Source organism: Callithrix jacchus, chromosome 8 (assembly GCF_049354715.1).
Source record: "Callithrix jacchus isolate 240 chromosome 8, calJac240_pri, whole genome shotgun sequence".
NCBI lineage: Eukaryota > Metazoa > Chordata > Mammalia > Primates > Cebidae > Callithrix > Callithrix jacchus.
Genome location: NC_133509.1, coordinates 26,659,785 through 26,727,622, shown reverse-complemented (window position 1 = coordinate 26,727,622; position 67,838 = coordinate 26,659,785). Strand labels below are relative to the sequence as shown.

The 67,838-nt window shown below is 46.7% G+C and overlaps 2 protein-coding genes and 1 long non-coding RNA gene across 13 annotated transcripts; 1 reads left to right on the top strand and 2 right to left on the bottom strand.

Moving 5' to 3' along the window:
- Positions 1-7,307: 7,307 nt before the first annotated feature.
- On the bottom strand, positions 7,308-21,680 carry LOC144577538 (uncharacterized). Its single transcript, XM_078335965.1, has 3 exons — positions 17,123-21,680; positions 16,004-16,199; positions 7,308-12,642 (listed from the first exon to the last, which is right to left on the bottom strand). Exon 1 carries the CDS (start codon positions 19,199-19,201, stop codon positions 18,335-18,337), a length of 867 nt encoding a protein of 288 aa, XP_078192091.1. The 5' UTR covers positions 19,202-21,680; the 3' UTR covers positions 7,308-12,642; positions 16,004-16,199; positions 17,123-18,334.
- LOC108589025 (uncharacterized) lies at positions 17,773-51,366 on the top strand. Of its 9 annotated transcripts, none has more exons than XM_078335961.1 (18): positions 17,773-17,868; positions 23,428-23,698; positions 27,213-27,323; positions 32,696-32,765; positions 35,434-35,475; positions 35,575-35,784; positions 36,951-37,055; positions 37,628-37,837; positions 38,981-39,085; positions 39,647-39,856; positions 41,329-41,433; positions 41,994-42,200; positions 43,388-43,489; positions 44,596-44,694; positions 47,154-47,226; positions 48,203-48,366; positions 49,032-49,083; positions 49,642-51,366. In XM_078335961.1, exons 4-18 carry the CDS (start codon positions 32,741-32,743, stop codon positions 49,883-49,885), a joined length of 1,953 nt encoding a protein of 650 aa, XP_078192087.1. In that variant the 5' UTR covers positions 17,773-17,868; positions 23,428-23,698; positions 27,213-27,323; positions 32,696-32,740; the 3' UTR covers positions 49,886-51,366. The 9 variants fall into 9 exon arrangements, with proteins under 9 accessions (XP_078192087.1, XP_078192089.1, XP_035115305.1 ...); XM_035259414.3 differs by having other exon boundaries at positions 17,844-18,204; XM_035259415.3 differs by having other exon boundaries at positions 17,844-20,229.
- A 9,864-nt stretch (positions 51,367-61,230) lies between these two features.
- LOC108589026 (uncharacterized) lies at positions 61,231-65,747 on the bottom strand. 3 transcript variants are annotated; one of them, XR_001908157.4, is made up of 4 exons: positions 65,661-65,747; positions 64,606-64,742; positions 63,032-63,146; positions 61,231-61,419 (listed from the first exon to the last, which is right to left on the bottom strand). It is a non-coding gene; the product is annotated as an uncharacterized LOC108589026 (long non-coding RNA). The 3 variants fall into 3 exon arrangements; XR_004730275.3 differs by lacking the exon at positions 65,661-65,747 and adding an exon at positions 65,122-65,223; XR_004730274.3 differs by lacking the exon at positions 65,661-65,747 and adding an exon at positions 65,142-65,223.
- Positions 65,748-67,838: the final 2,091 nt, after the last annotated feature.

Genomic DNA, 67,838 nt, shown 5'->3' with positions numbered 1-67,838 from the left:
TCCTCCTGCACCACAGATTAGGTAATAGATCTGGTCTGTGGGTGTCAGAAACAGGTCCTGGCTCTGAGTGACTGCTGGCAGCTGGGACCGAGGTGGCTCATGGGTGGCTGATTTCCTGACCTTCTTGAGACCAAACATATGACAAGCCTCTGCCTCCTCCTCTTCCTCCTCCTAAGGCCAAGCACATGGGTATGGGAACACAGCAGGTGTCTGATAGATGCCAGCTCCCTCTCTAAACCCCAGCCTCAAGTTTCCTCAGAGAAGCAGCCACTCCTGTCCCCAGCCCCCCAGGTCTCCCCACCTCCCCTCCACATGGACTCAGTCTACCTTCTTCTCAGGCCTGGGTGAAGCTGTGAATCCCCTCCCCACCTCCCCTCCCTCCTGGCCTTTCCCAGCCCAGATATATATCACACCGGCCCCCATTCAGTGTCCTCAGCTGGCTGTCAGTTAATCCCTGAAGAGGTGTTAACTGATAATTAAGATGTTAGCTGTAAACTTAACGTGTGATTCCCTGCCAGGAGTATTTTGGTCTTAACAGGTTGCTTTTAGAATGGGAAAACCTTCAAGACCCAGCCAAATGGCAGGCAGAGTGGGGTGCTGGGGGGCATTCTGTGCCTGGAGCCCTTCCAGCCTCCAGAACCGCCTCCTCATCTCTGACTTCCCTGAGGACAGAAGGCAGGGGTGGGAACCCAGAGCTCTGCCTTCAAGTGTCAGCCCCACACCTGTGAGGCGATGACCCTGGACATGAGATGAAACCTCTCAGAACCTTAGTTTCCTTGTCAGCAAATGGTGAGACAGAACACTGGCCTTGCAGAATTGCAGGGCAAACTGACCAGGCTGACAGGTAAGGCCCTGTGTGCCCAGCATACAGGAGCCCTGAGAGCTCCCCTTATCTCCCACTTCCCTCTGCCTCTTCCCGAACTGAAGGTAACTGAGTCAGCTTCCACTTCTCCCGCCTCCTCACACCAAGTCCAATCAATCACCATGTCTATTATCTCCACTTCCTAAATCTCTCCCCAGGCAAACATCAATGGAATCAAACAGTGAGACCTGGACAGACATGAGACTTCGGGGACATTTCAGGAGATGACAGGAATGGAGCTTCCGAGCACCAGGGAAAGGCACTCACCCAACAAACAGTGCTGAATGAACTACCAGTCATATGGAAAAAAAACCTCTTAGATCACTACCTCAAACCACACACAAAAATGCATTTCCGATGAACTAGAGATTTAAGTATTTGTGAATATCATAAACAACCAGAAAACAGTACAGGCCAGTATTTTAAAAACTCTACAGTGAGTAAGGCCAGGAACTCTAAAGGAAAGGATTGACCACAGGACAATCAAAAACTTTTAAGAGGTTAAATAAATCCCATAAACTTAAATTAAAAAAAAAATACTTGTGAATAATGATTTGCAACATATGCCAGAGTTAATTTCCTTAACCTCTTCTAAATCCACTTGCTTTTGCAAATCAATAAGATGCATTTCTCCGCCCCCAATCGCTGAAACCCGGTTGCCCAGGCAGTGAGTGACCAGTTCTGATTGTAACCTCAGCCCCTTTGACACTTGTTTGAAACATGATGAGTTCGTGTCGTTTGTAGGGGCATGGATGAATCTGGAGAACATCATCCTCAGCAAACTGACACAAGAACAGAAAATGAAACACCGCATATTCTCACTCATAGGTGGGTGATGAAAAATGAGAACACATGGACACAGAAAGGGGAGTACTAAACACTGGGGTCTATTGGGGGGAAAAGGGGAGGGCCAGTGGGAGGGGGAGGTGGGGAGGGATAGCCTGGGGAGAAATGCCAAATGTGGGTGAAGGGGAGAAGAAAAGCAAAGCACACTGCCATGTGTGTACCTACGCAACTGTCTTGCATGCTCTGCTCATGTACCCCAAAACCTATAATCCAATAAAAAATTAAAAACAAAAAACAAAAAACAAAAAAAAACATGTCTTGCCCTTGGTTTCCAAGACGTATGTGCCTGGTTCTTTTCCATCTCACGGGTTGCTCCTTCTCGGTCACCTTTTCAGTTCCCCCTCGGCTCCCCAGCCTCTAACTGGTGGAAGTCTTTGGGCTGGGCCACTGGTCTTTTCTATCTACTCTCCCTCGATGCTCTCCTCCAACCTCATGGCTTTAAATACTATATTTATGGCCCCAAATTTGTATCTCCAGCCCAGACCTGTCCCCTGGACTCCAGCCACATACATCCACCTGTGACCTCCATGGTGCTGCCAGGCTGTCTACAGGCATCTCACAATTTATGTGTCCCCTGCCAGGGCTGGCTCATGGGTGTGTGACCTGGGCTCTGCACTCAGAAAGACCCCAGGCTAGGTTTAATCCTCTGTCACCTCCCACTTTGAAACTCTTAATTTTTTTTTTTTACAAAAAGTCACCTGTTCACTGTGCTCTGGGTCCCACACATTATGTAACCACTTTTTCCAAATGACTCACAGTTATTCAGCACTGCTGTCCACCACGGAGCCACACCCACCCTCCTAGATGCTTGGACCAAAACCCTCAGCATCATGGTTGGCTCCATTCTCTCACACACAGCACCTCATCCAATCTGTCAGCAAATCCTATTGGCTCTACCTTGAGCATGCATGTGGAATCCATCCAATTCTCCCCACCTCCACCAAGACTCCCTGGTTCAGGCCTCCACCACCTCTTCCCTGGGTCACTGCAACAAACACCCTCCTGTCAGATCTCCCTGCTTCAGTGAAAAGCCAGGTGATGGCAAAGGGAGCTGAACCTGGGATGCAAAACCTCCTGCAGCCAAGGCACTCGGTGGGTATGCAGTGCAAGACAGAGCCTGAGCAAATGCAGACAGTGAATGCGGGACAGCAACGGGTGGCAGGGATGGCGGCTGCCAGAGGGGTCTGGTGAAAACATGATTCCAATCACGCCACATCAGTATGCAGAACTAACGTGGCCTTCCCCACTTCATTCTGGGTAACAGACAAGTCCTCCATGTCTGGTGGCATGGCCCACTCCCCCCCCCAACTCACCCTGTTCCAGCCACACCAGCCTTCTTGCCATGCCCCCACAAGGCAGGTCTGCACCTGACTCGGCATCCTTAGACCTGCTGTTCCCGCTGTCTGGAACATGCTTTCTGCCAAACATCCACTGGACTCAGTCTCTCGATTCTTGCAGGTCTTTACCTAAATGCCACCTCCCAGTTAGACCTTCCCTGATGACCGTGCCCAAGTTACCCAGCACTTCCCATCCCCCTCCTCTGCTTGATTTTTTTCACCCTAGCACCTAACACTCCCACACAGGCGCTGTATTTTTCCCTGTCCTTGTCTCCTCTGTCACAGCTTACGTTCCTTGGAGCAGGTATATTTTGTCAGTTTTGTTCACTGTTTGGTCCCTAACCAAAACAGTGTCTGACACATAGTAGGTACTTAGTCAATACTTCCTGAATGAAGGGATACAGGAGCAGAAGACTTGACATGAACAAGCAATTTACAAGTGAAGAAATAGAAATAGCCAACGAGCATACACAAATATGCTCAACCTCATTAACAGTTTAAAAAACACAAAGGAGAATCACTTTTATCTGTCAAATTGGCAGGGATTAAGTGATTAATAATTCCCATGATTAGCAAGGGTGAGGGAATGGGGCATTTTGCACACAGTTTGTAGGAGCATAAATCGGCTCAACCTTCTGCAGGTTGATGTGGATTTCCAGAACAAATCAAATGTGAAATATGGGCACCCTGTGACTCAGGAAGTCCACTTCCAGAAACACTCTGAAAGAACTACAGCACAAGCACACAGAGACGTGCAAACCAGAGGTTCCCTGAGTGAGGTTTATAAATAGCCAAATGCCAGAAACAACCTAAATGGCCGCCAACAGGATTAATAATTGATGAATAATTTGCAGACCATCATACAATGGATATAAAAGGATGGGGAAGAGCTCTATGGAAGGAGCTGGGGTGGTCCAAATGGTTTTTACTGTTGGGTAAAAATCAAGTGCTGGAGCAGTATTACTAATATGAGCCCATGTTTTCCTTTTTAAAATACGTTGATAAGTACATCTAAAAAGGCCTGGAAGGGGATATATCAAACTAGTTACCAGTGTTAGCTCTTGGGAGGAAAAGACTACAGAAGGGGCTTGAACTGCATGCTTTAAATACCTAGAGACAGATGGATAGATACATAGATGATAGACACATAGAAAACAGATAACATAGAGAGAACAGATTACCTTAATCACAAAAATGATTCTGCTTAGGGAGAAAATACCTTCTGTGGCTCCCCAATATTCAAGGGTACAGAAGTAAGCCAATCCAAGCCATCCACAACCCATCACTGCCTCAGCCCTGTTGCCCCTATCCCTGCTCTGGCTCCCCAAAGTGCTCTGGGTTCCAAGCTCACGAAGCAATTTTCTATTCCTGGTTCCTTTCACAGCTCTATGCCTGTCTCACAGCTCTGTTCGAAGGCACAAAGGCCCACTCTGCCCCATCCCATGACTTCCTCAGCCTGGACTCTGCTGTCGGAGAGTCAGAGGGGGAAGATGAGGAACTATACAGCACTCCCAAAGGCCAGGACCGCTGCCCTGGCCCCTAGCCAGAACCGCCAGGTCTCTGCTCTAGGGACGGCCTGCAGCAGTGGGGGAATCAGGAAATGCCCCTTGATTGTGGCCTGGGCAGGCTGGCTGCTCCAGGCTCCAGGACACCCGCAAAAGGCACTGGAGGCAGCTGATCTAAGGAGGCCAGGGTGAGCCCAGCAGGAAGGTCTGGCCAGAGAAGGAGGGAGACTGGGAGTTCAGCCCCCATAACTTGGGTTGCCAGATTTGGCAAACAAAATTGTATGTGCCATGTAGTATTTGAAATATTTTTACACTGAAAAATTATTTGTTGTGTGTCTGAAGTTCAAATTTAACTGGACATCAGTATTTTTTTCTGGCAACCCTAGCTGCTCCCCACCCCATTCCTTGGGTGACTTGGCACCTGGCAGAAAGCCCTTCACCTGGGATGTCTGGAGTGTCAGGGAAATACCCTCTCTCAGGCTCACCACAGAGCTGGACTGAAAGTTGAGACAGACTCATTCTGGGTGCTGGGGGATGTCCCACAGAGAGCTGGGAACTTCCTGAGTAAGTGCCATCAGACAGTGCACTGGGCAGTGGGGTGAAAAGCCAGGTGAAGGCAAAGGGAGCTGAACCTGGGATGCAAAACCTCCTGCAGCCAAGGCACTGCCACAGAGCCTGAGCAAAGGCAGACAGCAAGCATGGGACAGCGATGGGGTGTCAGGGACGGTGTGCTGAGTGCCTCTCAGCATCCCGGGATGGGACGCAGCCTGGTGAGGAAGAATGGCTGTGGGGTAGCCTTCCTTCCCAAAGGTCAGGAACTCCTCCACAGGAGGCCCCCTGCTGCCGGGGCCTTCAAACGCCACACTGTGTACCCCACCATAGCCCCTGGCAGGGGCTCATTCACTAAAGGCCAGCCTGAGTCAGGGGACCTGGTCCTCAGACCCAGAGCATCCCACCCGGCACAGAAGCAAGAGGCTGGTGAGCCCACCTTGCTCTCCCCTACCTGGGTCAGATGGCGTCAAGAGGCAAATAGACTGGCCTGTGGGGGGGCCTGGGGCACAGCAGCCTGTCCATTGTGGTCCCAGCATGCACTGTGGAAGAAGAGCGGGAAGGTCAGTGGGGCAAAGACGGGGCTTCCTGCTACCCCAGGTGAGACCCACTCAGCATAGCTCCCCAAGGTGGATCCCACTTCCCAGCCCTGCAGGGCTCAGTGCTGCCTCTCAGCACAGAACAGGCTCCCTAGCACCACCCTACCCACTCAACAGCACCCTGGAGTGTGGCCAGTCCTTGAATCATATCCCCACGAGCATGAACACCCTGGCCTGGCATTCAAGGCCCTGCTAAGCCCCTAACCTTCTCACTGCCTCTCCATGCCCTCCAAAGGTCAGCCCCACCTCTGCAAGTTTTGTTCAAGTGCCCAGATACACAGATGGACAACCCCACCCCATTCTCTCTGGGACTCTCATTGTTACCAACGAATCTGGCCACTGCCTCCTCAAAGCTTCGCTTACAGGTCTTCAGCCCCAATACCCCCAATACCCTCAGCAAGGTCCCCAAGGATCCCATGTGCACCCCTAGCCCTCCTGCCCCAGCCTATGATCTCCAGCAGCTGACCCCCTTTGGGAACTCTCTCTCTGTGAACCCCCGATCCACCCTTCCTCTCTTCACTGCACCCCATCACTCATCCTAGACATGGCCACAGGTGGTTTCCCTCCCTGCCTCCTCCCTTCTCCCAGACCACACCTGTACATCAATCACCCTCTGTCTATGCCCACAGTTGCACCCACTATGTCTAGAGAAGGGTGAAGCCCCTTAACCTGGCCCACAGGGAACTGTCCAACCCAGCCCTGACCTGTGGGCCACCCTCCCCTCCCCTCCAGGCCACACAGCCACCTGCCACCTCCTCAGAAATCCCTCCGTGACCACCTCCTTCTGTCTCCAATGTCCTCCATAGGTCAGCCTGGAGGAAGCTGTCCTCACCGTGTCTCACTGTCCTGACCAAGTGACTTGTCATTTGCTTTTCCTTGTTTCAACAGTCCTACTGCAAACTTTTTCCATTAGGATTATTGAGGTATAATCACCCTACAGTACAAGTGACCCTCTCTAGTGCACAGTCTATGGATTTTGACAACTGTGTGTGGCTGTGGAACCACTATGGCCACCAAGGTAAGAACAATCCTGTCACCCCCTAATCCTTGCCTGCTGTCTCTTTGCAGTCAACTCCCTCCAGCCCCCACTCCTGGCAACCACTAATCAGTTTTCTGCTCCTGTCATTTTGCACTTTCTAGAGTGTCATTCAAATGTTGTCATGTCAGTGAAGCCCTGTGAGTCTGCTTGTGTTTACCTAGCATAATGCATTTCTGATTTATTAATATCTGTGTTGCCTCTTGAATCAGAATGTCTTTTCTGTTGCCGTGTAGTACTCCATTGTTTATCCATTCAGCAGCTAAAGGGCATTTGTGTTATTTCCAGTTTTTGGAGATTATGAATAAAGCCACTATAAATATTCACATATAAGTTTTTGTATGAATATAAGTTTTTCTTTCTCTTGGATAAGCACCTAACAATAGAATTGCTGCATTGTGTGGTAAGCATATTTTTAAATTTATAAGAAACTGCAAAACTGTTTTCCAAGTTGGCTATACCGTTTTGCGTTCCCACTAGCAACCTAGGAGAGTTCCAGTGGCTCTGTACCCTTGCCAACACTTGGTATTATCCATTTTCAAAGTCAATGTAATGATATGTAGTAGTGTTGCATTGTGGTGTGTGTGTGTGTGTGTGTGTGTGTGTGTGTTGTTGTTGTTGAGACAGAGGAGTCTCACTCTGTCGCCCAGGCTGGAGGACAATGGCATGATCATGACTCATTGCAACTTCCACCTCCTGGGTTTAAGTGATTATCCTGCCTCAGCTTCTGGAGCAACTGGAATTACAGGCACCCGCCATCACACCCGGCTAATTTTTGTATTTTTAGTAGAGACAGGGTTTCATCATGTTGGCCAGGCTGATCTTGAACTCCTGACTCAGGTGATCCACTGCTTCAGCCTCCCAAAGTGCTAGGATTACAGGCATTAGCCACCGCACCCAGCTGGCATTGTGGTTTTAATTTGTATTTCCTTAATGACTAATAATGATGAGCGTCTATCTTTCCATGGGCCTGATTTATTTTTTTAGTGCTATTGCTATTGGAGATTATCATCTTACTTTAATCATTTACCTATTTATTTTCCATCTCTCCCATCACGTGTGAAAGCAGAGACCTTGGTATTCATTCCCTAGAATAGCATCTGGTAGTGGATAATGACGATGACAATGGTGGTGGTGACGATGGTTGTGGAGGTGGTGACAGCTAACATTTGTAGAGCCCTTAGCGTTTGCCTAGCACCATTCTTAGCACTTTACTCATAACTCACTTAGTCCTCACAACCACTCCAAGAGACAGAGATGCTACCAACACCCCATTTTACAGAAGGAAACACCAAGGCAGAGAGAGGCAACTAGCCCAAGGTCACACGGTTAATAAGGGGCTTAGCCAATTCTTGATCCCAGGTGTTTTGGAGTCAGAACCCCCAACTTGGCTGAGCCATAAACGCGGAACCCATGGAGGGATCCCTTGTCCTGTAAACTCTGGATCTGGAAGCTCCCTGCTTAGCTTCCCACTAGAATCCATCCTCTTCCTCACTTTCCGGACAGCGTAGATGTGATTGGGACATTACACAGCCCATAGCAACCACTCAATATGCCGCAGGTGGAGAGAATAAACTGGAGTCACAGCCTTGGCTCTTCTGAAACCTGGCTCTGAGAATGGTCCCATAACAGCCTTTGTACCAGAGAATTTTATTGCTCACTGAATGTCAGCACATTTCCTTGGCATTTCCTCAGCCCCTTTAGAGTCAGTTGGGCCATATGAGAAGCTCTGCCCGACGGACTGTGAACAAAAGTGATGCCTGTCATTGCTGAGCCAAAGCATTTCAGAGCCCGTGTGTGACCTCATCAGTGTCTCTTCTCTGCCACGGTGACTGGAGGCCACATGTTCTGGAAGGGGCTACAAGATGATGGAGCTCCTGGCAGCTTAGGTCCCTGAGTAGTTGTGTGGGCCAGAGCTCCATCTCCCTGCCCCCTTCCCACACCAGCATGGAATGTGAGTTCATGTGGTAAACGGAGGAAGGAAGGAAGCCTTTGATGCACTACATCACTGAGAGTTCAGAGGGTATGGGTTACTGCAACACAAACTTGCCTATCCTACAAAATCCCCCTCTTGGGGACAGGTCACCTTGCTGCATTTGTTATTAGAACATGTTTGGATGACTTTCCGGGTGAGAGAACTAAGCCCATTTGGGAGCCCCTAAGTAAGTATAATTTCAGTGTGGGTAAAATAATCTCAATTCCCAAGTTCAAGAGTTCCCTACTCATGAGGAAGAGTGGGGGCTTCCAGGTCCTGCAAGGGGATCTACCAGCAGGAGCTTCCCCACTTGGAGAAGGGAGGCATGAGCTGAGGCAGGTGGTGGCGTCTCCATGAGAGCTGGGGCCTATGCTTACATTCGAGGGCCTGAACTTGACTTTAGAGCAAAGGCTGGAGCATCTTCAGAACTTTATCCTCAACTCTGGTCCAGGACCAGCTCTCAGAAAGGCGCTGGAGCCCCCAACTCATCCGTCCATAACTCAGGGGTATAAAGAAAACTCCCACAGGGCCTTGGAGCTGCAAGCTAAATTGCAGGGTTATATTTTGAACTTACTGGTGTTTTTCTCTGGCAATTATCACCTTAAACATTGTGTGATCCTGTAAGACGGCATGAGGAACAGGAGAAGAGGCTGCCCCCTAAGATAACAGGGGCACCAGCAGGCAACCCAGGGGAAAGCCCTTCCTGCTGATAAACGCCCTGCAACTTCTCACTTTCCCCAAAAAGTAAGACTTGGCTACAGTGGAATCTACCCACCAAGAATCAAAAGGTGTGACTGATCCAGTGCAACTGAAAACAGTCATTCCAGGAAACCAGCAGCCTCTGCTCCATACTCCACCTCGAGCATCTTATCTACTTGAGAGTTTGTTCTGATGATGAGAAATTCATTTCTGTGGGTGTGTTGGGGGAGGGAGTAAAGGAGACGTGTTTAATTGGGTGCCGGCATGAGATTTTCATCCTGCTTGGACACCCTGCATCCACCATCATGGCCATAGCATTTGCTCAGGTACGTTTGAGATAAGGAACTGTCAGGGATCCAGGGATGGCTCATGGCTTGAGTGGAGTTAGCAAGGCTGGGGTCAGCTCAGACCCTCAGCTCCAAAGTCCACCTGAGCATCTCACTCAGGGAGGAAGGGGTTGTAGGTTTTGACTCATGGTGTGGTTCAGAGCCCAGGCAATGCTGGGATGAATGCACAGGTGCTTGGAAAATGCCTGACTAGAATCGCTTTGAGGGAGGAGTCCCTGAATGCAACATGAATCGTTTTCCCCTGAATGATTTCCACTGATTGATCAGGCTTTAGTTCACGGTCTGCCAAGGGTTTGGGGGTTGAAACAGAGGACAAAGGTCCACAGGCAAATGGTGATGGCAGCGGCTACGGGAATGCAGGAAGAGCTGGCACAGGAATGAGGGGACAGGTGGAGGGTAGGTGGGGGGAGGAGAGGAGGGAGGAGAGGAGGAAGGGGAGAGGAGGGGAGCAGGGAAGGGACAGGAGGGGAGGAGGGAAAGTGGCCCACACCCAGGTGAGGGGTGAGCACCATTGCCACTGTGGTTGTCAAAATCATCATGGGCCCCATAAATTGCACCCAATGAGCCCCCTGGGCTAAGTGCTTTCCTTCTGCTAACTCATCTGCTTCCCACATGTACCATTGAGGCAGGTACCCTGACCATCCTGGTTTCCAGGATGGGGAAGCTGAAGCATGGAAAGGCAAAACATCTTGTGAGGAATGGGGTCATTTCAAACGGCAGTCCAGCTCTAGCGCCCATCCCTACGAGTCCTTGATAACACCGCGGTGGTCAGGTTGGAGATGGATGGCAGCTCCTCCTGGATGGCACTGGCAGAAATTCTGTCTGTGGGTGGTCAGATCTAAGATGGAGAAAACTTCCTCTTTCTGCCACTTACTAACTCTGTGACCTTCAGCAAGTTACTTACCCTTTTTGGGACTGTTCCTTATCTCTAATGCCATACTCATATGGCATTAGAGATAAGACAGAGAGACAGAGAGACAGAGACAGACACAGAGAGAGAGAGAGAGAGAGAGAGAGAGAGAGAGAGAGAGTGTGTGTGTGTGTGTAGTGTCTCATGCAGTATTTTGTATAGAATAGGTACTCCACAAAAAAGCAGACATCCAGCCATGGGGCCACGGTACGGGGGCACCAATCTCCAGAATTTCCAAGCATGTACATATGTGCACACGTATGTGCTCCTATGTACATGTGTCCCTGTCAAGGTGACCACTCATGCACCTGCATACATGTCCCTCCTTAGTCCTGTCCCCAACTCAGGGTGGTGGTGGCATTAGCCATGGAACCCCCCCCAAGACAAACACCCAGGCATCACTCCAGAGTCCTCTCTTTCCCTCTCTCACCTCGCATCCTATCACCACAGGCAGCCAATTCCTGAATGTTTCTCAACCTCATCTTCTCCCCAATTCTCCCCACCCGCTTTTGGGCACAAAGGTCTCAGCTGCTTCCTATCCTCCTGCCTGCAGCCCCCAGTCACCCCCAGCCACACAGTGGCAATCAGAATGGCCTTTCCCAGTCACAAATATGACCTCATCCCTGCTCCACTTAAACCCCACCTAGGAAGGCTTGCTAGGCCAGACATGAAACTCTGAAGCCCTGAGGAGCAGCCTGACAGATTTGACTAAATAAAGATCTAAAGCCTCTCTCTGGCCAAAGACACCACAGACAAAGTTTAAAAAGACAAAGAGAAGACTAGGGAAAATATTTCCAACACACAAAACAGACAAGAGTTTCTAAATTCCTAGTGCACTAAAAGCTCTTTTATATCAATCAGAAAAAGGCAAAAAGAAAAGAAAAATGGGTAAAGGATGTGAACAGTCCATTCACAGAGGAAGGAATACCCACGGCAGCTAACTCTACGAAAAGATGGTCAGCCTCACTGGGGAGAAGAGACGTGAGTGCTGAGACCACAGAGAGATATTTTTCTAGATTGGCAAATAACTGAAAGATTGAGAATGTTCAATGTGGAGGACGGTGTGGGTAAATGACCACTCTCAGATACCAAAGGGGCAGCATCAGCTGGCCCAACCCTGGGAGGAGAACCGTTGCTATAAAAACTGAGCCAGCAGACCCTTCATCCCGGCCACTCCACATCTAGAAATCTATCCTGCGGAAAGGCTTACAGGTGTCAGCAAGATATATATGAGGATGTTCCTCAAAGCGTTATTTGCAAGAGTGAAAAATGGAAGACAACCTAAATATCCATCAATATGGGACTAGTTACATAAATTATGCTTTGTACAAACAATGGAATATTAGGCAACAATTAAAAAGAACATGGCAGATCTAGGCGCCGAGACATTGACTGATGCCCACAATATACTGGGAAGTGAAAATGGAACTGGTGGAGTAATGTGTACAATATAATTCCGTTTCCTTTTTAAATAACATACAATCAGTATGTTTGTAACAACACAGAAAATGTTCTGACTGGAGACATGCCAGGCCAAAGGGGGTTTTTCTTTAAGGGCAAATGGGATTTTTCTACTCTACAGACACACTTCTATATTTTTTCTGTTTTTTAATTTTACTTGAGCAAATGTTGTTTTTATAATACAAAGAAACAAATTCCTCATCCCATAACTCCTCACAGGCTACAGGACAAAGTTCAAACTCCCTAGCACGGCACCCTAGTACCCTGGGGATGCAGCCTCTGGGCACCCTCAGCTCTGGTCTCCCCCTGTTCCAGTCTTATTTAAATCCACATGCTCCCAACTCCCTTACATGTCCCCAAACTGCCTCCAGGCCTTTGTCCTGTATGGCCCCTCTTCCTGGAATGTCCTTTTCTGCCTTCTGTGCCTCACCTTTTCAGTCACTGCTCAGATGTCACCACCTTCTGGAAACTCTTCCCGAGCACTCCCCATACTCTGCCTTTGTGGGGCACCTGCTCCTGTAACGTGAAGGTGGTGACAGTCGAGATTTCGGACGGGCACGGCATTCACTGGGGGCTGTGCAATGTGCCTTGCATTGTATTGACTCACTGAATCCGCCTAGCAGCCCTCTGAGATAGGTTTACCATCACCTCATTTAACAGACGGGGAAACTGAGGTACACAGCGGTTACATGACTTGCTCAAGTTCACACAGCCAGTAGGCAGAGGGTCCCATGCAGCCTTCTACTAGAGCTGAGCACACAGGACTGGAAACCCCTGGTCCCTGTACCTGCCAGGTGCCAGAACTGCCCTATGAGCCCAAGGCTGGGATTTGCCTTCCCCCCTGCCCCCACCCCCCTACCGATGCAGAACCTGGGCACAGTGGAGAATGCACCAAGGTCTGCTGGGGTTGAAAGCCAGCCCCCATCCCCCCACAAGCCAGGGCTAAATTAGGCCCCCTGGGGGCTGGCCTCCTGGGTAGGGGGCTGGGTTGGGGATGGGGACCAGCCCCAAAACAGCCAGCTGACCTAGGACTGCCAAGAAAACAGATGGGTTTGTAAAGGTTCAGTCACTCCCCAGGCAATGACCCCAGCCACCTCTCATGTACCTGTGTGCCAGGCCCAGGGGGCAACTGGCCTGGGAAGCCAGGGCAAAGAGACTCCCCTGCCCTCCATGCAGCTGCCAAGTCAGATGCAGGGAGGCCAGGAGCCTAAGAGGAGTGAACAATAAGCTCAGGGCGGTGCCCAGGGAGGGCTCTGGGTTCTGACTGGGTGAGGGCACACAGGGGTCTCCATGAAGGCAGTGGCACCTGGGCCCAGCCTGGAAGGAAGGGGGTGTATGGGCAGATGGAGTGTGGGGAGGGGAGCTCCAGGGGCCAAGGGCAGCTTGAACAAGGTCCTGGAGGGAGTGGTATCGGGAGTAGGGGTAAAAGTCGTTGGCTGTGGCTGAAGCAAGGTGGGAAGCCACAGGGGATGGGGTGGGTGGGTAAGCTCCTTCTGTGAAAGGCTCCTTTTGACTTTGGTGAAAGACGGAGGAGAAGTTGTGCCTCAGCCCAGCAAGGAAGGGGTGACTGTGGAGGAGGCAGCTTGACTGAGGATCTGAGCTTGTCAGGCCAGCTCTGCCTCTGCAGTTAGCAGTGTGGCTGTGACCTAGTCCCAGGACCTTGGCTCCCTCACCTACGGACGAGCAACCCAACCTCACAGGCTGCTGAGGGAACTAAATGAGGAACCCAGGGAAGCAGTGGACCTGTCTAGGGCGTGGTGCTCCCTGGGGGTGTCTGCCTGTGGACCAATGAACCTGTGTGCAAGCAGGCCCCTGAAGGCCTCCCATCCCAGGGTAAGTATTCAAACACATACAACACTTGTTTAAAGTGTAACTTTAGGGAGGGCGCAGTGGCCAACACCTGTAATCCTAACAGTTTGGGAGGCTGAGGTGGGAGAATCACTTGAGGTCAGGAGTTCGATACCAGCCTGGGCAACATAACAAGACCCCATCTTAAAAAAAAAAAAAGCCAGGTATGGTGGTACACCTGTCATTCTAGCTACTCAGGAGGCTGAAGCGGGAGAGTAACTTGATCCCAGGAGACTGAGGCTTCCATGAGCTGTGATCACAACACTGCACTCCAACCTGGGCCATACAGTGAGACCCCATATCTAAAAAATAAATAAGTACAAATGTAAATTCAAGATAATGGGATTGATTTCAGACTCTTTCCCTTAAAGCAATGCACTGCAGGAGGCAGAGCCCCATGATCCTGAGCAGGTCCCTGCCCTCCCAGGGCCTAGGCTTCCCCAGATGGGTGGTGGGTAGCCATCTGGGTGACTTCTCCAGCCTGGCTACTGGGAAGCAGCTGGAGCATGATGAGAGGGAAATGACTGTGAGTGCCTGGAAATTCAGAGGGGTGGGACCCAGGGTGGGGAGGGGGAGGTGAAGGAGGCAGAAGGCCCTCCTCCCTGGCTAGTCCTTAGCCCTGAGCCTGTGGTTGGAGGCCTCTGCCTGCTGTCTCTCCCCTGCCGAACCAAGGCCCTCCCCATTCCCTCTGCTCTCAGAACCTGATGGGCTCCCCACTCCTGCCAATGCCCAGATTATGTTCACCCGGGTGGGAGTGGAGCAGTCATAAAGAAGCCCCCAGCTCCTACAGCAAGTTCACTCCCAGCAACACAAATGTGCAGGCCTGGACGCAGGCAAGACCCAGGCACATGCCCAGCCTGGCTGGGCATGGTGGTGCATACCTATAATCCCAGCTATGTGGGAGGATGAGGCAGGAGAATTGCTTGAACCCAGGAGGCAGAGGTTGCAGTGACCTGATATCACGGCACTGCACTCCCGCCGGGGTGACAGAGGGAGATACCACCTCAAAAACAAAAAAATTTACTTATGAACTACTGTGAAAGTAGTATACCCCATACTGTAATGAGATTATTCATTCTCTCATCGTGATCTTTGAAAAATGCAATCATTTTTCCCTTTTAAGATAACCCAGATTTAACAAAAACTAAGAGTAAACAGGTTGAGTGTAAGTTTTTCCATACCTTCGCTGAAAATGCAAAGTTATCACTCCAGTCTTTTTTTTTTTTTTTTTGTGAGACGAAGTTTCACTCGTTACCCAGGCTGGAGTGCAATGGCACGATCTCGGCTCACCGTAACCTCCGCTTCCTGGGTTCAAGTAATTCTCCTGCCTCAGCCTCTGTCTGTCCCCTGCCTCAGCCTCTGGAGTAGCTGGGACTACAGGTGCACGCCACCATGCCCAGCTAATATTTGCATTTTCAGTAGACATGGGGTTTCATCTTGTTGACTAGGATGGTCTAGATCTCTTGACCTCGTGATCCACCTGCTTCGGCCTCCCAAAGTGCTGGGATTATAGGTGTCACCCACCATGCCTGGCCCCACTCTAGTCTTAATAATTTAGAATCAAAATAAAAACACTCCACAACCCCTACTCCTTTCTCTCAAAAGGATCAGATTATTAAGGAAAAGAAAATGCATGTAATGAAACTAACGGATACATGTATTGTTTAGGCACCCTTCCAAATGTAAAATTTTCAAAAAAATTTTTCGTACTTTGATAATCAATATAATCTGTGGTCTAAAACCAGGCACAGTGACTCACACCTACAATTCCAGCACTTTGGGAAGCTAAGGCAGGATGACTGCTTGAGCCCAGGACTTCAAGATCAGCCTGCACAAAGAGAGACCCCCATCTCTAAATAAATTAGGAAATAAATAAAACTGTGGTCTAGGAAATAAATGGAAGGAAAGAAACTAAGAGTTGACAGTCAAATATATAAACATACACACATCCATAGTCTGCAAATGCTTCCTACTTGCAGACTGTAAATGCACTATGTGATACTTTTCTGCTAAGTGCATTAGTCCTTACTTGGCTTTCCTGCTTCCTGGAGTTCACAGACTGAAGCAGGCCTTGAATCTCCATTTGGTGTTCCACCACTTGTTTGTGTCGATCACTCAGAAGGTCCTGCAGCATCCTTTCCTCTCGCCATAGACGCTGGCACAGCTCCTCCGCTACCTCACTCCACCCTGGTCCAAGTCTGCAGAGCAATGTTTGCACTAAGATCCTAATACAGAAAGGACACTGTAAGTTTCTGGGGGAAAGAACTGCCTCTAGTAAATAGCAAAGGGCTTAAAAGACTATTACAGAAGAAGGAGCCGTGAGATTCTTGAAACTAAGCATCGTGTTTTACTCATTTTTGTTTTACCAGGCCCGGAACACAGAAGTCTCTAAATACATGTCCCAGGAATGAATACTAACAGAGAAAATTATCTCTAGTGGCCACTTATGTAACTATTGTTTTCTGAATTAAGTCTTCATCCTATTTGTTCAGGGCATGTAACAATTAATGTTAGTGAGGATAAATGGACACTCAGTTCATTTACTTTTTTTCTCCCCAGTGTAACCTTAGAGAGGGAAGCACAAAACGATAAGCAGAAAGGAATACTAAACACTGTATGTGCTATCATAGGGATGGTTTCAATTTCTGTACTACCCAAAGGTACATGGTGAAGGAAACGGAGGAGCCATACTGCCTAGCTTACTGGATCTGCTACTTATTAGCTATGTTAGCTTGGACAGGGTACTTAGCTTCAGAAGTCTGTATCCTCCTCTATAAAACAGGGATAATAGTATGTGCCTCATGGACCCTGGCAATGCTTCAGTAAAAGTAAGAGACAGCCAGAGAGAAGGAGAGAGAAATGTGTATTTACGTATGAACAAGAATTGGAAATAAATCAGAAGTATGTGAACAGAAACCAATATTCACTGGCTCGCCTCACAAAGTTCATATTACGAAAGAAAACAGAAATGCTAAAGTCTCTAACTTTCTAAACTACAAGGAAGGAACTATTGGCTGCTATTTTTGGTTTTCTCCTCGTATACAAAGCAGAATCCCCGGTTTTCAGAAAATGATGGAACGGGTCCTGCCTCAGGCTTAGAATACAAGTGGGAGAGGAACACGAAGTCAGAGATAGGTTTTGCTCTTACCTGCACAGTAGCTTCATTGGCGGTGTCCCAGGCACTGACCGCGTCAGCGGCAGTCAGAGGCATCTACGGTGCATGGGCGGCGTCCGCACCCCGTGGCGCGACAGTGGCGTCCGAGGCACTTCCGTGGCACCCCAGGCGCGGAAGTCACCTGTGGCGCAGTCACCGCATCAGGAGTGTTGGCGGCGCGGTAGGCTCGTCAGGGACGGCCGCGTTTCAGGCGTTGACAGCGTCAGTAACGTAGGCGGCGTCAGCTGCGCGCTCGGCGGCGTCCAGAGGGTCTGTGGCGTCCGGGACGTCAGCGGGCCAACAGCGACATCTCATGCGCTAATGGCGTGGGCAGCGTCTACGAGGTCTGCAGCTCCACGGAGGCGTCCTGAACACTTCGGCGGCGTCCCAGGTGCTGATGGCATCGGCGACGCAGTCAGCACCTCGGGAGTGTGGGCGACGCGGTAGGCTCTTCAGGGTGCGGCCGTGGCGCGGTTAGCGGATTGGCCGCGTCCCAGGCACTGTTAGTGTCAGTGCCCTCCGCGGCGTGGTCTGCGCGTCAGCTGCGTTGGCTGCGTCAGCAGCGTTGCAGGCGCGGTCCGCACTGGCGGCGTTGGGTGGGGGGAGGTCTATGGCGTCAGCGTGGTCGGCGCGTCACTGACGTCAGTGGTGCGACGGCGGCGTCTACCATGCGTCGGAGGGGTCCCAGGCGCTGACGGCATTGGTGGAGCGGTCAGCGCGTCTGGAACGTCGTTGGTGCGGTAAGCTGGTCGGGGGCATCCACAGCGCGGTCAGTGGCTCAGCGGCTCTGCAGCTTTTCAGCCACTCACAGGGTCAGTGCGGTCGGCGGCGCAGTGTGCGCGTCAGCTGCGGCAGCGGCACTGGAAGCGCGGTCCGCGCCCGCGGCTGGGGGGGGAGGGGTGAGTCTGTGGTGTCAGCGTGGGTTGCACGTCAGTGACGTCAGCAGCGCGACGGCAGCGTCTACAGTGCTTCGGAGGCGTTCCGGTCGCGCATCGGCAATGTTGGCGGTGCGGTAAGCTGGTCGGGGGCATCCATGGCGCGGTCAGCGGTCCGACGGCTTCCCAGCTGCTCATAGGGTCAGTGGCGTCGGCGGCGCGGTAGGCTGGTTGGGGACATCCGCGGCGCAGTCATCGGTTCGGCGGCAGGGTCCCAGGCGCTGACGGCGTCCACGGGGTCTGCGACACAATGGCGACCTCCCAGGCACGGTCAAAGCGTCGGGGGCATCAGCGTCGCAGTCTGTGTAGTGGGCATCTGCCACGTGTTGGGGGATGTCCGTGGCCCTTCTGCGACGCGACGGCGACGTCGACGTCCCAGGAGTGGATGGAATTGGCGGTGGTGGCGCGGTGGGCTAGTCGTGGGCGGCGGCAGAGCGGTCAGCGGGTCGGCGGCGTCCCAGGCGCTGACAGCGTCAGTGGCGGCGGTGGCGCGGTCCGCGCGTCGGGGGCGTAGGTGGCGCGTTCCCGGTCGGCAGTGTCCAGAGGGTCTGCTCAGTCCGCGCGTCGGGGGCGTCCGGAGGGTCTGCGGGGCGACAGCGGCGTCCGACGCGTGTTTGGCGCGTCGGCGGTGACTGAGCATCAGCGTCGCGGTAGGCTCGGGCCGCCATCGGTGTCGCGCGCCGGTGCGTAGGCGGCGGCGCGCTAAGTTAAGGTTTACCGGGATGTCCAGGCAGCATTTCCGACGTGAGTGCCACGGTGGAGCGGTAGCCGGGATCTGCACTGAAAGTTTAAGGTTTAGTAGGAAGTCAGGGTTTAGGGGGAAGTCCACCCAGCGTTTCCGAGGTGAGGGCGCTGCGCCAAGCCGGGAGAGCGGTGAGTCTGGGACCCGAGGCGCACAGCTGGGTCGATGTGCGTGCCGGGGGCCTCCACAACTTTTGCTGTGCCAGCGGGGCGGGCGCGCCGGGCCCCCAAGCATAAGTTCCCTGCATTGGATTCCTCGCTTGCTGCTGCCGGCCGCAGCCCTGCTCTCATGGGCTCTGGGGAAGAAACTCGCAGGCAGGTTTTCCTGTGGCATCCCAGGAGGTGGAGGGATGGAGCAGCTTCGTTGGCACATCTTCCTAGATCTGGTGGAGGACATTGACTCTTTGCCCCACCTTCGAGGCCAGAAATCGGTTCCCTCTGGGGACCTGAAGGGCAAGAGATCTCAAGCCCCAAATTTGCAAAGTTGGGGGTCTTTATTGGCCTCCAGGATTCCGCACCTGGCGATGTCTCCAGCTTGGTGGTGGGCAAGCCAGGTGTGCCAGATCCAGGAAGCAAGCACTAGGGGAGCATTTGTAGCCGTCGCTGAATCGCCTCAGGACTAGTGGGGCAAGCCTCAAATGACCCGCAGCATTTCCAGTAGGTTGGATTGTGGTGCTGCCATTTGCGCTAGAAAGAGTTGCTGTGGTTTCCCTGTGTCTGTCTGCCTTGGGAGCTTCTCAGATCATCTGGTTTGGCATCCTCTCTCAGAAGACTTCTGGAATGCTTTCCTCGATTTCCTTCTGTGTTTTGCTGGTAAAGCTACTTTCAAAAGGAAGTCTTTTCTTGCAGTGCTATCTTTTCTTTGACTCCCAGTGCTTGATGAAGTTAAAGGAAAGTAATCTGCTGGTAGTTTTTCATCTTTGATCTGAGCTGATATGTGTTAGTAGCTTTCTTTTGTTTTTAAATGTTATTGGTAAAATTTCACCTGTGAACCAGAAACTCGTTTTTTCTCTTCTAAAATGCTAGCTTTAAGATTTCTGAGAACTTTGTATCAAAGAAATCTTGGAAAAATTACTGAAGTCTACAGAAGCACCTCACAATTTTAAATGTGCAGGTGGTCCTGGGACCGTGGATCACACCTGTAATCCCAGCACTTCCAGAGACCAAGGCGAGCAGATCAGTTGAGCCCAGGAGTTCCAGACCAGCCTGGGCAACGTGGTAAAACCCCGTCTCTACTGAAAAGACAAAAATCAGCTGTGTGTGGTGGTGTGTGCCTGTAGTCCTAGCTACTCGGCAGGCTGAGATGGGAGGATCACCAGAGCCTGGGAGGTTGAGACTACGGTGAGCCGTGGTCATGCCAGTGCACTCAGGCCTGGATGGCAGAATGAGAGCCCGTCTCAAGAAAAGAAAAAAAAAACAAAACAGGTAATGAATTTACACTAAGTAAATTTCACCACATATCAAGAAATAGAACATTACTAGATGGGTGTATAAATGTAGGAGTGGCATTGTTGGTTTTAGAGGTATGTGAATGACAAAACTTTAGTATCAGTTATTGTTGATCAATTTCACAAAGTGGTTGTACCGCTTAGCTGGGAATATTCTGGTTACCCCACATCTTTGCTTCTACTTGTCAATTCAAAATTATTTTGCCATTCTAGTTGAGGTGCAGTAATATATCAGTTTAGTTTCATTTGCATTTTCCTGCTATTGAGATTGAGTATTTTTTATTGCCATTTATATGTCCTGTTTTGTGAAGTGCCTGTTCAATCTTCATATCCTGTTTTCATTGATATGCTTGTTTTTCTGTTGATTTGTAATTCTTTATTCTGGATATGTGTCCTTTCTAGGATATATATGTATTATATGTATTACATTTCTCTATTTTTCAAACTGTAGCATGCCTTTTCACTATTTTAATGGTGTTTTTACATGAATGGAGATTCTCTGTTTTTGTTTTTTTTTTTCTTTTTGAGACAGGATCTCATTCTATTGTTCAGGCTGCAGTGCAGAGATTTCACAACTCAATGAAACCTCCACCTCCCAAGGCTCAAGAGATCCTCTTGCCTGAGCCCCCAAGTAACTGGGACCTACAGGGGAGCACCATTATGCTCAGCTCTTTTTTGTATTTTTAGTAGAGATTGGGTTTTAACACGTTGCATAGACTGGTCTGGAATTCCTGGGATCAAGGGATAACACCTGCTTGGCCTCCCAAATCATAGAGATTACAGGCATGAGCCAGTGTACCCAGCTGAGTTTCTTAATTTTAGTCAAATTATCCTTAATCAATCTTTTCGTTTACGGTGACTGTGTTTTGTGTCCTGTTAATCAGTGCCTAACCTAAGAATATGAACACTTAATCTCATAGCAATTTTAGTTTAGTTTATGCTTCCCCACCCCCCACCCCCATGCCCCAGATAGGCTGTCACTCTATTGCCCTGGCTGGAGCTCAGTGGCATAATCTCAGCTCACTGCAACCTCCACCTCCTGGCTCAAGTGATCCTCCCCGCTCAACCTCCTGAGTACCTGAGACCATAGGCATGTGCCACCATGCCTGGCTAAGTTTTGTATTTTTTTTGTAGAGCTGGGGAGTCACCATTTTCCCAGGTTGGTCTCAAACTCTTGGGCTCAAGTAGTCTGCCTGCTTCAGCCTCCCAGAGGGCTAGGATTCGAGCCAACCCACCCACCCATGATTCACTTTTTACTACATGGATGTGACTGACAGCTTGATCCAGAACCATGTATGGAGAAGACCATCTTTGTCCTTCTGCACTGTGTAGCACTTTTTTTCATCAATTGGATGGCTGTATGGTCATGAGATTGACGAAATCAGTTTGGATCTGTTTCTGGACCAACCTGGGCAGCATAGCAAGATCCAATCTACAAAAAATAATAAAGAATAAAGAAATACATGAAATTTTTAAGTGGGTAGAGCAGATGGAGCCATAGGTGGTAATTTATAAACTATTGTCAATTTTCTTGGCTACATAGAGATGTTGGTAAGTGAGATCAGTTGGGAGTTCAGGCAAAATGTATTAAGTGAATTCTTCGGTGTTCAGAATGATTGCTAGATGTTGGTTGTGACTTCAGTTAGATGTTATTTGAGCCTCACAGAGCTACAGGTTTTATTCTCTTCTTTATTTATTTGTCTTCAAAGATTTTTACAATCTTCCTGTCAAGGCAGTACCTCTTTTATACTTAATTGTTCTTAGGTATACTTAATTACCAGGAAAATTTTGTGGATCATACCTTCTAAGCCACTTAAAGTAAAGGGCTGATGTGATGTAATGTAGACGATAGGATTCTACATAATAGTTTCAGGAGTATATTGATTAAATTGTTTCTTCTTTTTTTTTTTTTTTTTTTTCTTGAGACAGTCTGGCTCTGTTGCCGAGGCTGGAGTACAGTGTTGTAGTGGTATGATCGTGGCTCACTGCAGCTTTGACCTTTCAGGCTCAAGCAGCCTCCCACCTCAGCCTTCTTAAGTAGCTGGGACTACAGGCATGCACCACCATGCCTGGCTAATTTTGTATCTTTTGTATGCAGGGTCTTCCTATGGTGCCCAGCCTGGTTTGAAACTCCTGGACTCAAATGATCCTCCCACCTTGTCATTTCAAAGTGTTGGTATTACAGGTGTGAGCTATCACACCTGGCCGTTTTAGTTTTAATAATTTTATATTTTTCTAACTTAGAATATTGACTAAGTCTAATTTATGAATATGATATTCATTATGATTATTTTGTATGTATTTAACCTCATTTTAATATAAGCTTTTGGAAATTAGAGATGTTGCTTCTTATTTGCTACTGTGTTCTCAGTACTTGACCTTGCCTGGTATAATACAGTTATTGAAATAGTTATTAAATGAATGAATGAACCACATTCATAAATTCTCCAAGTATCACAGCGTTCACCATCTAATAAATAAAAGAGCTTGTCTAGAGTAGAGTCACAGTTAACCTGCCATACAAGGAAATGCCAATGAAAATCAACCTTTGTATGTGTAGCTGCTAAGATTTGGGTGCTTTTGTTACTGCAGCATAAAGTAGCGAACCTCAGTGAGATGGCAGATAGAATACACACACACACACACACACCAGATAGACCAATAGATGAGACTCCAAAGATAGTTCATTCAGCATTAACTAACCACACCTACACTCTCTTAATTTCCTAACAGAAAGAATGGAATTCCTGTTCACTAAGATCTGCCTCCAAGAGTACTTTGTGAAAACTTCTCTGGGTATGCAAGTATTTAATCAGGACCTTTTCTTTTTCCTCCTGCAGGTTGGAGTGCAGTGGTGCCATCATAGCTTACTGTAACATCTAACTCAAGGCTCAAGGGATTCTCCTGCCTCAGTTTCCCAAGTAGCTGAGACTGCACATGTGCACCACCATGCTTGGCTAATTTTTTATTTTCACAGACAGGGTCTTACTATGTTGCCCAGGCTGGTCAGGGCTGTTGATTGCCTACGACAGAAACCCAACCAACCCTAGTTCCCGCCACCTTTCAGTCTGCTCCTTTCTTAGTCTTCCGAGTCTCAGCAAATGGCTATTTCATCCTTCACGTTGCCCAAGCCCCAAATCTTAATGTTAACCTTGACTTCTCTTTTATGTCATAGCTTATATGAAGGCCAATCATGCTCAGACCCAGGCGGAGGTTCCTGCTGACCCAGGCTCTCACCGGCAAAGTGTCCTTTTCTGTCCTCCTGAGGGCGTCTGGAGCTTCAGTGCTGTGTGCTCTGGGCCTCCATACTGGGGCACCACCGACTCTGGCTGTCCAGGGCTTCCAGTGGACTCGCTGAGGCACTGATGTCGAATCTTCCCCATTCAGCGCACCAAGAGCAGCCTCCCACGGTGTGGGCTGACATGAAGAGCTGTCAGATCCAACAGGTAAAAATCATGAGGCACTGTCAGCTGGATGGGGTCAGAGAGTCCTCTCTCTATTGGGATTCAGATGAGAAGGGAAGATTCCATAGGCCCTAAACACCACAGCATGACCAGCGTGTGCCACCCACGAGCTGTAGTGCATTGTCATGTGGAAGTTATTTGACTTCAGGAGAGGACAGTGTTCTCTTCAGGCCTTTTTCCCAGTCCCTCTCCTCTCTCTTCCCCTCTCACCTCCTAGTCTCCATCCCCATTTGTCTCTCTTTTCACCTGCTTTCTCCTCTTCAGCTTTCATGGTTCTCCCGTCCACCCGCATTTCCCAGGCTAAGGCCTCTGCATTGTCCTGGGTGGGGAGATGTGTCTGGATTTAGGTGGTGCCCTCTATATGTGTCCAGGATGGGGAAGCATGGCTCAGCTGCAGTATAATGGTTTCAGAGAGTGGCCGCTTTTGAAGGCCTTTCAATCTCCCATTCTAGAATGGTGTGGGACGTAAAATTGATGGGCCACTGTGGAATTCTTGGTTCCTCAGGACCTTGTAGTGGATGCCATCTTTCACTGAGCATTCACAGGGTGGCTATTAGGTGCCAGGCCCTGCTCAGGGCTAGGGGCACCATAATGAGTAAATACCAGGTCACTATCCCATGGAACCCACCACTGCAGGTATCAAGAGGGGGAGAAAGAAAGCGACGTGGCCTGTTTGTGTTCTTCTCATATGGTCACCTGCCAGGTCCTGGGGGAGTGGGAGCCAGTGCAAGGAGAGAAGCCCAGTGAGAAAGGCAAAGGGACGATGTCAGACCCAGGGGCTAAGACCCCCACCTGCAGCCGGGTAGCTTCTGCAGTGGACGAGGAGCAGCAGGAAAGGTCATGGCCTAGTATTCAGGGCTTCACTGTCCCATCTCATTCCTGGGGATGCCAAAACTTGTCCAAAGGGAAGACTCAGTGTCTCTAGCAGCAGCAGGCCAGAGACAGAAAGTGTTCCAGAGAAGCAGGAAGGATTGTACGCCCTGGACACAGTGTATGGTTTTATAGTAGTGTCTGTCTGTCTCCCTGTCTCCCTGTCTCCCTCCCTCCCTCCCTCCCTCCCTCCCTCCCTCCCTCCCTCCCTCCCTCCCTCTCTCTCTCTCTCTCTCTCTCTCTCTCTCCCCTCTCTCCTCTCTCCTCTCTCCTCTCTTTCAACCTCAACTAGTTAGCATGTTGCTGTTAATGGAAAATATCGGTGGTGTAAGTTCCCCTGAATCTTCTCATCTTCATGTAAGTTTGTCTGTTCCCCCATCCCTCCCTTGTTTCCTTCTTTTCCTTCCTTCCTGAGTTTTCTGATCAGGGTCCTGTGAGGCTAAAATCCAGGAATGGCCTGGGAATGCTTTTTCTCTAGAGTTCAGGCTATTTTTCTGAGTTCACTGCATGTATTGAAAGAGTTTGTATTCTTGTTCGTGAAGGACTGAGGGCCATTTTTCTGTGCTGCCTGTCAGCCAGGAGACACTGACTTCAGATGCCACCTGCTTTCCTCCTTACCTATTTTTTCCATCTTTCAACCAATCACAACTCATGGAGTCCTTCTCAGGCTCCTCCCTTCTCTGACTTGATCTTCTCCAACCAGCCACAGAAAGCTCTGTCACCTGCGGAGAGATGTGATTCGATCTACTTCATGCAGGTAACTTCACCATCTTCAAGTCATGTAACTGTCATAGAACAACATGATCACAGGAGTGGTTTCTCATCACCTTAACAGGCTTCAGAGACAAGGGTATGGCATGTTTGGGGACCATTTCAGAAATTCCGTCTACCACAGTTGGGCACTCACATTCTCCCATCTGCAAAATACATGCACTCTCTCCTCTAAAGCTTCCAGATTTCATGTCATTAAAGCATTAGTACAACATGAAAAATGTCACATAAACCACATCAGATCCAAAGTTTAAAATCTCATCTAAAACATACACACCAGATGTGCATGAGGCTTCTGAGGGTGTCCATTAAGTACAGATCCTTGATATAATTTCCTTACCTCCTTCAACCTGTGAAACTGAACACACTGCTTATCTGCTCCTAATGTGGAATGGCTGGACAGACACAGAATAACAATTACAGTGATTCTAGTTCAAAAAGAAGGAACATGGAAGGGAGAAGGAAGTTACTGACCCAAAATCGTTTGGAAATGGAGCTGGGCAAAATCCAGCAGGAGGTTCTTAAGTAGGATCCACAGCCTGGGACTGACCCTGCATCCTGTGGGACTTTGCCCCAGGGATCTTTGCTCTGCATTTCTTGAAACCATTATTATCTATCTTGTTTTTTTCCTCACTCCTGTGGTTCTTCTCCTTTCTCCTCATGACAGCGTCCTCCGCTTAATCCTTGGTCCGTCATCCCCAGCAGAATCAGTCAGACATTGCCTGTGTCTCGGTCCTGACCGTCTCTACGAGGGGCTGTCCTTGTGAGCCTGTGCTCCTCTGGGACCGTCTTCACTTGTTCATTTCATTGAACAAGTTACTTGTAATAAAAGTCACTAATTGTAAATGTAGAATTTAATAATTTAAGTAGATATGTAGAATTTTGTAGCCATCGCCTCTGTCCCCACATAGAATTCATTTCTTACCTCCCCAGATTCCCCAGAGCCTCTCTGCAGTCATTTTCCAATCCCTGGTCATCACGATGGAGCCTGAACAAAATTAAAATTTGGAAAACAGAGCACATTACATTTAAGCTTTTATTAGATTGGAATTTTATATAATTGACCATTGTCTTACTCTTGTGTCAACTAGAGGAGATATTTCATTCTAAGGACTTTCTTTGGGGGAACTTAGTAGTAGTCCTGTTTATTGCTCTCCTTGAATTGGTTCATCTATGCTGGTGATACATAGTTGCTATCAAACCTTGTCTGGTGAGTGCAAGTGAAAGAGCCTTAAAAAAAACACCTTCTATTAGAAATGTAGATGATGAATTTGCAGATAATGTTATGTGGAGTTAAGTTTGTTTTTGAGCCGGAGTTTCACTCTTGTTGCACAGGTTGGAGTGCAAGGGTGTGATCTCGGCTCACTGCAGCCTCTCCTTCCCGGGTTCAAGCAATTCTCCCACCTCAACCTCCTGAGTTGCCTGGATTATGGGCATGCACCACCACGCCAAGCTAATTTTGTATTTTTAGTAGAGATGGGGTTTCTCCATGTTGGTCAGGCTGGTCTTGAACTCCCAATCTCAGGTGATTTGCCCTCCTCGGCCTCCCAAAGTGTTGGGATTCCAGGCATGAGCCATTATGCTGGAGTGCTATGGTGCAATCTCAGCTCACTACAACTTCTACCTCTAGGGTTCAAGTGATTCTTGTGCCTCAGCCTTTTGAGTTGCTAGGACTACATGCCTGGCTAATTTTGTATTGTTAGTAGAGACGGGTTTCTCCATGTTGGTCAGGATGGTCTCCAACTCCCAACCTCAGGTGATCCACCCACCTTAGCCTCCCAATGTGTTGGAGTTACATGCGTGAGCTACCACACTTGGCTGGGAGTTAAGTATTTTACCATCTTTTTACTTTCAGAAATTGTGTTGGTAACATTGAAGAGACACTTCTCACCTTCCTGAAATGCCCTTCATTATCTTCTTCAAGTTGAAAGGGCTCTGGCACAGCCCTTGCAGTGCTCCCACAAAGGTAAGTATAACATTTTACTGTAGTTCCTTGCTTTTTTTTCTCTTTTGTGCCTATAGGGCTTAGCATACATGTATCTGAAAATATAAAGAGTACAGATAGGCACCTGTAACTAGTTTTCTGTTGCTACCTTTTAATGCATTATAACAGGTTAGTGGTCTGAAACCACAGAACTCAGGAATGACTGGGTTCTCTGATTAGGGTCTTAGGAGGCTGACATCCGGTTATGAGCTGCTTGTGTTTTTCATCTAGAGCTCAGGCTACTCTTCCAAGTTCACTACAGATGTATTGGCAGAATTCCTCTTCCTGTGGGTGGAGGACTGAGATCCCTTTTTCAGTCCTCCTGGCTGTCAGCCTGGAGACACCCTGACTGCAGAGGCCACCTGCATTCTTTCTCACTTTCCCCATCTTCCAACCAACCACAGCTCATGGAATTCTTCTCCAGCTCCCGTCCTCTCTCTGACTTTGTCTTCTACCCACTAGAGAAATCTCTGACATGTAGGGAGTGATGTGATTTGATCCGGCCCACTCAGGAAAGCTCAGCCCTTGTATTAGTCTGTTCTTGCAATGTTTCTTGTTTTGTTTTGGTATGCTTTTGTTTTTTGGGGTTTTTTTGAGATGGAATTTCGCTCTTGTTACCCAGGCTGGAGTGCAATGGCACGATCTCAGCTCACCACAACCTCCGCCTCTTGGGTTCAAGCAATTCTCCTGCCTCAGCCTCCCAAGTAGCCGGGACTACAGGCACGTGCCACCATGCCCAGCTAAATTTTTTGTATTTTTAGTAGAGACGGGGTTTCACCTTGTTGACCAGGATGGTCTTGATCTCTTGACCTCGTGATCCGTCTACCTCGGCCTCCCAAAGTGCTGGGATTATAGGCGGCCATCGCGCCCGGCCCTCTTGCAGTGTTATAATTCATGACCTGGGTGGTATATAAAGAAAGAAGTTTAATCAGATCATGGTTCTGTGGGCTCTGCAGGCTTCTGCTTCTGGGGAGGCCTCAGGAAACTTAATCATTGTGGAAGTGGAAGCAGGCACAGTCTTCACATGGCTGGCAGGGGGGAGAGAGCGAGAGAAAGGGGAAGTGCTACATACTTTTAAACAACTAGATCTCGTGGAAACTGTCAGGCGACGGCACTTGGGGGATGGTTCACAGCCATTAGAAACCGTCCCCATGATCCAATAACCTCCCTCCAGGGCCCCCCTCTAACACTTAGGATTATAATTCAACACGAGATTTGGGTGGGGACACAGAGCCAAACCATATCACTCTTTAAAGTTCTATGACTGCCATGTTACAGCGTAATTACAGGAATGTCTCACCAGCTTAACAGGTTCCAGAGATAAGGGTACAGCATGTTTGGAGACCATTTTAGAAATTCCACCTATCACAGTTCAACTTCTGTTCCCCAGCCATTTATATTCCTCAGAGATGTAAAATACATTCATCTTCTCACCTAAGGTTTCCAAGTTTCGTGTCATGAATGGGTTAGTTCAAAGTGAGAAATGTCATGTAGCTCTAATCTGATCAAAAGTTTAAAATCTCATTTAAATCATCTACACCAAGTGCAAATGAGGCTTCTGAAGGTGTCCATTAAGTACAAATTCTTTTTTGTTTTTGTTTTTGAGAGTGAGTCTCGGTCTGTCCCTCATGCTGGAGTGCAGTGGTGTGATCTTGGCTTCCTGCAACTTCTGCCTCCTGGGTTCCAGCGATTCTCCTGCCTCAGCCTCTTGAGTAGTTGAGATTACAGGCATGCACCACTGGATTCAGCTAATTGTTTTGTGTTTTTAGTAGAGACAGGGGTTTGCCCTGTTGGCCAGGCTAGTCTGAAACTCCTGACCTCAAGGGATCCATCCCCCTCAGCCTCCCAAGGTGCTGGGATTACAGACATAAGCCACCATGCCCAGCCAAAGTACAGATCCTTGATATAATTCACTTACCTCTGTTGGCCTGTGAAACTGAACAAACAGCTTGTCTGTCCTCAGTGTGCAATGGTGGGACAGTCACAGAATAATGATGCTAGTGATTCTTTTTCAAAAAGAGGGAAAGTGGAGGGAACAAAGTCACTGATCCAAAACCATTTTGAAATGGGGCTGAGCAGAGTCCAGCAGGAATGTCTTGATTAGGCTCCTCAGCCTGGAACTAACCCCCTGTGACAGGGGGCGTTGCCTCTGGGCTCTGCATTTTTTTTCTATCATTATTGAACACATTTTATTTTCCTTCTTCCCCTATTCTTTGGTTCTTCCCCTTTCCCCTCATGGCAGCATGCTCCACTTAATCCTTGTTGCATCATCCCCAGCAGAATTGGTTGGGTATTGCCTGTGTCATGGTCGTGACCATCTCCAGGAGGGCCTGTCCTTGTGAGCCCATGCTCCTCTTCATTGTCCTGACCTCTCGCAGTCATGATTGCTTTTAGCTGACCTGGCTGGCTTAGGAGAAAACCTAAGACTATGGAGTCCCAGAACCCATCTCTGCCCTCTCTATCTCTAAGAGAGGAAGAAAATAACAGGGATCTTCTTGGAGAAATGACCCACGTGAGGGCCTGGACTCTCTAGCAGTTAACAGCAGAGAAAACTCCCTGAGGAAGAATGGAGGAGCTGAGAGCCCAGGCCGGGAAAGCAGGGTTGTGTGAAACACTCTTTAATCCTGTGTGCTCCCTGCCCCAATCTAGTGGCTAGTGAATGACAGCTGATCGAGTATAAATGCCAGGACTATAGAACTGTGATAAAGGGTTTGTCCAAGGAAAGGGGCTTTTACAGTTTTGTTTTCACAGAGGAAATTGGTATTTTTAATCTAAAGTTTTCTGAAAGGCAGCAGTGAAATTCTGGAGGGTGAGTTACCTGCACTGCACAGGGAGGCTGAGGCCAAGGCTTGTGTGTGGGATCTGCTGCCACCAAGAGGTGAGGGTGCCTGGGAGAGTCTTAGTCTTTCTGGGCTTCAGGTTCCTTATCAGTAAGGTAGGGGCTTATTGTACCTCTCTGAGGTCCCTTCCTGCTCTGTTTTCTCTGAGTCTCCAAGGAATTGAGATGGTTTTTAGTGCTGACTGGGACCCTCAGCTGAGACCTGACTCTGTCTCCTGGAGGAGCCTGAGCTGAGGCTACACCCTGAAATCCCAGAGCTGAGGAAAGAAAGAAAGTCAGCAGGTTTAGGGGATGAGTATAATCCACAAAGGACAAGCCATTGATAGATGAAAACCAAAGAAGGGGAGAATAAGGACAAACTGGGACAGAAGCCTCAGGGGAAATGGGCAATGTCTATGATCACTTAAATTCTCAGGGAGCAGCATGAACTGAGTAATGGGGACAGAGAGAGAAACTTACTCCACAGGAATCTCCTGCCTCTGGCCAGGGAGAGCCATAGGGTAGATCAGAGCTGGTTTATAGCGAGGGGCAGCTTCAACTCCAGGAGGGGGAGGATGCGACCGTGAGCCCCCCTCCCTCAGACCCAGGAGCCTCGACCTTGGGGCTGCCGTAGCAGTGGATGCTCTTCAGGTTACTGTGGGTTCGAGGGAATAACCGTGCTTAGAGAAGGGTTGGAAGTGTTCATTCTTACATCGAACAGCTCTGCCCTAGGTCAGGTGCCAGAGTAAGTGTCCCTCAATTGTATGTGAAGCAGTGATACTTTACTATTCTTCTGCACCTTCACTTGAGGGAAGCTTCTCATAAATTTTTATTGAGTATTTAATTTTCTTCATACTGTGCTAAGCAGTTGGGATTCAGCTATTTAACATCTCCAAAGAAAAGCCAGTGAGTGGAAGAAGAACACAAACAGATCATTTCAACAAGATACGGTAGTTCTACCCAACTGAGGTGTTGTGGCAGCCTGGAGGCTGGGAGGGTATGTCAAAGGACATTGCTCCTAATGACAGGGGGAAGCATAAGAGAACATTTTCAGATTGTCCAGGACTCGTGGCTGATGCCTATAATCCCAGCACTTTGGGAGGCCGAGGCGGGTGGATCACAAGATCAAGTGATCGAGACTATCCTGGTCAACATGGCGAAACCCCATTTCTATTGAAAATACAAAAACATTACTTGGGCGTGGTGGTTCATGCCTGTAGTCCCAGCTACTTGGGAGGCTGAGGCAGGAGAATGGCTTGAACCCGGGATGCGGAGGTTGCAGTGAGCTGAGATCACACCATTGCACTCAAGCCTGGGTAACTAGAGCAAAACTCTGCCTCAAAAAAAGAAAAATTTCAGAACAGGCTAGCCTTCCTTTAAGCTCCCACAGGAGAGGATCCTGGGGCAGGGATGGTGTAGGGCAGGCACCTCTCTAGAGAAGGGGATTTGCAGCATTCTGAGAGAAAGAGCATCCTTACAAGATACTGGTGACAGAAATGTAGGTGAAAGGGTTGGAGGTTTGTAATCAATTTTATTCAGTCATGAACACTGCTGAGAGACCCCTGTGTGCTGGGCCCTTAGCTAAGAACCATGACCACAGAGGTGAGTAAAATAGGATCCCAGCTTTCACACAATTCTCATTCTAGTGACTGGTGATTGATGAGAAGTGTAGTCATGGTGGGTTCATTGGAACCAGTGGCCGATGCTGCATGAGATGACCTCAGTGTATGGCCTAAGCCAGTGATTCTGGACTTCTGCCATATTTCAGCATATGGAGGTACAGTGCACCAATACCTCTGCTCCATGTGGAGTCAAAGCAGTTAACACAGACAAGATATTCAGAGGACACTGATGATATCAGTAGCTATTGACTGTTTCCAGCTGGGCAAACAAAGAAGTAAATTTAATAAGTCTTCTAAATTTGTCCTTGCCATGATGATAAATAACTTTACCTTGATAATGAATGATATTCTGGCAGATTACTTATAAGTTACCAAAATGAGAAGTAACTTTATGCTGAGTACAGCGGGCACACAAGCCCTTGAGGACACATGCCTGAGGATTCCGATGAGGATATAATATCCAAATATGTACATGTTTGGACCTACAGTCCAGCTTTGAAACAGTAAAAGACCTAGTTTCAAATTCAAGGTTGCTTTGAGTAGAAATTCACTTTACCTCTCTATGCATGGCAATTGGGCCAGTCTTCCCTGAGTTGCCCCTTACAAGAAAAGCAATCATGCTGGCAAGTTGTCAGACTTCAGCAGACATGGGTAAGTAAGGAAGTCTTACCAATCTATTTGAGCCACCTAGCGAGAAATGAGAAATTTAGCAAGTTCATTCACATTCAGGACAGTTGTGTACACTAGATCAGAGGTCCTGGTACATGAAGAACAGACCCCTAACAAGGGCAAGTGTTCCTTCCTGTCCTAGGACATCACTTCAGGGAAGTGGGAACACAGCTGCCTGCTTTACAGTATGGGTTAGTTTTGTGCCTGGAATGTGTCTGACGTCCTGCTACCTGTACCCATTTCAGGGAGCCTTGGGAGGAGCCTAAATCACTGATGGAATTGGACAGTGCATGGAGATGGTTGAGCAGGATGAGGGTAAGTGCAGGGGCATGGCCAGGTTATACTGGGAGACAATGAGTGGCACTGATGGGGACAGACACAGATAAAGTCAACAGTTTGTGCTTCAGCATCAAAAACACAAACCAATAATGAATGTGCTTTTATAAGTAATAATATTTTTTTATTTACATGAGAATTTAATCTCAAAACAGAAATCATAAAAATAATAAGTCCAGCGCATAAAACCTAAACTATAGCTCATATTTATTCTTTCTAAATGGAGCTATCAGTAAATCTTCTTCATAAAACATATTGTTATAAAAAGGCAAAATTTCACCAGGTACGGTGGCTCACGCCTGCATTCCCAGCACTTTCGGAGGCTGAGACGGGTGGATCACGATGTCAGGATATCAAGACCATCTTGGCCAACATGCTGAAACCCTGTCTCTGCTAAAAACACAAAACTTAGATGGGCGTGGTGGCATGTGCCTGTAGTCCCAGCTACTTGGGAGACTGAGTCAGGAGAATCACTTGAACCCAGGAGGCAGAGGTTGCAGTGAACCGAGATTGTACCACTGCATTTCAGCCTGGAGACAGAGCAAGACTCTGTCTCAAAAAAAGAAAAAAAGCAAAATTCGTAGTGAAAATCATAGGTGTTCCTTAGAAGAGAGAATTAAATATAGTCAAGGGAAGACCAAGTCTCATAGTTCTCTTGTATATTCCAAAGTTTCAGGGAAATTCCAGGTAACAGAGGATATTTCCCATGCTGTTAAAGCAAGGTTGCAGACACTAATGAATTCTGGGCCCAATACTCTAGGAGGAAACACCTCTGTCCTGGAAAATGAGACAGGATTGAATACTTTTCCTATGACTCATTCTGGTTATTCATCCAGGATCACAGAATCTAAACAATGGAATATGGCCAAATTCATGATTTGCTAACCCTCTTCTCAGGTTTCTTACCTGACTCTTAGGATAACAGCATTACCTTGAAGAATATGATGAAGATATGCTGTCCAAGTATGTGCACAGTTTTGAGCAAAATGCCTGATACAAATTGGTCAACAAACAATTACTGGATGATGATATGAATATTTACTTAATGACATGGATCCTATGAATAACTGTGGAATAATTGTTGTGATTGCTTTTATTAGCAGTGCTCAAAACTCATCTCTGTGTGACCTCAAGTCAGCCACATAACTTTGTGAACCTGCAGTTTCATCAGTTTTAAAATGAAGGAACCTGACAGATTCTCATTCTGTAACAGAATGTCAGGCCTCCCAGACACCAGAACATACCTTTACGTAAAGCCTTTGATATATCTCCAAGCAGTATCTCTACAGTGTAGTTGGAGGATGGTGGGGGCTGCAGAGAGGCATGCTTTCCAATGGGATTCAGGCAGTCCTTCTTCCTTGACTTCCAAATGAATGCTGGGCAGCCCAGGGTCACACCCATTGCACCCTCAACTCAGGCAAGCCCAGCAGCCAAACATAGGAGACTTGGGCTACAGAACAGTCTCCCAAATCCCAGACTCACAATCCCTACGTGGAGATGACGGCTGAGAAAGTAAGGGGGTGGTTCAGGGGATCACTCTTCCCTACTCGTTCCTCTCATCTCAAATTCACTTTCCGTTGCACAGCAACACTGAGGACCACCAACCACCCCTGACCATCACCTTGATCTTGTTGTGTTTGGTTAGTGGGATGCACCCACACATTATTGGTGTTAGACCAACTCAGAGAAATATCTATCAAACAGTGTTCCATAAGAACCACTCATGGCCCTGTTGTTTTCAATAAATGGAAAAAGTGAAATGAAAACAACAAAGTCATACCAGGTTCCCAAGACTTCCCAAGATAGATGGTCACACATGCTTTCAGGAGATCTCTATAGAAATGGTTTCACTGATGCAACACCTTGAAAAGAGCTCTTCTGGGACTAGAATGACATCTATAAGTGACAAGTATGAGATGTAGTATTAAGTCATATTAAAAAATCATCCCACATAGAGGAAGCTTTGGACATAGGGATGCCACACTGGTCTTAATTGTAATGAAAAGCCTCTTCTGCCACAAACATCAGTGTACTGGTACCTGCCAGTAAGAAAAACTAAATCACCATAACCATGGGATGCAGCAAGAATAATATTGAGCCAGGAAAGAAAACATTTTTAAGACTCAGAGGATATCATGGCAGTGTAATAGATTGACATCTTAAACTTGTGGAAAAGCCTAAAATTCTGTTTTGACATGTGAGAAGGACTTACCATGTTTAACATGACTGACTTTATGACTAGCATTAAGAAAGTATCACATGTTGGGAAACTGTTTCTGCCTTGATGATTTTATACACATAAGAGATGAAAAATGAGGCACATGCTTAGATGTATTGGGAATGAGATGGCACTGTGGCATTGTCACAACGGTACACAAATACTGAGAGTGACTTATAGAGTAATGGTCCCCATCTGTTATGACCTCAGGTGAGACCAGGAGGCCTGTGTTTTAGCAAACCCTGGGCAGTTGGAATGAAGGGCTCCTAAGATTCCATGACACGCCCAGCTTTTAATTCTGTTATTGCAACAGCAGACGGTTACCTGGGACACTGTCCGCTATCTCTCTCACTCTTGTCAGAGTCTGAGCTACAGGCAGCGCCTTCAGTTCTCAGCTCAAGGATTTTCAACTTTGTTTTTGCGGTTAAGGACCCCAAAGTGCTGTGAGGAGGGATCGAGTTTTTCTCAACAGTAAGTTAAGAATTTGAGTTCCTGACATCCCCCAGTCCTGATGAAACCTATTTGATTTCCAGTTTTTAACCGATCATGTGTTTGTGTTTCTTCTCCCAGTCCCTGGCCCTACCTGTGGTGCCCCAAACGTCAGCATGATAGCATCTGGCAGGACGTGTTCCAGGAAGACCACAGAGGCAAACTTTCCAGATACCATCGAGAATTCCTACTCCCAGCAGGAAGAGACCAAACCAAATATCGGAGCCAGCAAAAATAGACTTCTTCTGAGTCAGGTGGCTTACTTCCTGAACTACCAACTGAAGACCTACAGTAAGTTCTATAGGTTGACCATCATGAAGGTGATGAAGGATGTCCTGTCTTGTCTCAAGAGACTAACCGTTCTCTTAATCAAAATTAATTTCATCCTTCCCATACTTAAACTAGCAATGGGTATTTTAACATTTACTTAAAGATGGAAGACAGTGGCAAAAGTATTTAGCAACTTTTCCACATCTACAGTAAGGTGGGTGCAGGACTGGGGTTAAAATCCCAGCGATTGATTTCTGACACAGGCACAGAACCACCTGTTTTTCTCACCAAAAGGCTAAATCATGTTTACAGGAATCCTCTCTGTACCATACAAGATGCTACATACAAGTAGCATCTAGTCTGTTGGTCTAAATGTCTGAGGCTACTGAACTTCCATTTGGTTCCGGTTTCTGCTGAGGCCCAGTAGACAAAGCTGTGTTCTGGGACACTGGGAGAAACACAGTGGTAGCATACAGTACCCACTATGAGAAGCTGCAACGGGACCCTGCTCCTAATAGAACCTGTGGTATCTATAAGTGACACCATCAAGGGCAGGGAGTACCCTGGTACTGGTGCCTCAGCCTCCCAATCAGCTGTAATCTCCGATGGGCACCAGCACACCTGGAAAAATTTTGTATATTTAGTAGAGGCAGGGTTTCACCATGTTGGCCAGGCTGGTCTTGAACTCCTGAGGTCAAGTGATCTGCCTGCTTGAGCCTCCTAAAGTGCTGGGATTCCAGGCGTGAGCCACCATGCCTGCTCCACGGATTCTTTTTTCAGTAGAGATTGTTAGAATTCATCCCTTGGTCCACTCTCCTATATAAATTTCTCTAACAATTCATTGGCAATGATATATGATCAGATAAATCAGTATTACAACAATGCTTCTGGAAAGTAGGGCAATTTTTGAAGATTTTGGGGACAAAGGTTTAATTTCTTGCACTGACTTAGGTAAGATGATGTGACTTAAGATCTACCAGATGGAGGTTTTGTCCCATGGATTTGAAAAGCAGGCTCATCTACTTCTAGGGTGACTTAACCTAGGGACCAGTAGAACATTCCTGTCAGAATATCACATTCTTACCCTGAGAATATTTTACATCCTTGCGCTATGACCGAACACCGTTTTGGTCTCGTGTGAAGTGTGATTTCCTTAATGTGACCTGCTCTTTTGAATTTGTTTATAGGAGATCGAAAAGATCACGATGAAGAACAGAAAGACAGAGACAGCAAAAATAAACTTCTTATGAGTCAAGTGGCCTACTACCTGGGCTGCCGGCTGAAGATGGAAGGTAAGTTCTCTAGGTTCACTGTCTCAAAAGTGATGAACAGTGTCCTGCCTTGTCTCTGAGAATTGATGCACTCTCTTCAGAGTTGATTTTACCCTACCCATACTTCTAGGAATATAGCAATGGGTATTTTAACATTTTGTTAAAATATGTTAACAAAATACTGGAGGACAGAGGCCAAAGTATTGAGCAACATTACCACATCTGCAGTAAGGGGGGTGTGGGACTAGTGTTAATATCCCAGCAATTGATTCCTGATACAGGCACAGAACCACCTGTATTTCTCAGCAAGAGGCTAAATCATGTTTAAAGGAATCCTTCTAACATAGACGATCCTGCAGAACTCATAAGCAAGATAAAGGTAGAAGTGTTAATTTCCTGGTTTCAAGGTGACTGAGTAGTTAAGACAAGTTGACTATAAAGAGAATGAGAGAGGAGGTAAGAAGAGTAAAAGCAGGGAAAGAACATCTTCAAATCAACAGGCAAGGCTGTCAGTGACATCGCTCAGTCCCGATTAAACCAATTTGATGTCACCAGTTTCTAACCCATCATGTGTTTGGGTTTCTTCTCCCCAGTGCCTGGCTATCTGTGTTCTGCCCCAAATGTCACCACGGTGGCATCAGGCAAGCCTCCTTCCAGAAAAAACACAGAAGTGAACATTCCAGAAGACATTGAGAAATCCTGCTCCCAGCAGGAAGAAAACAAAGCAGATTTCAGAGCCAGCAAAAATAGACTTCTTCTGAGTCAGGTGGCCTACTTCCTGAACTACCAGCTGAAGACCTACAGTAAGTTCATAGGTTCACCACCACGAAAGTGATGATGTCCTGTGTTGTCTTGAGAAACTATCAAGTTTCTTCATCAAAATTAATTTCATCCTTCCCATACTTGCAGAAAATAGAAATGGGTATTTTAACATTTTGTTAAAGATGGAAGACAGAGGCCAAAGTATTTAGCAACTTTTCCACCTCTGCAGTAAGGTAGGTGTGGGACTGGGGTTACAATGCCACCTATTGATCTCAGGCACAGAACCACCTGTTTTTCTCAGCAAGTGGCTAAATCCAGGTTCACAGGAATCCTCTCTGTACCATATAAGATCCTGCAGACAAGTAGCATCTAGTCTGTTGGCCTAAGTGTCTGAGGCTACTGAACTTCCATTCACTTCTGGTTTCTGCTGAGGCCCAGTAGGCAAAGCTGTGTTCTGGGGACACTGGGGGAAACACGGTGATGGCACACAGTACCAGCTGTCTGGAACTTAGGGGGGACCCTGCTCCTAATAGAACCTGTGTTATCTGTAAGTGGCTCCATCAAGAGCAGGGAATACCCTGGTACTGGCGCCGCAGCCTCCCAATCAGCTGCGATCCCCGGTGGGAACCACCACACTTGACTAACTTGTATTTTCAGTAGAGGCAGGGTTTCACCTTGTTGGCCATGCTGGTCTTGAACTCCTGAGGTCAAGGGATCCACCCTCCTGGGCCTCCTAACTTGCTGGGATACCAGGCATGAGCCACCATGGTGGCTCCACAGATTCTTTTTTCAGTAAAGGTTGTTAGAATTCATCTCTCAGTCCAGTCTCCTGTATAAATTTCTCTAACCATTCATTGACCATGATATATGATGAGATAAATCAATATTACAGCAATGCTTCTGGAAAGTAGTTAGGGCAATTTTTGTAAGATTTTTGGGGAAAAGTTTTAATTTTTTGCCTGATTAAGGTCTACTGGATGAGGGAGATTTTATCCCATGGATCAAAAGCAGGCTCACCTACTTCTAGGGCAACTTAGTCTAGGGCCCTTTAGACATTCCTGTCAAAATACCACATTCTTACACAGAGAATATTTTACATCCTTGTGCTATGAGTGGGCACTGATTCGGTCTTGTGTGAAGTGTGATTTGCTTATTGTGACCTGCTCTTCTGAATTTGTTTACAGGAGATCGAAAAGATCACGATGAAGAACAGAAATGCAGAGACCGCAAAAATAAACTTCTTATGAGTCAAGTGGCCTACTACCTGGGCTGCCGGCTGAAGACGGAAGGTAAGTTCTCTAGGTTCACCATCATGAAAGTGATGAACAATGTCCTGTTTTGTCTCTAAGAAACGATACACTGTCTTCTTGAAAGTTCATTTCATTCTGCGCATACTATCAGGAATGTAGCAATGGGTATTTTAACATTTTGTTACTGATGGAAGACAGAGGCCAAAGTATTTAGCGACTTTTCCACGTCTACAGTAAGGCAGGTGTGGGACTAGTATTAATATCCCAGCTATTGATTCCCGATACAGGGACAGAACCACCTGTTTTTCTCAGCAAGAGGCTAAATCATGTTTACAGGAATCCTCTCTACCATATAAGATCCTGGAAAACTTATAAGCAAGATAAAGGTAGAAGTGTTTATTTCATAGTTTCAAGGTGACTGAGTAGCTAAGACAAGTTGAATTTAAGGAGATCAAGAGTGGAGATGAGAAGAGTAAAGGTGGGGAAACAACATCTTCAAATTGATAGGCAGTGCTATCAGTGACATCCCTAAGTTCCGATCAAACCAATTTGATGTCACTAGTTTCTAAAGCATCGTGTGTTTGTGTTTCTTCTCCCCAGTCCCTGGCTATCTGTGTTTTGCCCCAAATGTCAGCACGGTGACATCTGGCAAGCCTCCTTCCAGAGAAAACACAGAGGTGAAAGTTGCAGATGGCATTGAGAAATCCTGCTCCCATCAGGAAGAAAACAAACCGACTTTCAGAGCCAGCAAAAATAGACTTCTTATGAGTCAGGTGGCCTACTTCCTGAACTACCAGCTGAAGACCTACAGTAAGTTTTATAGGTTCACCACCACGAAAGTGATGAATAATGTCCTGTCTCCTTTTGAGAACCTAACCACTTTCTTAATCAAAATTAGTTTCATCCTCTTCATACTTGCAGAAAATAGAAATGGGTATTTTACCATTTTGTTAAAGATGGAAGGCAGAGGCCAAAGCATTTAGCAATTTTTCCATGTCCGCAATAAGGTGGGTGTGGGACTGGGATTAAAATCCCAGCTATTGGCCGGGCGCGGTGGCTCACAAGTATAGTCCCAGCACTTTGGGAGGCCGAGGTGGGTGGATCACGAGATCAAGAGATCGAGACCATCCTGGTCAACATGGTGAAACATCGTCTCTACTTAAAATACTTAGCCAGGTATGGTGGTGTGCGCCTGTAGTCCCAGCTACTTGGGAGGCTGAGGCAGGAGAATTGCTTGAACCCAGGAGACGGAGGTTTCGGTGAGCCGAGTTCGTGCCATTGCACTCCAGCCTGGGTAACAAGAGTGAAACTCCATCTTAAAAAAAAAATCCCAGCTATTGATTTCTGACACAGGCACAGAACCACCTGTTGTTCTCAGCAAAGGGTGAAATCATGTTTACAGGAATCCTCTGTACTGTGTAAGATTCTGCGGACCAGTAGCATCTAGTCTGTTGGTCTAAATGTCTGAGGCTAGTGAACTTCTACTTGGTTCTGGTTTCTGCTGAGCCCCAGTAGGCAAAGGTGTGTTCTGGGGCACCAGGGGAACACAGCGATAGCACATGGTACCTCCTGTGAGGAGCTTGAAGGGGACCCTGCTCCTAATAGAACCTGTAGTATCTGTAAGTGGCACCATCAAGAACAGGGAGTACCCTGGTACTCGTGCCTCAGCCTCCCAATTAGCTGGGATCCCTGGTGGACACCAAAGCACCTGGCTAATTTTTGTATTTTTAGTAGAGGCGGTGTTTCACCATGTTGGCCAGGCCGGTCTTCAACTCCTGAGGTCAAGTGATCTGCCGGTCTGGGCCTGCTTAAAAGCTGGAATTCCAGGCAGGAGACACCGGGCTGCCTTCACAGATCATTTTTAAGTAAAGGTTGTTAGAATTCATCCCTTGGTCTTGTCTCCTATTATAAATTTCCCTAACCATTCATTGAGCATGATATATGATGATATAAATCAGTATTGCAGCAACGCTTCTGGAAAGTGGTTAGGGCAATTTTTGAAGATTTTGGGGACAAAGTTTTAATTATTTGCACTGACTTAGGTCAGAGGATATGTGATTAAGATCTACCAGATGAGGGAGATTTTGTCCCATGGATCTGAAAAGCAGGCTCATCTGCTTCTCAGGTGATTTAACCTAGGGCCTGTTAGAACATTTTCGTCAGAATATCACATTCTTACCCTGAGAATATTTTACATCCTTGTGCTATGACCGAACACTGTTTTGGTCTTTTGTGAAGTGTGATTTCCTTAATGTGACCTGCTCTTCTGAATTTGTTTACAGGAGATCGAAAAGATCACGATGAAGAACAGAAACGCAGAGACAGCAAAAATAAACTTCTTATGAGTCAAGTGGCCTACTACCTGGGCTGCCGGTTGAAGACGGAAGGTAAGTTCTCTGGGTTCACTGTCTCGAAAGTGATGAACAATGTCCTGTCTTGTCTAGGAGAAATTATACATTCACTTCTTCAAAGTTAATTTCATTCTTCCCATACTTCTAGGAAAATAGCAAAGGGTATTTTAACATTTTGTTAAAGATGGAAGACAGAGGGCAAAGCATTTAGCAACTTTTCCACATCTGCAGTAAGGCAGGTGTGGGACTAGGGTTAATATCCCAGCTATTGATTCCTGATACAGGCACAGAACCACCTGTTTTTCTCAGCAAGAGGGTAAGTCATGTTTACAGGAATCCTCTCTAGCATATAAGATCCTGCAAACATAGAAGCAAGATAAAGGTAGAAGTGTTTATGTCCTGGCTTCAAGGTGACTGAGTACCTAAGACAAGTTGACTTTAAGGAGATCAAGAGTGGAGATGAGAAGAGTAAAAGCGGGGAAACAACGTCTTCAAATTGATAGGCAGTGCTGTCAGTGACATCCCTCAGTTCCGATTAAACCAATTGGAAGTCACCAGTTTCTAACGCATCGTGTGTTTGGGTTTCTTCTCCCCAGTCCCTGGCTTTCTGTGGTCTGCCCGAAACATCAACAAGGTGGCATCTGGCAGGCCTCCTTCCAGAAGAAACACTGAGTTGAACATTCCGGAACGCATTGAGAAATCCTGGTCCCAGCAGGAAGATAAACCGAATATCGGAGGCAGCAAAAATAGACTTCTTATGAGTCAGGTGGACTACTCCCTCAACTATCGGCCGAAGACATGCAGTAAGTTCTATAGGTTGACCACCGTGAAAGTTTTGAATGATGTCCAGTCTTGTCTTGAGAAACTAACCGCTCTCTTCATCAAAATTAATTTCATCCTTCCCATTTTTGTAGAAAATAGCAATGGGTATTTTTAACATTTAGTTAAAATTGAAGACAGACGCCAAAATATTTAGCAACATTTCCAGATCTGTAGTAAGGTGGGTGTGGGACTGTGGGACTGGGGTTAAAATCACAGCTATTGATTCCTGACCCAGGCACAGAACCACCTGTTTTTCTCAGCAAGAGGCTAAATCCATGTTTCCAGGAATCCTCTCTGTACCGTGTAAGATTTTACAGACAAGTAGCATCTAGTCTGCTGGTCTAAATGTCTGAGGCTACTGAACTTTCGTGCAGTTCCGGTTTCTGATAAAGGTCCAGTAGGCAAAGCTGTGTTCTGGGTACCCTGGGGGAAACACGGTGATAGCAGACAGTACCCACTGTGAGGAGCTTAAAGGGGACGCTGCTCCTAGTAGAACCTATGCTATCTGTAAGTGGCACCATCAAGAGCAGGGAGTACCGAGGTATTGGTGCCTCAGCTAGCCAATTAGCTGGGATCCCCGGTGGGTACCACCACATCTTGCCAATTTTTTTGTTTTATGTAGAGGCAAGGTTTCACCACGTTGTCCAGGCTGGTCTTGAACTCCTGAGGTCAGGTGATCTGCGTGCCTGGGCCTCCTAAGTTGCTTGGATTCCAGGTGTGAGCCACCATGCTGGCTCCACAGATTCTTTTTCAGTAAAGGTTGTTAAATTCATCCGTCGGTCTGGTCTCCTATATGAATTTCTCTAACCATTCATTGACTATGATATATGATGAGATAAATCGTATTGCAGCAACCCTTTTGGAAAGTAGTTAGGGCAAGTTTTGAAGGTTTTGAGGGAAAAAGTTTTAATTGTTTGAACTGACTTAGATCAGAGGACACACGATTAATATCTACCAGATGAGAGAGGTTTTGTCCCGTTGGTCTGCAAAGCAGGCTCACCTACTTCTCAGGTGACTTAATCTAGGGCTCGATAGAACATTCCAGTCAGAATATCACATTCATACACTGAGAATATTTTATGTCCTTGTGCTGTGACTGGACACTGATTTGGTCTTGTGTGAAGTGTGATTTGTTCAATGTGAGCTGCTCTTCTGAATTTGTTTACAGAAGATCGACAAGATCGTGAAATACAGAAATACAGAGAAAGCAAAAATAACGTTCTTATGAGGCAAGCGGCCTACTACCTGCGCTGCCGGCTAAAGACCAAAGGTAAGTAAGTTCTATAGGTTCACCATCATCATGAAAGTGCTGAACGATCTTCTGTCTTTTCTGTGAGAAACTGAACCCTCTCTTCTTCAGAATTTATTGAATTTTTCCCATACTTCTAGGCAAATATAAATGGGTAGCTTAGCATTTTGTTAAAAATGGATCTGTTGGTCCAGTCTCCTCTGTAAATTTCTCTAACCGTTTACTGACCATCACATATGATGAGATAAATCAGTATTGCTGCAATGTTGTCCCGCAGACAAGTAGCCTCTAGTCTGTTGTTCTAAATGTCTGAGGCTGCTGAACTTCCATTCGGTTCCGGTTTCTGCTGAGGCCCAGTAGGCAAAGCAGTGTTCTGGGGACACTGGGGTAAACACGGTGATAACACACAGTACCCACTGTGGGGAACTTAAAGAGGACTCTGCTCCTTTCACAACCTGTGGTATCGGTAAGTGGCACCATCAAGAGCAGGGAGTACCCTTGTATTCGTGACTCAGCCTGTTAGTTAGCTGGGATCCCCAGTGGACACCATCACCCTTGGCTAGTTTTTGTATTTTTAGTAAGAGGTGGGTTTTCATTATGTTGGCCAGGCTGGTCTTGACTTCCTGAGGTCAAGTGATCTTTCTTCCTGGGCCTCCTAAATTGCTCCAGTTCCAGGCATGAGACACTGTGCTGGCTCCACAGATTCTTTTTTATGTAAAGCTTGTTAGAATTCATCAGTCGGTCCATTCTCTATAAATTTCTCTAACCATTTGTTGGCCATCATATATGACGAGATAAATGAGTATTATTGCAATGCTTCTGGAAAGTAGTTAGGGCAATTTTTGAAGATTTTAGGGACAAAGTTTTAATTGTTTGTGCTTACTTAGGTGAGAGGATAAGTGATTAAGATCTAGCAGATAAGGGAGATTTTGTTCCATGGATCTGAAAAGCAGGCTCATTGACTTCTAGGGTGACCTAATCTAGGGACCAGTAGAACATTCCCTTCAGAATATCACATTCTGAAACGGAGAATATTTTTCATCCTTGTTCTATGACTAGACACTGATTTGGTCTTGTGTGAAGTGCGATTTGCTTAATGTGACCTGCTCTTCTGAATTTGTTTACAGAAGATCGGAGACGTCACGAGGAAGAACAGAAATACAGAGACAGCAAAAATAAACTTCTTATGAGTCAAGACTACCCGGGCTGCAGGTTGAAGACGGAAAGTATGTTTCATAGGTTCACCGTCACCAAAGTGCTGAACAATGTTCTGTGTTTCTTGTGAGAAACAAAAGGCTGTCTTCATCACAATTAATTTCATTTTTACCATACATCTAGGAAAATATAAATGGGTATTTTAACATTTTGTTAAAGGTGGACGAGAGAGGCCAAAGTTATGTAGCAACTTTTGCACATCTGCAGTAAGGCGGGTGTGGGACTGAGGGTAGTCTCAGCTGTTGATTTCTGACACAGGCACAGAACCACCTGTTTTTCTCAGGAAGAGGCTAAATCGTGTTCACAGGAATCCTCTCTGTACCACCTAAGGTCCCGCAGACAAGTAGCATCTAGTCTGTTGTTCTAAATGTCTGAGGCTGCTGAACTTCATTTGGTTCCGGTTTCTGCTGAGGCTCAGTAGGGAAAGCTCTGTTCTGGGGAACATGAGATGGTAGCACACTATTCTTCCTACAGGGAGCTTAAAGAGGACTCTGCTTCTTACATACCCTGTGGTATCTGTAAGTGGCATCATCAAGAGCAAAGATTACTCTGGTCAGAGGGATGTCCTGCTTTTTTTGCAGAGGCTCTCGTTGGTAAAGAGGAAGAACGACGGCACCCATGACTTTTTGAAGGCAGCAGTACATAGAGGAGGGACCCTGGGCCAGTCTCCTGAGCTCCATCCAAGTTGCTTCTTTTGTTTGTTACTCAGTTTTGTCACCTGTTCGTAGGATACTATAATAATGCCTACCTCTGTCAATTGCTGCACTGAATTAGATGGCCTATTTATTGTAACTCTCCCGGGACAGTTGTTGGCACAGAGTAAACTGTCTATTAGTGTCTTTTTTTTTGAAATGGAGTTTCGCTGTTGTTTCCCAGACTGGAGTGCAATGGCATGATCTCGGCTCACCGCAACCTCCGCCTTCTTCAAGAGCAGGGAGTACCCTTGTATTCGTGACTCAGCCTGTTAGTTAGCTGTGATCCCCAGTTGGCACCATCACACTTGGCTAGTTTTTGTATTTTTAGTAGAGGTGGGTTTTCACCATGTTGGCCAGGCTGGTCTTGACTTCCTGAGGTCAAGTGACCTCCCTTCCTGGGCCTCCTAAATTGCTCCAATTCCAGGCATGAGTCACTGTGCTCAAGCAATTCTCCTGCCTCAGACTCCCGAGTAGCTGGCACTACAGGCGCACAGCACCATGCCCAGCTAATTTTTGTATTTTTAGTAGAGATGGGGTTTCACCTCATTGACCAGGATGGTCTCGATCTCTTGACTTCGTGATCCACCCGCCTCGGCCTCCCGAAGTGCAGGAATTATAGGCGTGAGCCACTATGCCCGGCCAATACTGTTAGTTCTTCATTCTACTGTGTCTAGCATAAGGGAAACTTTATTAGTCTTTGTGCATATTTCTTTTATGGCCTTATGAGAGGCTGCAGACCTCCATAATTCCGCAATGACGGTTTTATCAGTGGTGTTTTCTTCCACGAAACATATGTGCCCATGACATGACTAGGACTTTCTGAATGAGAACACAGATGGGAAACCCATGGAGTTGGAGGTCACCATATTGCAAATGTCCCTCCTTCCATGATGGATTGTGGTCTTTGGAACAGGAGGCAGCATCTGTCCAGTTGTAAAGGACAGGAAGGAAGATGTGGCAGGAGGGCAGTTATTGGAGTGGAAAGAGCTCTGGACTAAGAATGAAGGTCCCAGGCTGTATCTTCAGCAGTGTTCTTAGGAACTGTCAGGGAGCAATTGATTTCTTCTTTCTGACTTTCTCTGTCTCCATCTGCAAAGGCAGGTAAATTTCTCTCTCTCCTTCTGCAAAGGCAGACATCTTGCAGTGTCCGAAGCATTCAAATGTGTGAGCACTTATGACCGCATATCACAATAAGATAAAGCCCCTTGCTGTGTGGTATTGGAAAAAGCTCTTGATGTATGGAAAAAGCACTTGATGTATGGGCATTTGGTGGTAGGAAGTGGTTAAGATTGGAGCATTCCCCATGGAGAGAATGTCCCTGAATAACATAGCAGAAGCCACTTGGCAGGCCTGTGAAGTCACCTGATGTGCAGAGGATTGTGGGACAAGTTTGTTTATCCTCTGCTAAAAGAAAGAAATAGGTTGTAAATATGAGCTGTGACGGGATGTCAAGCCTGTCCCTGGGAATCAGATCTGTGTCCGGATGGCGGAGACAGCTGCCAAAGTCCAGAGAGAGGCTGCACAAGCCTCCAGTGATGTGGGAGCAGAAGGTCTTTTCAACATTTAGCCTCATCTTGACGGTGAGCCTCCTGATCTGAAATGCATTTCCTGGTGGATCAGGAAACCATGCCAGGGCATTTTGTTAAAGAGAAAACATGAGAGCCGGTAGAACAGGGACCCATACAAAGATGTTCATGTCCCTGCGCACATTGGGCTGACTGTCCCTGCAGAGTGTGAAATGGGAAATATCTGAACGAACACATCTGTACTTGCAGAAAACAACAAAGACGAGGATGAAGATGTTCATGTCGTGGAGGCAGAGAAAATCCAGGAATCACGTGCCCCCAGGTAACGCTGAAGAAGCAGGAGTAAGTAATGGGTGGTAAAGTATGGAAAAGGTCTAGAAGCACATTCTCTCTGGTGTCTCCCATGGGCCAAAAGCCTGCATTCCCTTGTCCACAATATGTTCAATTCAACCCAACTTAGACACAGGGTGTGGCAGCTGTTGTGGTTCTTTGTATGTGCTGGGTGCCGTGTCTGAATTATACAGGGATAACTGAGTCTTTTTTCTTCTCGGCTCCTTTCTGCCCAGTGTAAGGAATACCAGCTGCTGTCTTTCTCTCCGGTTCCCATGGCAGCCATGCTGTGTTGCAGAGAGGACAATGTTGTGGGTGATTTGTGGCATGTGTGTAGATTTCAATTTCTGACTCCTCCCAAGATGGGAACCTGCAATCAGATGAGCCAGGTGAACTCAGCAAACAGGGATTTCCTGGTTTCACCTGTTCTTCCCACTGTGTTTAAACCCAGGGAGAGACACATATCTGCTTTCTGCCCATTTGTTGTGAGTGTGTTTGCTAGGATTTGTGAAGAGAAGAAATTCACAACATAGACATATTATATCAAAATACTGGAAAAAGGAGGCCCTTAATACACCAGATCTGGGTGTCTGAAGTGCCTCAAGAGCTCTGTCCACTTGAATGCCGCATGTAAAATTCAACACAACTTATGCGAGGCTGTTGAAGCCCCATGTTAGTTCTCATGCTGCAAGTCGTGATGAGAGTTTACAGGGAGAGTCTGGGTGGCCTGTAGTGGCTCATCTGTGGCACATGCACTGAGCACATGCTGCTCATTTGTGCTCTGTCCCCAGGGCAGTCACCCTCCACCCTGCATTTAGAAGTGATAGTTTTTTTTTCTCTTGAAGGAAAAATGCCTTTGCTTTCTGTGACCACTCCATTCTGACTTCCATCAGATCAGCTGGGAAACTTTGTTGTCTAATCCGTGTTGGTTTAATCTTCTGTCATCCCTGTCCTGCCTGGCTCATCAGGAATCTGCAGGAGTCTGTGGAAGAGGAAGCCCCCCAGGAGTCCTGGGATGAAGATTATTCGACTCTCTCAATTCCTCCTGGCACATTTGCCTTCAGTGAGCCTTACAGGACCAACCTGCACTCATTAGAGGAACAGCAGGTCAACTTGGGTCATGACATAGACAGTGAGTACTCTGTTGTGAAAGTGGTAAAGCTCCACTTTGTGTCCCAGATAGACCCCATAGTCTTTGTGCATTGCTCCCCTGGCTGCTCTGAGAGTTGTCATCACTGTGAGCTGAACCTATCCATCAGTGCAGATTTCAATCACTCCGGATTTCAGTCTGAAGCACGGGCATGGGGTGGGTCAGTGAGCTTTGCTCTCTCTCTCTAGTCTCAGTCCATGCCCATGGCACCCTGGACCAACTGTCAGGACATTGAAACCCAAGGTGGGTGTTGGAAACTCACACCAAGCTGTGCAGCACATGCCCATGAGTTGTCTGTGAATCTGAATTAAATGTCTTGCCAGCTACCAACTTCCTCATGAATTTTGTTCCCCAAGCATGTCTGTGAGGTTCTTTCCTGTTTGTACAAACTTGGCATAACTGTTTGTACAAACATGGGATAAAGGGATAATGGTCTACCAGAATAGGGACGTTTCACCATTGGTTCTGAGACACAAACCAAGGAATCTCTATTATGATTGGCCTTGAGACCTCCTGAAGTCTCTCTCTCACATTATCCTGTTGTCAAGCTGAGGAGTCTGAGGTCCCCGTGCAGGGATTAGACGGTGGACTGTTACGGGTGTAGGGCAATGGCTAACTTTGTCTGTCCCTATCTGAATTTATTGCAGCGATTAAAAAGGTTGAAGAAGAGGAAGAAGACCAAGGCCCACTGTGCCCCAGGTAACTTTGAGCAACTGTGAACAGCTAATTTTGTGTTGACACCTGGAGACGCCAGGTCCAGGGAAAACAGAGTGGGCTGACAATATCGATACCATCTTTTCAATGAAGCCTGAAGTATTCCTCCAAACGTCGCTGTTGGTTTTCATTGCAGTAGATACTTAGGTTTTGGTTTCTTCCTCCCCTTCTCATTTAGTAACTGCTGTAGGTTGACCATACTTGTTTTTATGATCAGTGTACGCTGTGTGTCCTGAGGGTACTGACTCAGAGTGTCCTTTTACTCCCTCATCAGTGTGTCACCTGGACAGTTCACTGAGCTTACTTTCTCTCTCTCTCTCTCTCTCTCTCTCTCTCTCTCTCTCTCTCTCATTCTGTTTCTCTTTCATTCTTTTCTCCCCTACTCTTGTCCATTCCAGCATAAGGCAATAGTTTGTTATGTCATTAGTGGATATATGATTTTTCTTTATCAACCACTTTCTTGTCCTACCCATGAAATCGAGTTGGGGCTTTGCTGTGTCTTATTTTCCCTGACTTATTCTTTGGTTTTTCCTCCTTTATTAGGCTCAGCATGGAGCTGGTGGAAGCAGAAGAGCCTGAAGTCTTCTGGTACTCACTGGATGTATTGTATTCAACATACACCGCTTATCTTGAGTTTTATTACACATGCCAGGCTTACACATATGCCGTTTTCTTATATGCAGAAGAGCATGTTCGCTTGACTTTGGACATGGACAGTAGGTTTCTTACTCTGACAGTGATAGGACTCCATCTGGTCTCCCGGGTAGGGGTCATATTTCCACACTAAGACAACGTGTCACACAGGACTCTGCTGGTGCAGAGTATGAACAACGCCATGTTCTTGCTGAAAACGCTTAGCCTGAGTTTCATAGCATGAGGTAATCTACAGACAACTTCACAATGTAGAACAGTGAGTGGCACAACTTACCTGTCTCCTTCAGACAGCCCATGTCACCACAAATCACACAACTGAAAGGAGAGGAGACATTTTTGGTTGAAAAAGAGTAAAAAGATAATGTAGCTCATTTCTTTAGTTCTTTTGAACCCAAAGTGTCCTCACGTTTTTGTCGTTGTCGTTGATGGTGGTGACATGGGCTTGTTTGTAGAGGACAGTTCAGCTGTCTGGCTCAATGGTCTGTACTCTGAAGTTGTCTGAAAATGTCCTCATGCTTAAATTCAGCCTAAATGTTTTCCCAGGAACACTGCAGGGTCAATGCTACCTCACCCATCTGCAGGTAGAGAAGGTCCCGTGTGTCTACCACCATGATCGTGATACCAGGACTTTTCCACCATTTGTCTATCACCATGATCATGACGCCAGATCTGTACCTTTCAGAGACACCTTATTTATACGGATATATATATTTATTCAGAGACACCTTATTTATGCAGACATATATATTCAGAGAACCTTATTTATACCGATATATATATATTTATATGGAAGTAATTGGAAAAATGGTTTTTAAAAGTATTAATATCCTGTATTGAAATGATCATCTCTCAACATTTTATTATTCACTAATCATCCCTGGCTGTGTCAATTATTACATTTACATCTCTACATTGGAAATTTTATATTATTACTGTATCTTTGCTTTTGCTAGTTTTTGTTGTTGAACCAAAAAATTCCCTGCCTGCATTTCAATTTTTGCCAAAGTTAATTTTAATCTATACAATGAAAAGTTTTTTCCTTAAGATAAGACTGTCAGCACCTAAGGCCACAGCAAAACAGAGCCTTTGTTTGCTAATTTTTAAGCCTTTGTTAATTTCTGGCTGAGGAGAGAGGTAGTTTATTTAATTAGCTGCTAATACCTGTTTAAGTGAGCAGCCAGAGAAATGTCTATCAGACTAAGGATATGCAAAGCTTACGCCATTCTCTTTGAGTCTTTTAAACTATTTCAGAAGAGAAGGGAATAGGCAAATTTCACATATAGGGACAGGAAGGAGAATACACTAAAAGATACAAACAACCGTTTCCCAAAACAGAATAGAAAATTCATTAAAATTTATGAAATATTTTCTTATGAAATGTAATCTCTCTAAACTTAGCCATTATATGAAAGTCAATTCTTTATATACCACACTACATTGACTGTTGACATTCCTTAGAATTCATTTCCATGTTTGTTATTTGAAAAAGCAAAAGGACTCTAATCCTTTCTTTTCTTTCCCATGATCTTTTTAAGATTGAGGATTTTTTTTCTAAATAAATCCAAAGATTTTAAAGACTGAAAATTGACATTAAAATTTATCTTCTCAAAGCAATGATGTGTAACTCAGGCTGTCTTATTCCTGTTTGTAGTATAACTGTCAAGTGCTCATTTAACCATTCTTTAAATGTTTCAAATTACTCGGAACAAACCACATTTCAGGGTGGTTTGTTTCTTTGGTTTTGTTTCCTCTTTTCTTTATTTTGAATTCTGGGATACATGTAGAGATCTTGCAGGATTGTTACACAGGTATACACATGCCATTTTTGTTTGCACCTCCACCCCTTCCCCTCCTGTCACCTACATTCGGTATTTCTCCTCCTATCCCTCCCCAATCTCCCCACCCCCTGCTATCTCTCCTGTAGCTCCCCCACCGCCTGACAGGCACCAGTGTTTGATGTTCTTCTCTGTGTATCCGTTGTGTTGGCATTTCAACACCCACTTATGAGTGAGAACATGGTGGTGTTTGCTTTTCTGTTCCTATGTCAGTGTGCTGAGAATGATGGTTCTCAGTTTCATCCATGTCCCTTTAAAGGACATGAACTCAAATGAACTCATCATTTTTTGATGGCTGCATAGTATTCCATGGTGTATATTTGCCACATTTTCTTTATCCAGTCTATCTTTGGTGGGCATTTGTTTTGGTTCCAAGTCTTTGCTATTGTAAGCAGTGCTGCAGCAAACATAGGTGTTCATGTGTCTTTGTAATACAATGTTTTATGATCGTTTGGGTGTGTACCCAATCATGGGATTGTGGGTCAAATGGTATTTATGTTTCTAGATCCTTGAGGTGTCGCCACACTGTCTTTCGCAATGTGCCTGATTATATCTTGCTCTAGGTTCAGAACGTTTTCTGTTATTATTTCTCTGAAGAAGCTTTCTACTCTGTGCTCCTTCTCAACCCCCTATTTAAGGCCAGTGAATCTTCGATTTTCTCTTTTGAAGCCCTCTTCTAGATCTCTTAAGCATTCTGTGTTCCTTCTCATTATTCTTTTCTTTTTTCTTCTCTGACTGTATTTGAAATAGCGTGTTTTAATGCTCACTAATTCTTCTGCTTAATCAATTCTCCTGAGACTCACTAAGGCATTTCCAGCTCCAGGATTTGTTTGCTATTTTCTATCACGTCAGTATTGTTAGATTTTTTTGATATAAGTTTGAATTGTTTCTGTTTTCTTGAAGTTCATTGAGCTTTCTCAAAATAGTTACTCTAAGTTTCCTGAGAAGTTACATGTCTCCATCGCCCCAGGGTTGGTCAGTGGCGGCTCATCTGGTCTATTTGCTGAGGTCATATTGACTTCAGTGTTCCTTATACTGTCGACATTTGTCAATATCTAGGCATTGAAGGATAAGGTATTTATCTAGGCATTGAAGGATAAGGTATTTATTCCAGCCTTTGCAGTCAGGTCTTGTTTGTACCTGTCCTTCATAGGGCCTTCCAGGAATTCAAAGTGGGCTAACCAGTTCCCTATGCCATGGTCACTACAGCCATTTTTGTACTGCAGGGTACCCTAGGCCCAGGTACACTGCAGTCCTTACAGATGCCCGGGTCCCCAGCCCTCTTGGACTTGGGAGAAGATCAGGGATTGTTCTCTGGGTCCCCAGGCAAAACCTCTAGCTTACTTTTCTCTATTTCCCTCAAGCAAAAGGAATCTCTCTGTAGGCTACACTGCCTGGAGGATGGGGAGGGGTGATGCATCATTCCCATAGTGGCTGCAGCTGCTGCTGTCATACTGGCTGTGACCTCAAGTCTGGCATCTTCCAGACCTAAGCAACATCAGAGTTTGCCCAAGGAGTGCTGTGGTCGCTGCAGCCTGCCTGCCCCTGACATTTATTTGAAGCCAAATTAATTTCCAGTGATAAAGCTAAGCAGAACTTTGGTTGGCTCTTCCTCCTGAGGCAGCTGATTCCCTTTGGCCCAGGGTGAGTCTAAATGCTTCTGTGGACATCAGCCTGGAATCAAGCGCTGTTGGGTTCTTTTAGGGTTGTGTTTCACTATGGGAAGACTGATGCTGAGTTTGAATATAAAGCCCCACACTTTTTTTTTGTCTTCAAAAGAACTTTTCCCAAAAAGCATTTTAAAAGTTTTGTCAATGTTGATGGAATGACATACTCTTTGACTCAAGGGTCTTAAATGGATTTTAAAATCAAAAATATTATCAAAAGGCAGACTCTAGGGCCCACACCAACTACATCTCCTTGGTTTAGAGACCAGTATGTAGCTCCTATAGTCTCCACCGCTGTTTCTAAGGTACACCAAGTTCAAGAACCATTCTTTCATATTTTCAGACTAGGGATTCTCACAAAATGAAAAAGAGGAAAAACCTTAATCTTTTAAAGTTAGAGTTCAAGCATTAGACTCTGCACTTCTTAAACACAGTTTATCTTTTTCATTTTCTCTTTCTAGTTCTGTATACTGTCAAGGCATTGGTGCAGAAATAAGAAAGCAGTGAAAAACTATTTATTTCTTTATATATGTTTTGCTATAATAATCACCAAGAAGACTTTCATTTTCTTTACCCTGTTCACCAATTATATTGGCCTTCAACACATGTCGATAGCAACGTATATAAATCTATATCATGCATTTATACACACAGACATGCTGTATCAGCACTGTGAAGACACGGACTGGGCTTTACTATCTCTGGGGGCCTCTCCCATGCCACTTAAAAGTGGGCACAGGTTTGCTCTCTGCAAGAATTTCAGCAGAACTGGTCTTGCTACCAGTCCCGTTTTCCCAAGGTAAGATAGGATGACAAAATGGGACTGTATTTTAAGTGAGGTCAGTCCAATTTGGTTATCATAGAAGAAAAGAAATAGGATTTGCTAGCTTAAGCCTGAGATGGTATCTGGGGAGTTACCACATTCCTGATGTGAACTCAAAGAAAACAGACGCTGCAGTGCAGACCAAAGCCCAGCCCGACTCGACCCAATAGGATCAGGTGTGGATCTGTGAGTAGCGCTCACTGAGTCCCCGCCTGTACTGTCCAGCAGGGCACTGCTGCTCAGTATTGTGCTTTTAGAACCTGCCAGAGGAGCTCCAGCATTGGGACCACATGCCTCATTCATCAGAATCGGGGTCCTCTATCCACTGAGTTTTCCATCTCAGGGCAGCTGATGAGGCGAGAAGTGTGCTGTTGCTACTTCCCACGCTGCTGGGGCTCTTGAGAAGCAGTATCACAAAACCATCAATGCAAATTACACATTCTTTGCTTCATGCTGGGCCTAGTGGGCCTTGGCTAAGTGTATTCCATAGCTGTCAGAAAGGCTTTCTGCCTTTCCACTCCACCAGGACATATCTCTGACTCCCTCTTCTGTACCCTCCAGTGGACTTGGAGGAACGAGGCTCAGATGCTCCTCGGCAGATAGGTGGCCACACAAAAGGGGGACAGGTGCACCCTTCCTGCTGTTTTAAGGACCTCTGGTGGCTACGCTTCTTGCATGGTTCCTGGAAGGCAAGGGTCACAAGACTGGAGTGCACGTCAGAGCCCTTAGGGATTTCACCTTCAGACAAAAAACAAAACAAACCAGCGTATATTGCCAAGCCCTGCTGATGCTACCTGAAGCTGGAGTGAGAGCGATGTGGTGACTAAAGCCAGGAGTATGGTGAGAGCCAGGTAAGAGGATGAGCTAAGAGCATGCGCTGCAGTCTGGAGGAACAGCAGGTGCCCCAGGTTGTGGGGAGCCTCCCCACCTCCCCGTGTGCTGAGATAACCTGCTCCAATTCACTGCACTCTGGCTGGCTGGATCCTACCATTCACTCTTCAGGGACCAGGTGACTCTCCAGATCACTTTGTCTCTGCAGAAAAATGGCCTCTGCCATCTTCCCCCAGAAAGAAGTGCTCAGCAGGAAGCATGCATATACAGAAACAGCCTGTTGTAGGAAGAAGACATTTTGCAGGGAAGTCCTCTGTTAAGTTGATGTCCAGTTGACATAACAAGGACGTTAAGGGGCCAAGTCTATATGGACCTCAGAGCTCAACTAAGTCTAGTTCCACCTTTAACAGATGAGGGTGCAGCAGACTCACAGAGACTAAGGGACAAGCCAAACCAGTTAGTGACAAGCCAGGTATTAGAACTGAGGCCTCGGGTCCTTTCCAGTGATCTATGGGAGGCCGAGGGGAAAGTTTTCACACTGGAAAAAGCCAGTGGATACTAGAGATTTTGAGCTTACTTTTTTTTGGACAGGAATAAGGAATTTCAGAGGCAGTCCTGTAAGTGTTGTTCTAAAGTGGCTCAGGAAAGTAAAGGAATCATTAGAGAAAAACAAAAGGGAATTATTGGAAAAAAAAAAAAAAAAACAAGTTAAATCATGGCCCAAGTCATTTTCACACTAGGTAGATCGACATTCTCTCAGGTTATAATTTAGAAACATTTCTAGAACATGCTCCATTGCTTATGGCAGAACTTTGAAATTTTCATTTTAGTTTATATAGGAAGCACCAGCAAGTGAATGAAGTGAGAGTGAATGAATTGGTAAATGTATGAACTGCGGAGGGGGCTGAGGGACTTTGACAGGGCTTTGATTTGGCCAGGCCTGGCCCCAAATATGGAGAAAGTGAAGGGTCCTTTTTTTGTCCTGCACCCCAGGAAAAGCTGAGGAGCTGCCCTTTTCAGCAGCGCAGTGCCCTGGATTGGAAGAAACTGGGGAGGGGGAGCTTTGGCTCTGGATTAGAGAGTCCTGGATTTCCTCCCATCATGAGGGGACATGGAGAATGGGCAGCTGAGCCCAGGTCTGGGGGAACGGGGCGGCTGCACTGCTACCCTGCTCAGAAGTTGCTCTGATGCTCAGGGGGTGCACTTGGAGGTGACTGCTTCCAGAAGAGGAGGCTTCTGCCTCCCTGCCACCACCTTGCCTGGGACAGCACTTGAATAGGAATCAATTTGCATTATTCCTGCTGTCACCAGCCTCAAAGACTAAGCAGCTTATTTCTCCCTCTGCAGACCTACTTTCAAAGCATTCCCAGCCTTCACCTCCTCCAGCTGGTTCTGCAGTCCTGGAGTAATGAGGGGCTCAGAACACCCTTGGCTCAGGTTGGGTCAAGAGACTGACTTTCTGAATGTTGCCCTCTCCCTGCCTGCCCCACCCTCATCCCATTCTGCAGGACCCTCTTGTCCTGGGGTGTCTCTGGCTTCTGGCTGTGGCATGGATTAGAACTTGCTGAAAGCAGATGGAGGCTGCTGCCTCAGGCAGGACCCAGGGAATCTACAACCCTTTTGACCTTCTCAACGGGCTTCCCAGCCCTAAATTACCGCTTCCTCTCTCCTGTGTCCTGGCCATGTAGGGACTCCGAATGAAAGAACTGGGAGGTCTCTGAAAGCTTGAGGCCAGCTCTCCCATTTCACCGAAGGGCAAACTGAGGCCCAGGAGAAGGAAAGACTTGCCCAAGTTCAAATAGGAGACAGAGCCCCATTATCATAGAAGAACTGGTGCGTGGAGAGGTGCATGCCCATGAGACTTTGTATAGCACTCCACCACTGAGCAGGGTGGGGGTGTGAGGGAAGGGATTTGGGATTTTTGAGCTCAGGTCGCTTCGCTGGATCTTTCCTGGTCTCTGTGGTTGGGAGCCACGGTTCTTAGTTCCTGCGGCCCTGAGCCTCCCAAGCATTTTATGAGAAAGGCAGCATTCAGGTTGGGGCAGTGCTTGAGGGTTTCCTCTCCATCCCCAGTCCTCTGCTTTGTCAGCTGAGTAGCAACCCTCAACCCCTGTCTCTGTAGGCAGCTACATCGTGGGGGGAGTGGTGAGGCTGAGGCCAGTTTCAGACTCCCTGACACCAGAGGATGACCTCTGTGCTGGCCCCAGGGGCTGAGGGGTACTGAGCCCACCTCCTGGACAGACACCTTCTCCCCACTATCCATGCCTGAGTTCTCACTTGGCAAGGAAGCCAAGAAGCCTTCCCTGGAGCCACTGACCTGTGTGAGCACCAAGGTTAGATTCCATTTTGGGACCCGTGATGGGGAACTGGGTCAGTCCAGTTCCACCCTCCTCCCTTTTCTGGAACCCATAGTCCAGCCAGCTTTGTAACTAAGCTGTGAACAGAAGGGCAGATGCTGTGTGTGTGTGTGTGTTTGTATGTGTGTACATGCACTTGCATGCATGCATACACACCCAAGTGGGGGTTGGGAGGACTGACTTTAGGACCCTGAGATATTGAAATACCTAAGACTCAAATAAAATATACCACAGTGAGAAGGATACTCAGCTTATCAGAAATTAGGTTTAGGTAAGTCCCTGCCCTTCCATAGTCTCAGTTTTCATGTCTGCAAGTTGGAAATAATTCCTAGGAGGAGAAACCTACGCAAAAATAATCCACAAGCTGGAAGTTGCTGCATGGATGCAACACGTTGCGGTCCCACTGCTCCCCGCCCCCGCGGGAGGACTGAGGATGGGAAGAGAAAGGGCTCTGGCTCAGGAACACAAGGGCAGCCTCCACCGTTTCCTCACTGCGCGCCTTTCCTCTGCTGCTGGCCTCCTTAGCCCTTCACAGGCTCAGGCAGCAGGGGATGGGAGAGCCCCAAGTTCTCAGAAGGAGAGAGATTTGCCCTAAGTTTCTCTCCTTCCCAGGCAGTGAGGCTGAGGATACAGCCCTCTCCCAGAGCTCCATCTGAAGTCCCTCATGGTGGCCCCCCCAGCAGGATTGAGCACATTTAGCTTCCCATGTATTCTCCAGCTTCTCTTTGTGTGGTACGGGGCAAGGAAAATTTTTGCAACATCCCTGGGCCCACAGATTGTGGTCTGGGCATGCTGAGGCTGCGGGAGGGATTGCAGTCTTAGAAGCCTCCCCCTGAGCTAGGAACTGGCCAGTGACCACCTGCTGTGTGTCCAGCAAAACTGATGGCACCTAGCACATGGCTATTCATCTGTTCTTGCCACTTGGCCTGCCCCTGTGTGTGTCCCATCCAAAGACAGCAGGACCCCTGCAGGCTGCCCCCACCAGTGATTCTGTAGAGAGATGAAGGGGAGCCTCTCCCAGCATCCAGCTCCGTTTGCTCTGCCTCCCTCAACTGGGTGGTGACTGAGAATCGAAGGCAGAGGATTTAGAGAGCGTCTCTTCATGCTCTCCAGCTAGCGGATGAAGAAACTACCTATCCAGAGATGTGAAGGGACATGTTCTAGGTCACACAGCAGGCGTGTGTCCAGGCAGGTTCCAACCTAAAGTCCCTGGGCCACTTGTGCTCCCCCAGGCACAGATCGCCTGCTTCCTCCACCTCCCTTGACCCCAAGCTTGAACTTGCAGCAAGATCCCAAGATGACATGCTGGGGGAATTGTTCTACAGATTTGTTAATCACATCTCAGAATGAATAGGGCCCTAAGCTCATCAGCCAGGAAGAAATCCAATTTGGCTTTTATGGCCATACTTACTTGTCATATATCATTGAAATTTTGTTATTTTCTATGAAGCTGGTGGTGGAGGGGCTGGGGTGCCGGACTGGCTGCTGAGCCCAGAGGTTCTTCTGCACTTGGCAGCTGTGGTCTCCAGCCTCACACACCCAGGACTTGGGACGGAGGGTGGAAGCCATGCGGTGGGAGTGTTGGCCAAGGCCTGCAGTGAGGGTTTCCAGGAACCTCCTGATCCTTCAGGCCAGGGCATCTGGGAGTCTGGTCAGAGTTCACAGGTTCCATAAGTGTTGCTGCTTTTATTAAGCTTTCATTGTTTTCTTCCCAGTGATGCATGCCAAGGCTGCTTTGTGGGCTTCAGGATCCAGAGCTGATGGGTTTTGATGGCGAGGCCTGAGTTGTGCAGGGAGGTGCAGCAGGTGGGGAGAAGGGGCCAGAGAGGGTCATTCGGTGGAATTACTTTTGGCAGCAGGGCACTGTGGCTTAAAGGATGGGCTGTGATGTTGCCTCCAGAGGCTCCAATCCAACCCAGCTCTGCAAGCAGCCTTGTAGTGCAAGGGTTGGATCAGACATGATATAAATAAAGCACCACCCGTGTGCCAGACACACTGTAGTGCTCAGTGAATGGTCAACTCCCCATCCAGTCCCCTTGTAAGTGGCCTGGCGGATAGTAAGCCCTTGGACTTCTATTTCCTTCTACTGTCTGGCTCTACCAAGAAGAGTTGTTGGGCTGATCTGGGTTTGGTGTGTGTGTCCCCATCTGGCTGCCCCAAATGCCATAATTTCTTTTCTTTCCATGGCTGCAGGAAAAGACACTCTGAGTGAGCCTTGGCTAGCGATCCAACAGCCTGAGTTCCTTCTTTCAACCCCCAGGGGCACATGTGAGCCATGGGGAGTGGGGGCAGGGAGGCCAAAAGGCAGATCAGGTATGGAGGGAGCCACTGGGAACAGGAGAAAATGACCAGGGCGGGCAGCAAGGGCTTTCCAAGAATGCTCCTGGACCACCTGTATCAGAATCACCTGGGGAGGTGTTTAAATACAGATTCCAGGTTGGGCACGTTGGCTGACACCTGCATTCCCAACACTTTGTAAGATCGGGGCAGAAAGATTGCTTGAGCTTGTGGTCAGCCTAGGCAACCTAGCAAAATTCATTTCTACAGAAAAGATTTTATAAAATCCAGCTAGGTGTGGTGGCATGCGCCTGTAGTGTCAGCTACTTGGGAGGCTGAGGTGGGAGGACCACTTGAGCCTGGGACATCGAGGCTGCACTAAGCTGTGATAGTGTCACTGGATTCCAGCCTGGGAAACAGTGAGGCCTCGTCTCAAAACAGACCAAAGGAAACAAAGCCCAGCTTCCTGGGCCCCACCTCCTCAGAATCTGACCTGGTATCACCCTAGAATCTGCACTTTAACAAGTAGGCCGAGTCACTCTGATTCACATTGAAGTCTGAGGATCTTTGCAGCAGAGAATAAAGGAGTCTGCTCCAGTTGACTTGTGGACCTGCCTACAGCAGGGCCAGACCTTATGATGAACTGAGAAGTTCATAATAAACACACCAGCTGCTGTGGTTCAGCAGGGGAGCAGTGTCCCCATCCCAATGACATATTTTCCTCTTGGTGTTAGGGGGTCCAGATCTGTCCCACTGAACCCACCAAAGCGGGGACACAGAACAGGAAAAGTGATAGTGGCTGTTGTACCCATCAATGCTGGATCCCTCTTGTGTTGGCTGGGACGTTTCATTGGTTGACAAGTGGAAAGCTTGCTTGCCTGATAAATATTGAGCCATTGGGTTTACGAGTCAGCACCCACAATTTCCTCACCAGCTGTCTGTCAGCCCAGGGAGGCCAGTCATGTTTCATCCACTCCATCTGTGCAGCCTGGTCTTCTCTGAGGAATGGGGGGCTGGCACAAGCTCGCCACAGAGTCCCACTTGACTCCACTCCCCACCCCAACCTGGGCTCCTAATAAGCCCAGGTTTTCTTTGCAGAGAAGAATGGTCATTTGTGCCCCTCTGAATTTCCTGCTGGCAAATTGAGCAAAGATGTGTTTCTTAGGGGGCTGCAGGGGTGATGGGGAGTGGGGGCTGCAGGGGTGATGGGGAGTGGTGGCTGCAGGGATGATGGGGAGTGGGGGCTGTAGAGGTGATGGGGAGTGGGGGCTGCAGGGGTGATGGGGAATGGGGGCTGCAGGGGTGATGGGGAGTGGGGGCTGCAGGGGTGATGAGTGGGGGTAGGCGCCTACTTCAGCTGCAGCCACAAAGCCAGGCTTCCCCGGGGCTGGTGTAGGGGACACAGTGTGATAGATTTCGGGTCTTCTTGCTGGGGAAACAGCTCAGACAAGTGTGGAAAGTCACCCAGCCACACCTCTTCCTCTATGGATCCAGAACACATTACCGGGCTCTGTTGCCATTATTTGAGATTTTAGGTAGGACTTGGAACTTCTTCAGAAAAGACTCTGGGAGGACCCTAGGATCCAGCTGCTAGGATGGGGCTCCCTGCTTCACTCCTACGTTCTCTCTGGGATGATCCATGTCCCCACTGTATTAGGCTTCTCCAGAGAAAAAGAACCAACAGGAGATTTATAGATGCCAGAAAAAGTTTTATTAGAAGAAATTGATTTATGTGATGATGGAGGCTGAGAAGCCCCAAGATCTGCAGGCAGCAAGCTGGAGACCCAGGAGAGCTGATAGTATAGCTGCTGCTGGCGACTGAAGGCCTGAGGACCAGGAGGGATGATGGTGGAAGTTCTAGTTTGAAAGTTGGCAGGCTGAAGACACAAGAAGAAGAAGTATTTCAGCTCGAGTCCAAAGGCCAGAAAAGACCAATGTCGGCTGGGAACGGTGGCTCCCACCTGTAATCCCAGCACTTTGGGAGGCCTATGTGGGTGGTTCATGAGGTCGGCAGTTCGAGACCAGTCTGACCAACATGGTGAAATCCTGTTACTAAAAATACAAAAAATTAGCTGAGCATGGTGGCATGCGCCTATAGTTCCAGCTGCTCGGGAGGCTGAGGCAGGAGAGTTGCTTAAACCTGGGAGGCAGAGGTTGAAGTGAGCCGAGATTGTGCCACCACACTCCAGTCTCGGCAACAGAGGAAGACTCCATCTCAAAATAACCCCAAACTCATCTGGAAACTCTCTCTCTCTAATAAATAGCTTTTCTGAGAAAAAAAAAGTCACAAAATCAACTGGTCCTATTATACCTTTCCTCTGCCTTGATTTTCCTAGTACAAAGAAAACTTTTTTTTTTTTTGAGATGGAGTTTTGCTGTTGTTACCCAGACTAAAGTGCAATGGTACGATCTCAGCTCACCACAACCTCAGCCTTCTAAGTTCAAGCAATTCTCCTGCCTCAGCCTCTCGAGTAGCTGGGACTACCGGTGTGCACCACCATGCCCAGCTAATTTTTGTATTTTTAGTAGAGACGGTGTTTCACCTTGTTGACCAGGATGGTCTCGATCTCTTGACCTCGTGATTCACTCTTTTTGGCCTCCCAAAATGCTGGGATTACAGGCATGAGCCACTGTGCCCGGCCCAAAGAAAACATTTTTAAAGCCCAACAATAAATTAGAAAAAAAGTGAACAGTAAAAAATAAAAAAATGAAAAAGAGTAAAAGGCACCAAAAGAGAAGGAGAAATGAAGAAAAGAAATGACGAGAATATAAAATGATCCAGAGAGGTATTATATATATGACCAAAAATCAAGAGGCAGAAGAAAATATATTCGTCATGATGGCTATCGGTGGTCTCAGGGTGATATCAGCCATCCCAATTGATATATTTTCTTCAACGATATCAAATAAGTATCAGTGCCCTTTATAGCCCGACTTTTTTTTTTGAGATGGAGTGTGTCTGTCGCCTGGCTGGAGCGCAGTGGCGCGATCTTCTCTCACTCCAACCTCCGCCTCCTGGGTTCAAGTGATTCTCCTGCCTCAGCCTTCCGAGTAGCTTGGACTACAGGCGCACACTACCATGCCCTGTGAATTTTTGTATTTTCAGTAGAGACAGGGTGTAGCCTTACTTTTATAATAGAACAGCCTTTAACAGGACATGGATCACAAAAGGAAGGGAACCTATATTGAGTGCTGACTATATGCAAGGCATTGTTTTAGACAGCAAAGCTGTCTTCTCATTTAATCTCTGCAATCGCTGTGTGAAAAAGGCACTATTCCTGACTTAAGATGTTGACACCGAGGCTCAGAGCAATTTATTAAACAAATGACAATGTGGGTGGCCCCAGTCGTTGTCCCTGTTTTTTATCCCCTGTTCAGTATCATAATCATCTACACTTGATGAAGAAGAAAAGGCATAAAAAGAATACAATAGTAAAAGAAATAAAAATTTCAACAAAGAATAAAAGGAAAAAATAGCCATTCTCTTACCTCTCTGGATAAGCATGGAACTTCACCAGACTGCTAGAGAGCTGTCTCTTTGCGTCTAAGTCCTCACTGAGCTGACTCTGTTCATCTACTAATCTTTTTCTAGCATCAGCAGCAACTGAGAAAAGAGGAAGCAGCAGCAATACACAAATGGCAAAGTGAGACATGAAGCCACAGTTAATCCTGAGAAACAAGAAAATGCATTAGGATGTACTATGACTTAAAAAGCCCGCTATCTTAGTACTTAAGCTTTTGATAGTATTTATAGTTTTCCCAAGAAGCAAGAAAATGTATTAGCATGTACTCTGACTTAAAAAGTCTGCTATCTTAGTACTCAAGTTTTTCATAGTATTGTATAGTTTTCAAATCAATGTCATATTATTTTTTTAATCTTTAAAACCCTGTGAGGTAGAATTCAAATATGGGAGCAAAAAGAAGAAAAAGGAGAGAGAAGCTAGAAGCACAGGAAAGCAGCTAAGAGAAAGGAGTAAAGGAAATGGGACAGGCAAGAGGGAAGCATATATAATAGGAGTTACCAGTATTCTTCATTCATTCAATCAATATTTATTGAGCACCTTCTATGGGAAAGACTCCATTCCAGGTTCTAAGGGAAAGCCTCCTAACTAGTGGAGGAAAAAGACATTCATTAGTCATAGACGTGTGCCATTATGAGTGTAAATAGCATCATAAAGATATTGAGCTGTGATCATGTATAACCAACAGAGAGCTGTTTTAGGTAGAGTTGAAAGCCAGAATGCAGTGGGGTGAGTAGTCAGTGAGAGAGATGCTAATGGAGACAGGGCGTACAGGCAAGTAAATCTGTTGAAAAAGAAAGATTAAACGGATAGTAGCTACCAAGAAAGTTGGGGCAAAGGCAGGGGTTTCTCTTTTTTTAAACTGGGAGAGATGTGAACATGGTTAAATGCAGAAAAAGGAGAAAGATTCAGTTGAGAGAGAGACGACTTATGTATGAGTGTGAGGGGTAACTATTGTTATGTTTCCAGAAGAATTGCTGCTCTTTACAGAACCACACATCAGAAAAAGGCATCTATAGCTGCTACCGACCAAAGTAGGAAACTTCAGAGCACAGTTTCTCCATGAAACACCATTTATGAAAAACCACTACCAAGGTTTAATTCACAGTAGAAAAACACGGTTTGTGCTGGGTGTGGTGGTATGCATCTGCAGCTCCAGCTACTTCCGAGGCTGAGGTAGGAAGATGCCTCGAGCCCCAGATTTTGAGGCTGCAGCGAGCCATGGTGGTACCACTGCACTTGAGCTTGGGTGACACAGTGAGACTCCATATATATATATATTTATATGGGGGGAAGGGGAAGGGAGGGGGGAAGGGAGGGGGGAGGGAAGGGAAAAGAGGGGTGGGGAGGGAGTAGGAAAAGGGGAAAAGAAGGGAAGGGGGAGGGAAGGTGGAGAGGGGAGGGGAGGAAGAGGAGGGGGGCAGAGGGAAGGAGAAGAGGGAGAGGGAGGGGGGAGAGGGAGAGAGAAAGGGGACAGCAGGGGGAGAGAGCAGGGGAGGGAGGGAGGGAAGGAGAGAAAGTGTCTATATTCCAATGACTTACTTGTTGTCTTTGGTTTCCTGAAATTTCTTGACCCTGGGATTCTACTGAAGCAATTTTTTCCCAAAGAAGTAATGTTTCCTGGGTCAGGCGTTCCACAGGTGGTATGTCTTCAGGATTATCAGTTGTATTTGCAGGTCCTAGAAGTCAAAAAGTAACTGTAAACATGAAAATAGCAATAAAAGTATTCTTCAGTCGATGAGCACAGAAACAAATGTTCTTGAAACAGTCTGCCTATACTTTCAAGTGAGATATTGATAAGCACTGGGCAAGGGATTCAATGTATGCAAATAATGTCTGAAGATGCCCTACAAATAATCTGAGATGTGAACATTTCCAACGGTCTGTAAAAAGTTTGGAAGGTTATGAGGTCTTCTTTAATTTGTATTTTCCTGGTCAGAGGCTCCACATTAGCAGCCTACACATGCAGCTCTTCTTCCTGAACCTGCAGCTCTCCTTCAGCTCTCCTTCCCACACCTGCAGCTCTTCTTCCCACACCTGCAGCTCTCCTTCCCGCACCTGCACTCTCCTTCCCACACCTGCACTCTCCTTCCCGCAACTGCAGTTCTTTTTCTTGCACAACCATCATGGACTGTAGAGCACAAAGTTCCAACTGTGAATAGAGGAAACAATATCTGCCACGTTTATATTTTAACACGGAGGCAAATGCTTTTGCATATCATATCACTATCAGCAAGTAATGCAAGAGAAAACGAGACAAGAACATGGTTCTACAGGATCAAATAAAAAAATCCATGCAGTATACTAACAAACAATGTTTTATGGGAAGATGTAACAGTAGTTTTTAATGACATCTTCCACCATAACTGGCACCATAAAACACATCAAATTTGTTTAACAAGCTTATTATGATACTGAAAAAGAATGCTGACCATTAGCAGAAGCAAGAAGAGATAAAGTTTTTATGTAAGTACTTCAGCTAATAGATAAAAAATGATAGCATTCGGATATCTCCATTTTGAAACCCTTAATGAATTAATGGATTAGGCATCAAACCACAAAAGCTGCTAACATCACAAGAGATCACCAAACATTACCTGCCTCTAGATGGAAGAACATGCCACCACCTCTGAAGGAATCCTGCCAAAAGCTAGCGCTACATGCCCTAATCTTTCAGTGTTCTCAACAGGAAAGGACAAATACTTCGTTATGACAAAGTTCACTATGACTCATCATAGGCTGGGTGCCATGGGTCACGCCTGTAATCCAAGCACTTTGGAAAGACCAGGTGGGCGGATCACGAGGTCTGGAGTTCGAGACCAGCCTGACTCAAATGGTGAAACCCCATCTCTATTAAAGATACAAAGATTAGCGAGGCATGGTGGTGAATGGCAGTAATCCCAGCTACTCAGGAGGCTGAGGCAGGAGAATCGCTTGAACCTGGGAGGTGGAGGTTGCAGTGCGTGGGGATCACACCACTGCACTCTAGCCTGGGTGACAGAGCAAGACTTTGTCTCAAAAAAACAACAAAAAATATCATGATAATAACGATACCTGCTAACATGTACTATGCCATGGGCTCTCTAACAAATGCTTTGTACATAATTAATTCTTTTAACAAACCTAGTGCTCTGGTTCCTGCCTACTTTCCCCACTTGAATATCTGTGATTTTACTCCTCACTCATGACTCTGTGGGTACACTAGACTTTTTCTGTTCTAGGAACTCCAGACGTTCCCTTAACTCAAGCCCTTTACAACTACTACTCCCTTTGCCTGAAGTATCTTTCCCAGGGCTGTCTCTGATGATCAGATCCCAGCTTCTATGACATATACTCAGAGAAGCCTTCTTTAACCACCCTATTTAAGATGGTCTCCATCCATGTTACTTTCTATCATTTCCCTCATATCACTTACTATCATCTATAATCATATCTCTTTGTTTATTGTATCTCCCCAGTGGAAATTAACTACACAGAGCCAGAGACCTTGCTGATTTCATTCACTACCTCATCCCCTAGCCCAACTTGAGAGAAGGTTCCCATATAGCTAATGAATGAAGGAGTGAATCCTCACAACAATCCTATGAGATAACTCCTCTTTGATTTATACGTAAGGTGACTTCTACTCTTCAATTTACAGACAAGGTGATTGAGTCTGAGAGAAACTAAGGAACTTGTTCAAAAATCACAGGGCTAGTGGTAAATCTAGAATGTGAATTTGTGGAGGCTGACTCAAAGCCACTAGGCTATCATGTCTTCTCAGTAGATGCCGCATATCCATACAGTCTTTATGGTAACGGCAAGTAATTTTAAATTAACCCTCTAAAGCTAGTTAGCAATAGCTAAGTATCAGCCCCTCAAAATACCCATTCATAGGCATTAGAATTTCATGATCCTGAAAACAGGACAGAACCAAAAAGTAACATTACTCTGGATTTGGTATATACAGGGTGAGGAAAAAAAAGCAAGAACACGTGGAAACTAAAATATCTGACATGAATAACTGGAGAACAGCTAAGGTAGAACCACAGAAAAGAAAGGAGACTAGGGGATTTTAAGAACTGGTATTTCTTTTTTTCTTTTTTTGAGATGGAGTTTCACTCTTGTTTCCCCAGGTTGGGGTGCAATGGTGCAATCTCGGCTCACTGCAACCTCCACCTCCTAAGTTCAGGCAATTCTCTGCCTCTGCCTCCTGAGTAGCTGGAATTACAGGCACGCACCACTATGCCCAGCTAATTTTTTGTATTTTTAGTAGAGATGGGGTTTACACCATGTTGACCAGGATGGTCTCGATCTCTTGACCTCGTGATCCACCCGCCTCGGCCTCCCAAAGTGCTGGGATTACAGGCGTGAGCCACCGCCCCCGAAAAAAAACTGGTATTTCTTAAATGCCACACATTCTCATATCCTAAAAACTAATTGAGTCAAAAACATGAGTCTTTTTGTAAGCAGAAATATGGTAATAAAATCAAAAGATAAAATATATTAATTCCATCACTAATACAAACATGGGTTCCATATTACAGACCTACCTATGGCAAACGGTAGTAAAAAAAATGAAAGAAGCTATTTAGACTAGCTTGCTAAAGATAATTTAGGAAGCCATGACACCAACTGTCCTTCTAAAAGAGATGCCAGAGTAACAAACCACCTTTTAGTGTTAGTCTGTAACTGTGCTGTGTGCCTCATATTTCTTCAACATCACCGTTGAATATGCAACTAGCTGTGTATATATGTAGGAAATACATATTTCCTGTCTATATTTAATTTTTTTA

Coding starts and splice junctions, on each gene's coding strand:
- LOC144577538 (XM_078335965.1), bottom strand. CDS start 19,201: ATGTCCTCCACCAGATCTAGGAAGATGTGCCAACGAAGCTGCTCCATC.
- LOC108589025 (XM_078335961.1), top strand. CDS start 32,741: ATGGAGATGGTTGAGCAGGATGAGG. Junction 37,838..38,980: donor CTACCAGCTGAAGACCTACA/GTAAGTTCATAG, acceptor ATTTGTTTACAG/GAGATCGAAAAGATCACGAT. Junction 39,857..41,328: donor CTACCAGCTGAAGACCTACA/GTAAGTTTTATA, acceptor ATTTGTTTACAG/GAGATCGAAAAGATCACGAT.